The sequence below is a fragment of the Carassius gibelio genome, chromosome A8 (assembly GCF_023724105.1).
Source record: "Carassius gibelio isolate Cgi1373 ecotype wild population from Czech Republic chromosome A8, carGib1.2-hapl.c, whole genome shotgun sequence".
Taxonomy (NCBI): Eukaryota; Metazoa; Chordata; class Actinopteri; order Cypriniformes; family Cyprinidae; genus Carassius; species Carassius gibelio.
In genome coordinates this window covers 17,799,524-17,871,027 of record NC_068378.1, presented here as the reverse complement: position 1 = coordinate 17,871,027, position 71,504 = coordinate 17,799,524, and the positions used below count along the sequence as shown (strand labels likewise).

The 71,504-nt window shown below is 36.7% G+C and overlaps 4 protein-coding genes, 1 long non-coding RNA gene and 1 pseudogene across 7 annotated transcripts; 3 read left to right on the top strand and 3 right to left on the bottom strand.

Annotated features, from left to right (window-relative positions):
* Positions 1–16,978: 16,978 nt before the first annotated feature.
* LOC128018727 (uncharacterized) lies at positions 16,979–37,820 on the bottom strand. The gene is made up of 3 exons (XR_008184952.1): positions 37,224–37,820; positions 22,083–22,252; positions 16,979–21,654 (listed from the first exon to the last, which is right to left on the bottom strand). It is a non-coding gene; the product is annotated as an uncharacterized LOC128018727 (long non-coding RNA).
* Positions 37,821–38,560: 740 nt separating this feature from the next.
* Positions 38,561–40,874, top strand: LOC128018142 (DNA fragmentation factor subunit beta-like; annotated as a pseudogene).
* LOC128018726 (UPF0688 protein C1orf174 homolog) lies at positions 40,577–43,950 on the bottom strand. The gene is made up of 4 exons (XM_052604454.1): positions 43,812–43,950; positions 43,478–43,555; positions 42,937–43,323; positions 40,577–41,726 (listed from the first exon to the last, which is right to left on the bottom strand). The coding sequence occupies exons 1-4, from the start codon at positions 43,839–43,841 to the stop codon at positions 41,625–41,627; spliced, it is 597 nt and encodes a 198-aa protein (XP_052460414.1). The 5' UTR covers positions 43,842–43,950; the 3' UTR covers positions 40,577–41,624.
* A 958-nt stretch (positions 43,951–44,908) lies between these two features.
* LOC128018718 (UDP-GlcNAc:betaGal beta-1,3-N-acetylglucosaminyltransferase 7-like) lies at positions 44,909–46,892 on the top strand. Its single transcript, XM_052604439.1, has one exon. The coding sequence runs from the start codon at positions 45,553–45,555 to the stop codon at positions 46,750–46,752; it is 1,200 nt and encodes a 399-aa protein (XP_052460399.1). The 5' UTR covers positions 44,909–45,552; the 3' UTR covers positions 46,753–46,892.
* Positions 46,893–48,798: 1,906 nt separating this feature from the next.
* LOC128018713 (centrosomal protein of 104 kDa) lies at positions 48,799–65,794 on the bottom strand. 3 transcript variants are annotated; one of them, XM_052604423.1, is made up of 22 exons: positions 65,688–65,794; positions 65,070–65,196; positions 64,662–64,835; positions 64,392–64,530; positions 64,241–64,303; positions 63,113–63,189; positions 62,845–63,025; positions 62,420–62,575; positions 61,216–61,428; positions 60,092–60,298; positions 59,578–59,745; positions 57,857–58,030; positions 55,493–55,669; positions 53,536–53,736; positions 53,312–53,407; positions 53,034–53,094; positions 52,492–52,570; positions 52,200–52,308; positions 51,938–52,076; positions 51,403–51,470; positions 50,272–50,362; positions 48,799–49,904 (listed from the first exon to the last, which is right to left on the bottom strand). In XM_052604423.1, the coding sequence occupies exons 2-22, from the start codon at positions 65,180–65,182 to the stop codon at positions 49,738–49,740; spliced, it is 2,853 nt and encodes a 950-aa protein (XP_052460383.1). In that variant the 5' UTR covers positions 65,183–65,196; positions 65,688–65,794; the 3' UTR covers positions 48,799–49,737. The 3 variants fall into 3 exon arrangements, with proteins under 3 accessions (XP_052460383.1, XP_052460384.1, XP_052460385.1); XM_052604424.1 differs by having other exon boundaries at positions 52,492–52,567; XM_052604425.1 differs by having other exon boundaries at positions 57,857–57,967.
* A 909-nt stretch (positions 65,795–66,703) lies between these two features.
* Positions 66,704–71,015, top strand: LOC128018716 (leucine-rich repeat-containing protein 47). Its single transcript, XM_052604437.1, has 7 exons — positions 66,704–67,395; positions 67,792–68,244; positions 68,352–68,468; positions 69,164–69,279; positions 69,683–69,785; positions 69,958–70,047; positions 70,704–71,015. The coding sequence occupies exons 1-7, from the start codon at positions 66,793–66,795 to the stop codon at positions 70,923–70,925; spliced, it is 1,704 nt and encodes a 567-aa protein (XP_052460397.1). The 5' UTR covers positions 66,704–66,792; the 3' UTR covers positions 70,926–71,015.
* The last annotated feature ends 489 nt before the right edge of the window (positions 71,016–71,504 follow it).

Genomic DNA, 71,504 nt, shown 5'->3' with positions numbered 1-71,504 from the left:
GCAAGGCTGAAGGACTTAATGAAAATAGCAAATTGGGGAAAAACAGTTCCCAGTAAAAAAAAAAATCACACCTAGAATCCAATCCTCGGACAAAAGTGTCAAGGGTGTTAGATACATTTTGTGTAAGTTGCTCCTTCTGTTCCAACTAGGATTGTTTGGTTTCTCTGTGCTTGTATTTTTTATTGAATGTACATTGGTATATCATTTTCTAGGCAGGCCTGAAAATAGAAATCTAGACAAATGGCCCAAATTCATCAGGCTTTGCCAAACTGTGAGCAAAAATAGCCAGGATAATTGTGAATGAAGTGTTCAAGCTTTGGGCCAAGGCTTAGCTTAGGCAGCTGCTAGCAGTAAGTAGTTCTCTCAGTCAGGATGAGGATAAAGACAAGGATGAGGAGAAGGATAAGGTCAAAGATGAGATGAAGAAAAGGCCATGGACAGGACTTTTTTTAGCAACTTTGTTTTCTGCTTGTTAGTTGTTTAGGCTAATATCTCAGATTAGTTCAAAAGGCAGCATTTTCACTAATCCAAACACACACACACAAACTGGGTTCCATGTTTTATTCCATAGATAGACACACACAAAACTAATTTTTTACTCATTTAAATTAAATTGTAATTTAATTATTTTAATATCATATTATTTTTTAATAATATAATAATATCTCCTATTGCACCTTTAAGTCTGCAAAGTATAAAATTTAATGTACATAACCAAAAAATATAAACTTACAGCGCTGGCATAAAGAGACAAGTGACAGTTCAACTGTCCTGAAACTCTCTCACTCTGACCCTGGAGAATAAAATCATCTTTGTATTTGAATTAGGGTACCTGGTCCAAACATAAACTCACACTGCACTTTTTGAGAAGTCTAAAACATTTAAAGCACCTAAACTAGCACAGAAAAACTACAGAATATAAAGGATGAAACCCTGGGTTCATGCCATGGAGAACAATCCTGTTAAAAACTACAATCCCCTTATTTCCTTTTTTTTTGTTCCTGCCCGGATATAATACACTTCTGAGGGTTGGGGGTTTCATGCATCTTTCACAGAGTGAGATGTGTTTAGAGTGTCAACAATATCCTGATGACAATACAATGAGAATCACACTCTCTAAAGGTCAACCACCCACATGAGGGCCAATTAGAGCCTGCTGTCAACTGCTATCACGAGTCAATTATCACCTCAGAACTGCAGAGAAGTGACGTCAGACATGAGACAGATGCACAGATTTTGATGAATATTCCCTCACCCAATTCTCTTTTTATATTTGCCACCATTGCCTCCATCCTGATAATATGATAACATAATGATAATAACAGGATTATTATTATTATTATTTAAGTATTAGCATAATAAAAAATCAATGTGTGTCGGTACATAAAAATGGAAGTTATTATTGAACGATCCTGCTCCTCTGGTAATGCCCTTGAACAAGAAATTAAATGTTTCACATGGACTCCAACATGACTGTCTACCATGTAACTAGGTTTACATTTCCAAAAGTAAATTCTTATAAGCTTCAAAAGTACAATGTAAAATTAAGCTTTGGTAAAGATTTTGAATGCTGAACATTCAGCAACTGTGTAGGTCAATGGGAGATTTTAAAATGTTATTTTTAAAAAGTATAAAGTTAATAGTTATCAAGACTAAGGCTGAAATGATCTACAAAACAAAGTTCAGGGTCTCTACTATAAGCAGTTTAGGGTGAATTAAAGGCAACTGAGGTTACATTTTTTTAACAAACCCTGCCCAGAACTTCTGATGAATATCAATACAGAAATGCCTTTAAAGCACTATTGTAAAAGCACTTTCAAAAACAGTAATGATATTATCATAAATACATCAAGAACAACAAAAAGAGAATCACTTCAACATGACAACAAGTGACGTCCTATGAGCTGATTTTAGCTCTGCTGAAATAGTTCCTCTGACATTCAACTGACACCGCAGGGAAAGTGACAACCTGAGCGGCTTAGGAAGCACAATTAAAATGGGCTCTTGTGTAATGTGGGTGCATAAGTCTGTCTATGTTTTAAAGCGGTTTTAAGGACAGAATACTTAAGGGTTTCTGCTTTACACCATTATACAGAGAAGCACCACCATGAAAGGGTGAGAAACAAAAGGTTTGTCACAAGTTGTCAAAAATGACATTTGTTATCAAATTCCACTTTTTTCTCTCTCTTGTCCTTCTTCTATCTCTCTCTCTCTCTCTCTCTCTCTCTCTCTCCAAGTTTAAGGGATGACCAAAGCGGTGTGTCTGCAGTGTGTAAATAATTGCAAACGCATGAGTGCATCTGTCAAACATGGTTACCGGGGTCCAGGCTTTACACACACACATACACACACAGACTGCAGACGCCTTCACAGATCCACACAGCCTGTAACACAACCACACTAGAATACAGAATACTGTCTTATAGAAAATGCACTGTTTCCTTCCCACAATGCAAAGAATGCCTGTGAGGGGGTGAAGAAATTGCTGTAACAAGACTTGTCACTCGAGGTTGTATCGCATGGAGAGGGCACAGACCACAGCTTCAAATCAAACTAATTACTCATTTGTGCCCATTTGCTGACACGTTCCATCCAAAGCGACTTATATCATGTCTTAATTAAGCGTGACAAAGTGCCAAGTGATTTGTCTGTTAGGAAGAAATCTCTTTCAGGAGTAAATAAGTCTTTTAACACAACTTTCAGTGTGTATTAGCGTACATGTCAATCTCGTAATTCTGTAAATTTTGTGTTCCACAGAAGGAAAAAAAAAACATGTGGGTTTCTAAAGAAATGAGGGTAAATAAATCTTAGATGGATTTTTAGATTAATTATACATAATAGTTTTCATTGTAACTACACTACAGTTCAAAAGTTTGGGTTCAGTAAGACTTCAATGCTTTTGAAAGAAGTTTCTTATGCGCACTAAACCTGCATTTATTTGATCAAATATACAACAAAAAAAGTAATACTTTAAAACATTATTTTATCCAGTCTTCAATATCAGATGATCTAATATGCTGATTTGGTGTTCAAGAAACATTCCATGCAGCTTAATATTTTGGTGGATCAATTCTTTGATCAACAGAAACTTCAAAAGACTGATATTTATCTGAAATGGGATAATAAATTTATCTGAAATGGGATATATATATATATATATATATATATATATATATATATATATATATATATATATATATATATATATATATATATATATATATATATATATATATATATATAACATGACTTATTGAACATCCTGGATCAGTTTTTTTGCTCTTTTTTATTCTTTTTTTATGTATCGGATCGGGACTCGGTATCGGCAGATACTCAAAATCAAATGATTCAAACTCGGACTCAAGGTCAAAAAAACCTGATCGAGACATCTCTAATATATATATATAAATATATATTAGAAATCTTTAATGCTGGTGTTTGTGTTTTGTTTCTTATTTGGGTTATCTCATCTTGGTTCCTGCCTTGTCATGTGTTTCCCTGACCCTGTCAGTTGAACCAACTGGTTCTTCTTTGTGTCATGTGACTACAGATAAGCCGGTATCAAATTTTCATTGTGCAATTAATTGCTAATGCTTTTATCACGGTATAAGGTATTATTACGATATTGAAATTTAGTTTGAAAATGTGTAATAATACAGTATTAAAGGTTTAATAACTTGTATCTTAAAAAAAATAACTAGGCAATAAAGCAATACAAAAAATAGATAGAGATAAAAGATTTACACAGACTGAAGTACAAAAGAGCTATAAAGACCAGTAGGTAACACTTTTTAAACCACTTTACTTTTCGGCCCATCGTGGCTGCCAAGAGTCTCCAGCCATCATGGACACCACTCCAGTGTTTCCGGGTGTCATGAACATCACATCTAAGGCTACAAGGGCAATTCCTAGGCACGAGAATTGGCTTCCAGTTTAAAGGACACACCACTTGTGTCGGTGCGAGCAGCTTACATTTCTATGGTGGTACGCAGTCTGAGTTTGTTTGTTTATTACGTTTTTTTACGCCATGTTAGCATCATGGCTATTTACACGGCAAAAAAAAAATGTCAGTATCATCCATAATATTTACATTATATAATCCATTTCAAATTAACATAAGATAGAAAATCTAAAATACAGTCAGGTGGTACATTTTCAAATATTCCATGAAAGCATGTTTCTGAATAAAAGCGTTTTCTAGCAGTATCATAAAGGTACAATTCAACAAAATATGCTTAATAGTCAAAGGAACTTTACATGAAAGACATAAAGGAGGAACTTTGCCTATTAATAAAAACCCAAGGTTAAGTCTTGAGTGCCCCAGTCTAGACCTAGTAAAGACAACTTGATCATGCCTTGATTTAAAATTACAGAAGCTACTTCTTTTATGCTAGGGTTTATTTCACACAGCTTTTTATTTTTATTTTCAACCCATTCTTTCTGCCACTTATTATTCATATAGAAATTAATTACTGGTTTAAAATCAGAAGGTGGTATTTGACAGTCAGATATTTCCAGGTCAAGTGCATCCCTGGCAGCTGTGTCCGCTCATTTCCAGTAAGTCCAATTTGACTTGGAACCCAGCAAAAAATTATATTAAAGTTATCCTTGTTTAAAAGATCAAATCTGGTTAAGATTTTAATAATTATGGGATGATCAGTTTTAGAGATTCAAGTGCTTGAAGACATGATCTTGAGTCAGAGGTAATTAAAAAGTCCCGTTTTTCACCCTTTTCTATATTTTCTAGAACAAAAAGTAATGCTCGAACCTCAGCTATAATAATAGAGCCTTGAGCCGGAATTCGAATGCCATATTGTTGATCTCCTATCACTGCTGCTGCTGATACACTGTTATTGGTCTTTGATCCGTGAATGCAGTTTTATGCAGTGGAAAGTGAAGACCTTAGCTCTAAGACTTTCTGTTGGTATTCAATTGGATGAGTTTCTATCTTTTTGTGCTGATTCAGAGTCCAAAAAATGGTTGGCTTTTCCAGAGTCCAGGGAGGTACATGGAAATAATAGAGCCATTTTATACAATCCATGTTGATATTTAAATCCTCTAGATGTGGTTTAATCCATAAACCAAAAGGTCTAATATATTTCGGTCTAGCTTAATAAGTAAAGACATTCTGGTTGGAATACTGAAAGATAAGATGGATTATTTCAATTTGCCTTGAGTTTGATCGCATATTGTAAGGACAGTTTCAAATGCCTGTTTTGGAGGGATGATTCTTCAGCTTCTGAATAGAGGCTTTAAATGGGAATAGTCCTGAAGGCTGTGCGCAGTTTGAGAGTCTCTGAGGTTGTTTCACTGTCAGTCGCACTCCCTGTTACAGCAATGGCCATATTGTATGTTTGGGCTACACACTGCTCTCCTGTACATGAATCCACTCCAGAGCCTGTTCCAGGCCATGAATCCACTCCAGAGCCTGCTCCAGTCCATGAGTCTGCTCCAGAGCCTGCTCAAGCCTTAAAGCTCGTTCCTGTGTAGGCACCAACCAGTGAGCTTCCTGCCTGTCCTGTTTTGATCTCAGTGGTCATACAAAGACCCTCTACAAGTCCTGGCAAAAGAGGTTGTCTCTGAACTCAAAGTCTGCCCTGTTACTGCATAGGAGGCCATCCCTGAACTCACACTCTGCCCTTTTACTGCCAAGGAGGCCGTCCCTGAACTCACAATCTGCCCTGTTACTGCAGAGAAAGCCGTCCCTGAAATCACAGTCTGCAATGTTACTGCCGAGGAGGCCGTCCCTGAACTCACAGTCTGCCCTGTTACTGCCGAGGAGACCATCCCTGAATTCACAATCTGCCCTGTTACTGCCGAAGAGACCATCCCTGAATTCACAATCTGCCCTGTTACTGCCGAAGAGACCATCCCTGAATTCACAATCTGCCCTGTTACTGCCGAGGAGACCATCCCTGAATTCAAAATCTGCCCTGTTACTGCCGAGGAGGCCGTCCCTGAACTCACAGTCTGCCCTGTTACTGCCGAGGAGGCCGTCCCTGAACTCACAGTCTGCCCTGTTCCTGCCAAGTTGCGGCTATGGAGGCTGCTCATGAACTCTATTCCTGTAATGTTACAACCATTAAGTCCATTCAAGCATATTCTGCGTGTCTTGTCGCAACTATGGAGGCTGCTCATGAACTCTCTTCCTGTTCTGCCATGGCCACCTGACCTGTATTGGTCTTCTGTTTCGTAGGATTCACCTTGGACACCTAACTCCACCAGTTCTACCATGGTTGTCATCTGCTCCACAGTGGGGATTCTCAGTACTGCCTGCTCCTCCCTAGTGGTGTTCAGCTCTGCCCTGGATTCCAGGTCTGCCATTGCTCCATAGTCCAGGTCCCCCATGTTATGTTAGGTAAGCCGCCCTTAGATTGGGGGGAGTGGTGGGGGATATATAATATTAATATGTATGTTTTTGTGTTATGTTTTTTTCTTATCTTGTTTCCTACCCTTTCATGTGTTTCACTGACCTTGTCATGTGATCCAACCATGCGGTCCTTTTGTTCACGTGTCTTTTTTCCATTGGTTCCTTTGTTGCATGTGTCATGTTATTGTCGGTTTGATTAAGTCATGTGACCCCGTTTGTTTGATATATATAGAACTCATGTTGCCATTGTGCCTTGTCTTGCTTTGTACTGTGTAAACTGCTGTAGGTGAGTTTTGTTCATGGTCATGTCAAGATCTAGTTTAGTTGATGAATGTTTTTTTATCACATTTTGGTTTGTTCTGTTTTGGTTTATTAATAAAGGCTGGTTTATAAATAAAAGCTGAACATGGGTTCATCATTCATGCTTTCAGTGGGACTCTGTTACAAAGTGAACAGTCTTTAATGTCACTTGATCAATGTAATGAATGCTTGCTGAATAACAGTATTCTATTATTTTTAATCTTACATATTCCACACATTTAAACAGTAGTGTAGTGTAGCTTTAAATGTCATGAAATTAGGTCAAGGTTATGACTATTGGATCACATTTTGCGGGGTTTAAACCTACCACCTTATTACCAGCTATATTCACCTCTCAAATCTCTTTCATCTGAAGTTTTGGAGGTCTCTATAGCCTCTTTGCACTTACTTTGTTAATTTACGTCTTCATTACATGAAAACAGGAGCAGATGGTGTTTGTGACTGTACAGAATTGTGTTAAGATTTATAATGTACATGTGAGGTTGATCAGAGAGAAACAATACAACTCTAATATGAGAAATCTGGAATACACAATGAGTTAGTCTGCATAACAGTCTACATTCTAATACAAAACCTATCATACTGTGCCAATGAAATCAACAGTGATTTTCACTGCTGACTACATTATCCAGACTGTGTTCAGACCACATGTGCATTTGCTGAAGCACTGAAGGCAATACTCTACAAAAAAGTCAATTTATTTGGGTTGTTTATTTCAGCATGCAAAAGAGTGTACACGGGGTAATTTGTTTCAATCATCCAAATGCAACTCACTCAATCTCATTAACCACCCAATTAATGGAAATTCTGGAATAAACTAATATGTGCAAATAGAGTAGTTCAACGACAACATAAGGTTTGCTTTTGTGTTATGCTGAAGTCTGACACTGAAAGGTGTCACTAAAAAGTTCAATACACTGTTTAATCAACTGGGGAACAAACAAAATGCTAAAATATTTTAAAAACTTCAGTCTGATTACAAAAGTTTGCTGACATTTCTGCACAGATTATAAATGGAATTTAATAATTGTATATCCCCCTTAAGGAGAAGTCATAGCATAACTTCTGGAAAAATGTACTTGCTGAATTTACATAATTGAACAGCTTAAAGGTCCCATTCTTCGCGATCCCATGTTTCAAACTTTAGTTAGTATGTAATGTTGTTGTTACAGTATAAATAATATCTGTAAAATGCTAAAGCTCAAAGTTAAATGCCAAGCGAGATATTTTATTTAACAGAATTCGCCTACAGCGAACAACCAGTTTGTACTACATCCCTCTAGTTCCTGCAGCAATGACATCACTAGAACAGTTTTTAGACAAGGTTATGACTATTGGATCACATTTTGCGGGGTTTAAACCTACCACCTTATTACCAGCTATATTCACCTCTCAAATCTCTTTCATCTGAAGTTTTGGAGGTCTCTATAGCCTCTTTGCACTTACTTTGTTAATTTACGTCTTCATTACATGAAAACAGGAGCAGATGGTGTTTGTGACTGTACAGAATTGTGTTAAGATTTATAATGTACATGTGAGGTTGATCAGAGAGAAACAATACAACTCTAATATGAGAAATCTGGAATACACAATGAGTTAGTCTGCATAACAGTCTACATTCTAATACAAAACCTATCATACTGTGCCAATGAAATCAACAGTGATTTTCACTGCTGACTACATTATCCAGACTGTGTTCAGACCACATGTGCATTTGCTGAAGCACTGAAGGCAATACTCTACAAAAAAGTCAATTTATTTGGGTTGTTTATTTCAGCATGCAAAAGAGTGTACACGGGGTAATTTGTTTCAATCATCCAAATGCAACTCACTCAATCTCATTAACCACCCAATTAATGGAAATTCTGGAATAAACTAATATGTGCAAATAGAGTAGTTCAACGACAACATAAGGTTTGCTTTTGTGTTATGCTGAAGTCTGACACTGAAAGGTGTCACTAAAAAGTTCAATACACTGTTTAATCAACTGGGGAACAAACAAAATGCTAAAATATTTTAAAAACTTCAGTCTGATTACAAAAGTTTGCTGACATTTCTGCACAGATTATAAATGGAATTTAATAATTGTATATCCCCCTTAAGGAGAAGTCATAGCATAACTTCTGGAAAAATGTACTTGCTGAATTTACATAATTGAACAGCTTAAAGGTCCCATTCTTCGCGATCCCATGTTTCAAACTTTAGTTAGTATGTAATGTTGTTGTTACAGTATAAATGATATCTGTAAAATGCTAAAGCTCAAAGTTCAATGCCAAGCGAGATATTTTATTTAACAGACTTCGCCTACAGCGAACGACCAGTTTGGACTACATCCCTCTAGTTCCTGCAGCAATGACATCACTAGAACAGTTTTTAGACTAACCTCCGCCCACAGGAATACACAAAAAAGGGGGCATGGCCTTGTTGCGCTCTCACGGAGAAGAGGAAGAGTTGCGTTTGTAGAGAATGTTTGTCGCCATATCGTCAAAACGCAGTTGTTTTCATCTCGGAGTCCAATCACCTTTGTTTGGGCTTCCCAGGGACGCTGTACTTAGAGATTAATGGTTACAATTTATGTTTAACTCGGTTCCCGAAAATTATAATCCACATTTAAAACTATGTGCAGCACATTTTGCTGAGGACAGCTTCCTCAATCTCAATCAGTTTAATGCCGGATTCACACAAAGATTATTCTTGAAAGATGGAGCAGTTCCCTCTTTGTCTGGAGAAGGCGTTGTTTATGAACCACAACCGGTAAGTGTATTTTACTATTTAAGTTGGTGCGTTTAACAGTTTCTGTAACTTATTACACAAAGGGCAACGCTGTTTAGCTTTGTTAACTAGATGTAAGGGCTGTGCAAAAAATCAAATGCGATTTTCATGCGCATCTCATCTGTGAGGGCGCTCTTGTGATTAGAAGTACATCTCCAGCACGTGCGTTCAGATCAGGATTGCCAGGTTTTCAAAACAAATCCTGCCCACTTGCTTCTTAAAACTTGTCCAAAACTAGCCCAATCGCGTTTCAAGGAGGTCAACGTGCGCTAAGCTGCTGTCGAATCACAACACAGGAACCGCTGGCACAATCAGAACTCGTTACGTATTTCTGAAGGAGAGGCTTTATCGAAGAAGGAAGTCATCAGCCCATTTATATGACAGTGAAAACAGCGGTATACAGATAAGTAAATTGTGTGAAAAATACTGTGTTTTTTTACACGCGAAACATGAACACATGTTATATTGCACTGTAAACACAATCAAAGCTTCGAAAAAGCACAAAAAACGGGACCTTTAAACGTTTGGTTCGAGTGATTTTGTGGCTTACTGTATTCTGGCAGTCTCTGCTGAGCAGCTGGAGCAGGTCAGATTTGAAGACCTCCATAGACGGTAAGATTGCCACACGTAGGCCCTCTAACACACGCACGAAGCTCTTCAACAGACAAGGCTTCTGCAGCGCATCTGCTGCAACAGAGATGGAGTGAATATAACTGTAACATTGTACTAATTTCCTGCGTGCACAGCCAATTCCATCTAGTCATTTTATTATTGTCCTTTATATTTAATGGCTATTCATTTTTTACAGCATTACTGTGACAAAGAATTTAATTAGACAGTAAAAATTTATTTAACAGCATGCTTCAGAATGCCAAGATCCTCTTCCTCATGGCAATGCATTCAAATATGCAGAAGAAAAACACAAAGTGCACAGGTTAACAAACTAATGAGTGATGCACAAGAGAGCTCAATGTGTTCCAGAAGCAGGGAAAAAAATCCATGCAGTTGAGGCCAACGTATAAGGACCAATGCTAATTTATTATTTGGAGTGTGTGTCTGGCTGCATCATCACAGGCACAGTTCCTCCAGCTGAGATCTTTGGCTGGCCCCATTTCCGCTCTCAGTAGGGGTCTCACTGTGAAGCGTTTCAAACATTGTCTATCGAGAAAGTCATCTGCATATCGAAACCATCGCACTCACTTTTTCTTTTCTTTGTGGTAAGGACAAAAAGTCGAGCTCACTAACCCACATGGATCTCTGAAACTCCATAATCAATTCAAAAATCTTTTGAGCGATCTGAAAATGGTCACATCACATGTTCGTGATTGTCAAGATTTGCCTGGTTCGCCTAGGCACATCCAAACATGCTCAACTTACAGCGACACTAACCTGCTTTCTTTGAAAAACTCATCCTTGATGTTTTATTTAGACATCTCAGACAGGTTAAGTGTATCATCCTCCATAATTTATTTAAAGATAAACATATGTTATACAGCATTAACCCCTAGGCTAACTGGTTTCTGTTGTGCATTCCCTTAGTGTAAGCTGTCTATATATAATTTGTTGTTTACATGATACATGATGATTCATTTCAAAGATTTCTGAAGTGTAACCTACATGGAATGTGGGAAGAATTATTTTGAAATATTTTGTGAGGTACACATTTTCAATGTTTTTCGAAAGTCTCTTATGCTCACCAAGGCTATATTTGTAAGACTCTAAATATAGCTAAACAGTAATATTAAGAAATATTATTACAATTTAAAATAACTGTTTTCTATTAAAATACATTTTAAATTGTATTTTATTCCTATGAATAAAAAGCTGAAACTTCATCTGCCATTGGTACTAATAATATGTTGATGCCATTTTTTAAAAACATTATCGATTTTAATAACTGTAGCTTAATGGTCATGATACATTTTATCCAAATCCTTGATGAATATTTACTATATATTTTATATATGAATATTATAATATATATGGTTTCATAGTGTTTCAAAGAACAACCACCTACATTTGGGTCAGTTTGTCAAAAAATGTTATCATATAGTGTGTGTGTGTGTGTGTGTGTGTGTGTAATACACAAGTTGCTGTGGCAGCAGACAGTAGGCATGCTGGTTTGAATGAGTCACAACCAGGAGAGTTTCACTTTCACGGATCACTCAGCCATACACAAACACAGTCTATCACACTTTAGCTTTAACACACTCACACAGACTGCCACAATCAAAGCCAGGCCCGGAGAGCTCCAACGCACTCGTACACATTTACCGTACACACAGTCTGTTACCTCAAACACACTGCACAATCACTCTGCACTCAAGCACACATACACACCAAACCAGGCTTATCTGTACAGCAGCACTGAGGCCTGACAGCCAAACAAGTGCAGCACCGTCAGGACATTACAGTATACAAAACACTCCACCACTGCAGCCCAAGAGAGATGCGCTACAGAAGCTCTGAGAGGTTACAGCTCAACAGAAGTGAACAGGGGAAATTGCCTCTTTAAATATCTTATGTCTGTGAATGTTTTTCTGTTCATTTCTGTTGTGTATCTTTAAAGTTTAGAATACTGTCTTTCTCTAATGCAGGAGTTCCCCGCTGTTTAACTTCAGTTTAACCCCTAGACCTACATTTTTTATTTACTTCAAATACCACCTAATTCTAACATTTCCATAAATACAATGTTTTTCCACAACTGCACACGATTGTTAGATTGTACAGCACATTGGTCAACATTGTATTATTTTAATTGTGCTTTATAAATAAACAGAAACAATATTCTTAGCATGTTTCAAATTACACATCTTTAATTGGGTAGATGATGCAAAAAAAAATAAATGTACATACAAGATTAAAACTATTTCTTTTACAAGTTTTTATGCTTTTATTTGGCTCTTAGCCTCTTGCAGCCCAATTAATTTGTCCTGAGGTATGACAAATTATTTTTAAATGTTTCCAGCTGTGTGGCTCTTCATCAGACCTGAATGCATGTTTTTATTTTTTTATTTTTGGTGAGAACAATAGTGATAAAATGTCTTTTATAATGATTAAACAAACAACTGAAAAAGTGGCTTATTTCAAGTACAGTATTTCACATGGACTCTGCTGTTACTGCTCACTTATATATTTTTATTATGGCTGTTAACATTATTACTTATTACAATTAACTATTATATGTATCCCTAAAACAAAATTTTTAACTAAATTGAATACTTTTACATTTACTTTGTTACTACACAATTATATAGTAGACAATATATTAAGGCTGTCAACAGGTAATGACTAATTAAGAATGAATTAACTAATTAATTAATTAAATAATAAATAATAAAGTTAACACTTTTCATCATATATAATTCATGTGAACCTCCTCAGGGGAAACCCTTCTTTACAGTGCAAATACAGAACATTCCTTATGCATTAAGCATTTATTATGTTAAATTTAGAACGGCATTACAAACTGGTGTCTGTGTGTGTGTGTGTGTGTGTGTGTGTGTGTGTGTGTGTGTGTGTGTGCGTGTGTGTGTGTGTGTGTGTGTGTGTGTGTGTGTGTGATCAATTGGGGGAAGTCGTGGCCTAGTGGTTAGAGAGTTTGACCCCTACTTACTTGGCTGAATGTCACGTCACTTTTTTTCACTTGTGTGTTAAGACTAACATGTAATTGATGCTTATTCTTTATATACAATTATAGGAATAAAAACAGGAGGCAGTTGTTGGAATTTGGCTTTTATGACACTCACTCAAGAAAAGTTTATAATCAGACAGAATATCTTGCCTTTGGATCTTGGAATGAAGTGCTTTGGATCTTGTCTTATTAGCCACATTAACAGTCGGGGGGTATCATCTCTCTTTTTCTACTTTCAGTCTATGTGGGGGCCCAGGAGGATGCAGAATATAGCACTCAAACATTTCAGATGCAGTTCAAAGACAAACCTGCTCCAGAGGAATCTCGTTCCTACATCTGCTCATCAGTTTATAATGAGAGGGAGAGTAAAGGGGGAGCAAGAAATATAGAAATATCACTGTGGAATAATTCTCTAATTTCCTGCGTCCCTCTCTGGAACTAGACTGTGGTCATGGGTCATGCACCCTGTGAGATATTTAGGGTGCTGGAAGATTAGCCCGACATTGTGCTCAACTTCCAATCCCCCCGCCACTGTGAAACCCACCACAGTCCATTACTATCGTTCAGAAAGTCTGTCTTTACCCACCCCTGACAGCAGCTCAGAACAGAAATCATGAGCACAGTCAGAAAAGTTGTGAAAAGCCTCAAATGCTTTTGCTTTAAAGTCTCATTTATGACCTGGTTTGGTATGAAGTGATTTTGAAGCTAATCAAGGGAATGTCCTGAGAAACGGGAAGCTCTTTATTGAGGCTTCTACAGTTCCTTCTGCTGTCTCTATGGCAACACACATTCTCTTGTTACAGATAAGCAGTCGTCCAATGCCATTTGACTGTTTTATAACTGTAATGAAATCTAGCACTTTAAAGCCTTTCTTTCACATTCAAATGATAAACTGAGAGGGGGCATTGTGGGTAATCCTACCTGTGCCTGTGTCCATGGACGACACCACACCATACTGGGATACTGTCATGTCCAAACACTAGGTTGTGGGGTGGGAGCAGGTGCATTATGGGAGTGAGAGCTGGGTGTGGCTGAATGGAGTAAAGCAGCTGACAGCCCTCCATCACCGATAATATGACATTCACTACAGAGAGAATGAAGACGTCGTTTACGTATTCTATTAGTGCAAAGCTAACTGCCACAATGCAAAGGAGCTGCTAAGTGTTTCATAAGATGGTCTGAGCATAAGGTGGTCTGTTAGATATGCTGCTTTTTTTCAAGATATTTTGAAAATAAAGTTTAAAATATAATAATATTTGAAATAGATTTTTTACTGAACCAAAAATATAGAATAGTAGTATATATTAAAATAAAATAAAAATGTAAAAAAATAAAAATAAAAAAAAAGCAATATATTATGACCAATAAGAACATTTTGTTAATTTTCTCAATTCACTCATCATTGGCAGGCATGGAAAACAGCTTGGATTCTGATTTCAGCAAGTGGGCAGAGCCTCCTTACTGACTGAATATGACACTGCTACATACTGTACATGCCTGCTCCCTCTTTCAGCGTTAGTTTATGATTGACTGTATTGCCCAGTTTATCATCAGCCTTTTCAGCTGATAAGTCTGAAAGGTAACAGCACGCCTCTCCTCAACAAGCCACACAATTTATGTCATTTATGTATTTAACTCAAATGGTGCAGGACAAATGACACACTGAAGTTTAATACTGGGTTATGAAAAAAAAAAAACGAATAATAGTGAATAATAGAGTAATAGTGAGGAAACACTGAGGAAAAACATTCTTGTCAAATCTGTGCTGTTGACTGCGCACAATGAAACTTGCCATCAAAAAAGATTTCTTAATATAAGAGAGATATATTTCTCAAACTGGGAAAACATATGCGAGCACAAGCAGAGTGTTTCATTTCATGCTAGAGTCAACAACTATATTGTATGCTAACAATTTTCACTTTAATTTCATTTGACCACACTTTTGCCCATTCTACATGGTTTTTGAGAAAAGTTTCACTGTCAGAAACTTTCATGGACAAGCGGAGTGTTTCATTTCATGCTAGAGTCAACAGCTATATTGTACGCTAGCAATTTTCACTTTAATTTCATTTGACCACACAGTTGCCCATTCTACATGGTTTTTAGAATAGTTTCACTGTCAGAAACTTAATGGAAGAGGAAAAACACCCACCTGGACCCCATTTGAGTTTCTAAACTTTATTTATTTTGAAAACAGGCACTTTATGGCTTATGTTCTCAAGCAAAGCAACACCAGTGAGCCAAGGTAAGACTCAGATATTGAAATTTCACAAAGGCCAATATGTGTAGGGACTTATATAAGGCTTTTAAATTCAGGTGTGTCCACAAGGCCAAAGAACATTCTCCCATAGTGCAACTGGACATGGTTATATATGAGTTCGGTTTTGTTGCTTATGTGCTGCTCTTTGTTGTGCACATCTGTGAGAAAGAAAGAGCAGGCTGGTGTGAACCCGCTGAAAGATGGGCCACAAAGCTTTCCATTTTTCATTAGGCCATTCATCCTAGACACTGATACACGCGAGTGCACATTCCGCTCCATTACTTCGAAACCGTATAGCACAAAATCATGCATCACTTTCGCTCAATTGAAAAAAACAAAAAACATGGGCAGTTCTGAATGGAACAAACGTGTGTGCGCACACCTGCCTGAGTTGAGGAAAGGAATGTCAGTGACACCTGCATAGGGCGGCAAGAGACACCATATATTTTCATTCACATACCAAATGACAGGCCTAGATGGAACCTGCAAACTTTTGGGGATTTTGGAATAGATATAACATTAAATTAAATTCCAAACAAACTCCAAAAAAGAAAGAGCAGGGGAAAAAAAGATTTCCTTTTAAAGGCCTATCCATATTCTGGCACAATGCCATAGCCCGAGAGCGTGTGCAGTCACTTTATTAGACAAACTCATTTTTATTGTTCAGAAACACACTTTGCTTACCCTGTGCTGCTGTGCAAATAAATCACTGAGCTGCAGTGTGTCATTCTGCTCACTGTTAATAACAGCTCTGAGTGGTGCTCGCCTAACGGTGAAGGATCAGGGCTTTTAAAAGGAAGGTTACAGGTCCAGTAACAAGTAGGGTGACAAAATTGCTGAGATTAATTATCAAATGGACAAATCTGTACAATTAGAGTACAACAAATTGGATAAAGAAACATCCCCTTACTAGCACATAAACGTGCTGTTCTAATGATTATGTATTACTGGGCACAGAGAGAATCGGCACACTTTTTCTATTATCTGCACTCATTTTGGGGGCCAATCTGCTGAATGAAACAGTGTGTGATGGACGTTCCAATCCTGAGGAAATCTATGCACAGATTTGGTGTGGGCCTGCATATTTTTAGTCTGAGTAACAAAGTTCCTTCTTTGCAGCGTTATTATGCAACACTATGCATTTCAAATATAACCTGCTGGGTTTTTTTAAGTATGTTTTTTCCTGTTTCACTGTATCTGTACAAATGAGTATTACTGTAGCTACAGTACCAGTAAAAAGTTTGGGGTCGGGAAGTGTTTTTTAATATTTTGGAAGGAAGTCCATTTGGCTCATCAAGGTTCCTGGAATATTTTAAATAAAATTAATATTGCTGTGAAATATTTTTAGAATTGACTTCAATATATTTTAAAGTATTAATTTCTTTAATAAATTAATGTAATTTCTTTCTGTAATGGTATAGCTGAATTTTCAGCAGCCATTACTCAAGTCTTCAGTCAGATGATCCTTCAGAAATCATTATAATATGGTGATTTGGTTCTCAAGATACATTTCTTAATATAATCAATACTGAAAACCATGATGCATTTGTTTTCAGGATTCTTTAATCAATATAAAGTTCAAAAGAACACCATTTTTAAAAACAGTTAATACATCCTTGCTAAATAGAAGTATTAAAATAAATCTTACTAACCCCAAACTTTTGAATGGCAGCATGTGTTTGTCTATTTATTTATTTATTAACAAAGAAAGCAGAAAAAAGACAGATTTGTATCTCTTATACAAACACCAAGGTTCAGCATATGTGAAGCACATGTATAAACCTGGACATCGCTCAAAAAACAGCAGTAAAATTATTCCAATTAAAATAAAAAAAACAGCAATCAGTGTACCCGAACCAACAGCTCTCTGTCCAATAGCTTTGCTGCTGATTCCCATCGAATACTTCATGATTAAACCTATGATTTAACAACTAATTTAACATGACAAATCTTTCTTTGGCATATTTCAAGGTTATTATTATGTATTTCTTTCACGGGTGAAGGAACAGCAGATGTAACAACATCAATGTGGCTTTGCATCTATTTGTCTCTATTCTGAAAAAAAAATGACTACAAGCTACTATGCTTGTCAAAATCAGCCGTCTACAAACACTGAAGTGTGTCAAAATAAGAATTCTAATCTTCGGAGATGAAAAACTGCTCACTCATTCTCACATCTCTCCGTCTCTCTCTCTTCTATGCTCGCACACAAAGACATGCGCACAGACAAACACATCAAATGAAGCACAGATTTCAGTGTGCCAGCATTATTAGGCTCTGCCAGTGCTGTATGCATCCTCTATGCCAGTAGTTCTCAACTTGTAGGTCATGATCCAGAAATGTTCCAAATCAATGCTTAATACTAAAAAATAAAATGTAACCAACCATCCAAATAATTGAACATAAAATATAGCAAAAATTTGCATTCCTCTCCAAGTTTATGACATCACTTGCTGTACAACCAAATAAAATAGATGGGTATTTTGGAATAAAATCTGTCAGAAATGAGGTTAAAGCCAATATGTGCAGGTTACATAGAGCCCTAAAAACATCCTGATCCTTAAAAAAAAGCTAAAAACTACAGATGGTAACACTTCCTCCAATTTCAGACAGGAACCACTTTGGCAAGTTTACTTGAGTTTATTGAACACAATTTATCTTTGGCGGTATGGTAACTTATGGGGGTTCTTGCTCCCAGAATAATTGAACATACAAGAGCTTTAACATTAACCCCCAAAACATAATGAGAGGTATTACTGCCTGAAGAAGAACCCCCCCAAAACCAACCTTGTTCCAATCCTGCAAAGAGTAAAATCTGTGTTATTGAGATATCCTTAATGTAGCCTACTGGCTAGTGAAGGGGTATTCTCATCTCTAATGAGGCAGAGAGTAGTGGGCCTCTCTTTAATTAAAGTAGCTGGCAATAGCAACGAAGGGTATTCTCTCCAGCAGGAGAACTGCAAGACAAGCAGTATGTCCCTGAGCTTGGTATGAGCAGTAGGAAAGTAGTGTGAAGACCCCCTGAAATTGTCCTTGTTCCATTCCTGTAAAAGAGAAAGATAATGTTATTGAGATGTCCTTAATGAAGCCTATGCTAGGAGAAGGGTATTCTCCCCTCTAGACGCGAGGGAGAGAATAGCAAGTCCCCTCTTGATTTAAGTAGCAGGGGTGTTGATCCCCTGCTGAAGGATGAACAGCAGTCCTCTGCAGCTATAGCAGCAAGGGTGTTCTCTCCAGCTGGAGAAAACAGCAGTCCCTTTCTTCTGAGGGGTTTTCGTCCCTCGCTTGAGGGATAGAACAGCGGTCCCCTACAAGTATCGTGGCAAAGGGTGATCTCCCTAGTGGGAGAAAACAGCAGTCCCTTTTGTTTTCTCCATCTCCATCTTCTACATCTCCTTCTTATTCTCCCTCTCCATCTTCTACATATTCTCCATCTCCTTCTCATTCTTCATATCCTTTTCCTTCTCCTTCTCCATTTCCTTCTCATCCTCCTCCTCATTCTTCTCATCCTCCTCCTCATTCTTCTCGTCCTCTTCCTCATCCTTCTCATCCTCCTCCTCATTTTTCTCATCCTCCTCCTCATTCTTCTCATTCTCCATCTCCTTCTCCATTTCCTTCTCATCCTCCTCTTCTTCTCCACCTCTTCCCCTCCTCCTCCTCGTTCTTCTCATCCTCCTCCTCATTCTCCTCCTTCTCCTTGCGGTCAGTGTCGTATAATTTATATTTATTTATTTATTAAATGTATGTTGTACAAAATATCCACAGGTTATAACCAGCACTTCTATATATAGCTGTAGATCATGCTGTAGACCATTACTCTGCCTCAGAAGCCTGTCCAAAATCGGTTCATGAAAACAGACATGTAAGCCGGACACTCTGCTCCTGATAATGGCACTCACACGGTGCTCACATATATACTTATCACAGATGAAGTAAACAAAATGCAGAATTGTCAAATACGCAGGCTTTTCACAACGTTTCGTGTAACTAAACTGAACTAACTTCAATGAAATCAAAATAAACTTACTAAATCAAGTTTAAACTGATTTAAAACAAAATGAATCAAACTGAACTGATCTGAACAGAACTGAACTGGGCTTGGTAGCGAATCAGGTCATCACTTGATGTTTTGCAAAGGATTCTGAAGAAAATCCAGTGGAGAAGCACTGCTCTAGGTCTCGTCTTTTTCACTTTCCTAATCTCTGCGCCATCCAGGAGGTGGCTTCAATAATATTAAGGAGCAGACAATGGCTACATGTGTGTACACTACTATATAAGTCATGCAAAAGAATGTTTGCACCTATGTATATGTTTGACAGCAAGTTTATGTGTGATCTGAAAGGCCCTAGCAGGCTCAGACTCTCAGAGAGACAGCGGGATATCTCCTCCCTCCAGCATGGAGAGGCATAATTGAGACAGAATGGCAGGTAGCACAGAGACACACAGCTAGAAGGATAGGTTGGATTCAGAGAGAATTTTAGATCAGTGTTGCTCCCTCTCCACTCCAACAGCTGGACACCCTGCAGATACACTTCATCCATGAACCACTCTCATGTGGTGCCCTCAGTGTCGAGATTAACACATCTACAAAGCAAGCAGTATGATGGGACAACAACAAACTGCATAACTCTCGTTATAAAACAAAATTACATAATTAGTTTTGTCATTCGCAGTTACATAAACATCGTTGTTTAGAAAGTCAAATATCCAAGGGAAAAAATTCTGTCTTCTGTGGTATTAACTTATCCCTTGCAAAAAGAAGTGTGCTTAATTGCACACTTGTAGTGTACTTCAAATTATTAGAAGTATATTTTATATTAGTATATTTATAACACTTTTAAAAAGGGCCCGTTGTAATAATGTCAAATAAAAAAAGAATTCTTTAAAATACTTCAACTGTATACTTCATCACTACAAATATGTAAATATATATATAATAAAATGCATGACATACAAGTTTCAATAAAATAAATGGCAAAAAGTGGAACATATTCATTAAGAAATAAAAGGATAAGAACATAAATAGAAGAAAGGAATCTGAAAGCTATTCTCAAACATAAAACAAGGTCAAAACCAAATAATGCATCTTCCAGGGTATGAAAACTCTGCCAAACACAACAGCAAAAAAGGTCAACATTAAAGAATAGTGTTCAATTGAGGTTACTTTCTGAAATCTGTTTCAAGAATCTCTTCAATTATAGGCGAGTTCTAACTATTTCCTTTAATTTACACATTTCAGATTCTCCTTCAAAAGAAGCAACCTTTCAGCGTTAGGAAGGATAGGAAAACTGAAATGATCTGAAATGATCATGATAGGATAGACATTGTTTTCTTACAACAGCAATGCAAGAAATAGTCCTAATTCAATTTGCTTTCAAGTGGAAATGAATTGAAATGGTAAAGACAAGGCAGATTGAATATCGAAAGCATTTGAAAAAAGAGGCAAACACACACACACATATGCAAATAGTTTCTCATCACTAGTGTCAGAAAGCATAAAGTGCTGTTTATCAACTATGTATTACTAAGCTCTTGCTGTTGTCTCTGCCTCAGTTTGACTCCTTTGAGACCATGAGTAGAATATGTTATCTAGTCAAATTTCACCACATGCACTTTCCCAGAAATCAGGCCGGTTCAGTCAAGCCTTCAAATACCTGCTGTGCTGCTGGGGTAATCACATCAATGAAACATCTATCTACTGTACCCACCTAAAAAAATCGTAGAGAATTGCCTAGAAGAAAACTATGATCTCGTCGTTTCAAAATCACATTCACTGACTGAAAAATTCAGCTTTAAAAGACTATGGAACACAATTCACAACCTATTTCATGCAATCTGACAGATTTACGTGTCACTCAGCATTTTCAATGTGAAAAAAGTAGGGTGGGATTTGATTGGATAATCAAAACAGTCTCAGTGTGTTGAATATCAGAACAGAGTCGCATCCGAATGCCTGCTGAAATATAACTGGAACCCACTTATGCGGGTATTTCTGACTTGGTCATGATGTCCGCTACCTTGAAAGCTTGTTTTCAAGGACATCTCAATGCATCACAATGGTATAACTTCTTTTTCAAATATATCATAATTTACTTTAATTGCCAAATGTAATAAATCAACATTAACATGTACTCAATTAAAAAAAATAAGAGTACAAATTTATAATTTCATATTGACTTGAGCTGCTAAAGGTGTGGACTATGAACTATTGACTGAATGTAAAGCTTGGGGTTCTTTCAGGGTCTTTCAGCGTTGGGTGCAGGAGGGCTCCTAGGGGTCCCATTGAACAGACTCAACCTGAAAAAGGCATGGTGGTTAAAAAAATAGTGATAAGTTAAAATACTTATATTCAACATTGATAATAAGAAACATTTCTTGAATGGCAAATCAGCATATTAGAATGATTTCTCAAGGCTCACGCGATAATGTTTTTTTTTTATTGTAATAACATTTCAATACAATTTACTGTATTTTGAATAAAATACATGTTGTACAGTAATTTTTCTTTTTTAGTGTGACAGAAAGCATGAAATTACAGAGCAATTAAAATAGTTATGAGAGGCATGCATTCAGTACGTTCTTCTGCTGAATAGCGGGTCAATTATAATAAGCCCATTTTATTCACTCATTACAGGTTACAGGATTTGCTGCATAGTCAATAAGACAGTGTGCTTTTTCTCGTTTATGGAAATGGCCATTCTGGATTGCTCTGAGGTGACTGTTACCTGCCCTCTTCCTAAGAGATACTGGAGTCTGCACGACCTGTGAAGAGCTGGAGGAGACCAAACCATGACCCCACTGCATCCTGGGAACCGTCTGCCCTGTTAGACAAAGACACCAACTCCACCACTACCACCACAGAACTCAGGCACAGAGAAGTGTGGAAGTACACCACCTACAATAAAGAGACAGACAGAGAAAATTATCAAGTTTAACTTTTTTTGACACTGTAAGCAGTGTTTGCTCATGCGAAATTCAAAGTCGAGTAAAATTTATTTGCATGGTGCTTTTCAAAATACACAGTGTTTCAAAGCAGCTTTACAGAAAATCATGACATTAATGTTATACTATATTATATAAACCCGGTGGTTTGTTGAGAAAGAACCTAAAGAGGATGTCTGGAAATAATGATTTGTTTTAAAAAGTGCGTGCAGAGTCTGACATCCTGTGGCTCTTGAAAGAATCTCGCTGAGGATGCCTAAGAAAGCGCAGGCCATCTGACGCTGTTTTCACAGAACATAATTTCTCTCTTTCACACTGAAAGTTGAATGTGTGGCCCAAGGAAATATTCATTTTCCAGAATAACAAAATTTTCTCACTTAAAGCTTTGAAGCCAAATGAGAGATGGAAGCACCCATTTAAGTCTAGCAACCAGTGAACTAGCTGAACAATTACAAGAAACACCTACTTACACCACAACAATCAATAGCAGCAGCAGCTCTGATTACGCAGAAGAAGAAAAAAAAACTCAATCTACACAAAAATCAAAGCAAAGAGTTCTGTGAAATCAGCTGAAGAAGAGCAGAGCACAATCAATGCTGGCACCCTGCACACACAGCACAGCAAGTCATATTTACTTAGGTCATTTGTATGCATCATCTGAACAAGATTTCACATTTGAAAACTAATAAGACAATGCTTTCCTTCTCCATGTAATGTAATTATAAGGCAGGCTGATATGTTCACATAGGCTGATTATTTGTGACATTTACCCTATTTTTGTGGCACAGGCTACTGTTTATGATATTATACGCTTCCGAAACAAATGTTTATGTGCATTTTGTGCCTATGCAATATTTGAAAAATAAAACCCATTAATATTTGTAAAAAAAAAAACAAAACAAAACAAAGATCATTGATGTATTAGATTAGTGTTAGATTCAAAAATAAATAAGAAAATGGTTCACCAGAAAAAGAAATATAATTTAATGGAATAGCTGGCCCAAAAGTAATAAATAAATAAATAAAATGTATTCTCATCAAACAGTTGCTGGTCCCCATTGACTTCCGTAGTAAAATACTATGTGTTCAGCAGAAGTTTCAAGAGTCTGGATGACAGAAGAGTAGACCTAATATTAAAATTCTGGATGATATTGATAATTATACAGATAATTGTTAACATGTAATAAAATTCCATAGTATTTGTATAAATAAATTAAAAACAAAACGCTAAAACCTATAATAAAAATAACATTATAATGTACAATGAAAATATATATATTCTTAATATTCAGATATGCATTTTGAGATCTAAAGAATACATTCAACAGTGTTTTTAAATGATTAATGGTTTTTAAAGATTAACAGCAACTAAGCATTAGATAAAGGTAAATGTATTCTAAATATAAAAATAGGAGTAAATATCAAAAATAAATTAAAAAACTACAAAAAAAACTCATGTGATATAATATCAGCACACTCTTGAGGTCAGTTTCCCAAACCCACATGTATTCAAAATATGAGTCACAGGACTGAAATTTTTTGAACACATCCAATTTTCTGCACCTCTGACTCTCATTAGTAGCTAATAATCTGTAAACTGTGAATCCATCTGAAACTCTGAATCCAAGACTGGACAGGCTGGCATTTCAAAACACAAACACTCACGACACAATCAAGACTCCTAATTCTTTGCCAACCCCACAAACCCTCATAAAAAATAAATGGGCTTCAGAAATTCAGCAGAGGAGATGCTGAAATTATCATTACACAGATCTCCCCTCTCCCGCTCTTCACAAGCCAATCAGCAGAGAGAGGCTACGGCTTCTGATCCACTCTGCCAGAAATAGTTTGCACTCGTTCAGGCGCCCCCAAAAACACAGTCAACAAATCATTAGTCAGGATGAGTTGTGAAATATCCCTGTAAAATTCACAAGGGCACCAAGTCCTAGTAAAGTAGCATTATAATATGACTCAGTGCAGGCAGGGAGCAGGTTTCAGACTGTCAGGCACAGCGAGAGGGATTATTCCTAGGCTATTCTGTCGTTATGGGCTCATTAACAAAAAATGGGACCTTTTTGAAGTATTGAGTTCAAGACTCTGTGAAAATGTTGCATTACAACTGTGCAAGTCACCCAGTGTGTGTGTGTGTGTGTGTGTGTGTATAAGAGAGAGAGAGAGAATATAACATGTATAAGCAGCAGAAAGCAGATAACAAACACAGACCCTAGGGACTCTAACTAACCTTGTGAAAGTGAATCATAGAGCAGGCCTCTTGCCAAGAGGCTTCTGCTATCTACTGCTGCAGTCCAGCAGATGAGAAGCAAGAAGCCTGTTAATGTCTGTACACGGCATTCTCACTGCTCACTGACGGGAAAAACAGGTACTAGGAGCACCAAAGGTAATATGCTAACTCCTGAGATCAATTACCTTTAGTTTAACTAACACTGCTGTTAATTAAACTATATTTAACTAAACAGTGCTGACTTAACTCAACACATATGGCTTTAAATGGCTTTATTCCATTTTACCCTTGTTATTAAGACTGGTATTTGGACACTTGTCCAATGTCACTGCATTGGATAATAATAATAATAATAATAATAATAATAATAATAATAATAATAATAATAATAATAATAATAATAATAATAATAATAAATTTATATTTTGTTTAATCTAACATTTATAAAGAAATGTATACAGTGTATATGAAACCTTGTTTTTTTTTTAAATAGAATAATATATAATTTATAGTGAATGTATAAAATACATTTTTGGGGTCAGTAGATTTTTTCATACACTAATACTTTTATTCAAGGTTAATAAAATTTATAGTAAATACTTTTTTACAAAAACTTTCTATTTATTAAAAAATCTTTTTTGATGAAGGATTTGGCTTTGATGAAAATAAAATAAAAATAAAAACTTCTTATTGACCCCAAACTTTTAAAGTATACATAAATGCTTATATACAGGTTTTAAAAAATAGACAAGACAGCAATGCATATTTTAAGCAAACATTACACCAAAAAGTTCTAAATTATAGAAAATAAAGCAACAGATATGAGGGATCTAAGACTGACAGTGAAAGCAACCACTTTTCCAGGCTTGGTGACTAAATGATGTCAACTACAAAATTGTTCCATTCTGTGATTATGTGCTGCTGCATTCTGATACATAAACAGCAAACACTCCAAAAGTGGGCTGAAACAGCGCTATCAACTAGTTTCAAAACCAGGCCAATTTGTACAAAGTTGAACAAATCAGTAGGAAAGCGCAGCATGAGTTGTGCAACCCATTTAAATTAGACACAAAAATGATATGTTTTATACCCATAGGGAACCAGAAATGGTTGAATGGTAAAGCTAGTGGACATTCTAAACAGTACTGAAGGGGAAAGCGAATACTGTTACATCTGTCAGAGTCACAGATTAGTAAATATTACACAACAGCTCGATGAATGGACTGGTGCCAGGTATCAGAGCTCATGGACACTGATACTACAGACATTTGTCAGTTAAAACAAAGTTTAAGTGTACAATCACTTTTGTATTGACTGAAGTTGTGTGTCCTTTTGTGTATTGACAAAATGTGTGAGCAATGCTACAATTAACAAAACCCCTGTTCGTGTTTGTTGCAAACAGAGGTTTCTCTCCCGCTTGAGATTTAGGTTGAATATGTCTGCATGGTATTCACTGTAAATGTATTTTGCTGCAATAGCTAACAGTGGATACTCAATTTGCAATACAGATTTGGCTTTTGATGCCTTTACATTTTTACATTGTAAAAACAATGCATTGCTACACTTTTAGAAGAAAAGGTTCTAAAATGAACCTTTTGAGGTTCCTGGAGATTGCAACTATGGGGGAACCTTAAAGGTTAATTTTTTAACCTTTTTTGAAAGGTTCTAATTGGAACCTTCACCTAAAGGTGCATTAATGGCCCTCATTGGTTCCTTTTTGAACCTTTTTCTAGATAGCAATAACATTAGTATTATTGTTGTTGTTAATATTATTGTACATTACTAATCTAATTTCACTATAAAGACAGAACACTATGGTTGTCCATAAACTGTTTAATACATAAATATGCATTACAGAAATATCATGCATTTATATACATATACATAAATGTAATTTAAAAATATATATATAGAATTGGCCATTGTGGGTGGCATATTGGTTTTGGCTTTATGATACATTAAACAGTTTTCAGTAAATGTCAGGGTGTCTCTCAATTTTGTAACATATTCAGTGTTGAAAATGAAGTGTAGAGCTGTGTTCATATCACCTACTTCACAGACCTCCTCCTCCACTTCTATCATTATTTCTAAAAGAATTTAAAGAAATTATCATGAAGATATTTCTAATGTTACTATAGAAATGTATTTTAAAAAAATGTTCTTTTGAATTTTCTACTCATCAGTGAAACCTGAAAAGCATCACATTTAAATATTAAGCAGCACAAGTTTTCTGATGGATATTTTGCCGTAAAAGTAGCTTTGCCAAAACAAATTTTGAAATATACTAAAATGTAAAAAACCATTATAATAATAATTACAAAAACCGGATATTGTACATTTCTAAAACAGAAAAAAAGAAAGCACACTTTTAGTATAGCTTCAAATGACCACTAACTACAACCCCCCCCCCCCATACATGATGCCTCGATGGGCCACGAGCATCTCAAACACACCGAAGGTGTAGCAAATCAATACAAACAACTCAATTATGTTGAGCAGGATGTGCAAAAGTCGTCTGAGGGACAGGGGGCAGATGATTCAGTTTAAGGGACATCTGTACCCTGCAGGTAAACTTCAATGACCTCGCCGATCAATACTGCGGTGCTGACGGGATAACCTGGGTTAACCTCCTCTGATCAACCACCACTACATTCTTTCGCTAACACGTGTTGGAATTTACACAGTATGGTGCCCATGGAGCCAGCAGGGAGACAAGTCGACCTAATCATTTTATAGTGGATTAATATGATCCAGGTGTTACAGAAATTATTTTTTAAAATTCTGTAGCTCTGAGAGACTATTCAATCACAAAGAGTGGAGAACGGTTCCTTTTGAAGCACTAAAAGGAAATAAGGGCTTATTAGGGTGATGCATAGAGGCTTCTTAAATGTAAAGAGGAGTTGAGAACAGAATAGAACATGGATGAAAAACTGTATATTTTAAAAACCGATTGTCAAAATGGATAAATGAAACAAACCATCCGAACAAACCAAATCAATACATTGAATCTAATCTATTGCTACTAGTCTCTCAGTATTCTATGAAATACAACTCCATATTGAAAATACAATAAGGATCAGTATGCAGAATACATATGAGAGTTTCCAATGTTTTTGTTTGGTTGTTTTTTTTTTTTTTTGGTTTTTTTTTTGTATGGTAGAGCGTGTGAGAGGAAGTTTATGCGTATCAGTGTGCAGAGTGATTTGATGGAGCCGAGTCTGTTAGGACTGTGAGCTGCTTTGTTTGACTGCTGGAGGACTCGATTTACTTTGGCTGTGTTGTTTCTGCAGCTCTGCCCTCAGGCGTGATGCCCAGGTCACGGTTTGTTTATTTTGGTGGGAATTGGAGAAGCTCTGCTCACAGCACCCAAATTAAAAACCAAGGCTTCGATGTCCCGGGGAGGACGGCGATCAGATTCTTCTTGTCGTGTCAAACACACAAACAAGTCACGCAAACTCAATAACAAACAGAGAGGATGTTTGATCAGTATTTTAATGAGCACTGACACGATAAGTAAAAGGCAAATACTAAACTTAGCATTAACCTTGAGACACTGAGAAGACGTTTAAAATCACCTAGAATTAATTCTTATGTGAGCCAGTCAGAAGTGGTCAGATGAGACAGAAGACTTGGTTATACTGTAGAAGAGACACTGTAACCAGGGTCAATGGTGGCCTGTGATGACCTTTGGTTTGGCCCACTATATGCATGTAATAGTTTATGTAAATGTAATTAGTTTTTGCATTCACAATATACTTTTGAGTTTAATTGCATGAACCAGTGTCATCAATTCAGTGCAAAATAAACATCATTGTTTCAGTCAGTGGTTATATCCTCTTGTTATCAACTCAATCAAAAACAATGCCATAACAAATGTTCTTACTGCAATCTATGGTTCACCTTCACATTCGAAGAAAACTATTTTTCCATTCTTCTACCTTTCAGAACTTCTGATTCATAGACAGGGTCATTTTTAAGCAAAGCAAATTGATATGATCATTACTTGCACCAGGAGCGCCTCAGTCAAGCAACAGGTTACCTGCATTTTCTACCTAATAATCTGTGGGCTATTATAAATCTTAAAATAGCACCAATCTGCATTTCCACCAAAAGATCATGATGAAGCCCTACTTTAATGTTTTGGAAAATCTGCTGACACTCTGCACTCACAGGAATGAAGCGAGAGCTTTGCCAGTGCTTCTGAGAATGTACATGCACATATGCACACGCACATCAGCTCCTTCCTCTGTGAAGAAAAGGGCATTCATCTCTGTCAGCTCGCTAAATACACAAAATCTCTCAACACTTTGGCATTAGTGCTGTTGGAGTTGCAGCAATTTTAATGTTTCTAGCAAAACACAGGCTGAATTAAAAGAGTCTGAATTAAAAATAAAAAGCGTCTGAATTAAAAGAGTCTGTAAAAGCCTACTGGGAGTGGATGGCAAGGATGTAATGTCCACAGTTGTGCTGTGGATAGATCTGCTGTTTTCACTCGCTCACAGATGCGAGACCTTCTGGCTCAGAGCTCTCCCTGAGCAGAAACGTAATAAAACTTGATAAAGTTGTTTCTTTGTAGCATTTCAATGGGAAACATCACTGTAGAGGCCGCTATCAATCCAGCCATCTCTTGTCTGTGTTCAAGAGCTTGAAACTAGATTGACTCGTGCCTCACCTTCAAACAAACTATATACACACAAAAGTTAACAAAAAAAAAGAGGTTTTACAGACCAGCTGCTCTCAAGGATGAAAGCAAGGAACAAGATTCAACAATATCAAAATACTAACCCAACAAAAGCATAAATATACAGCTTATAGCTTTGGCATATAGAAAAATGTCCACTCATTCTTCTAACAGTGTTCAAAGTATAGTCACCGTCTCCAAGAGATAGCACGTCCTATGATACTTGCATAACTTAAAGCATAACTTTCTGATATGTAGTCTACATACAGTGCCACTTGAAGGTTTGTGAACCCCTTGCAGAACATGTGAAAATGTGAGTAATTCTTAACTAAATAACAGATATCATACAAAATGCATGTTATTTTTTATTTAGTACTGTCTTGAGTAAGATATTTTACATATTTTACATAAAAGATGTTTACATTTAGTACCACTAGATGAAAAAAAAAAGAAAAAAAGCTGAAATTATTAAAATTGCTTCTTAAAATACCTTTTTACAATTTTTTTTTTTTTTTTTTTTTTTTTACAATTTCTACCAAATTACTTATTTTAGAGCATAGCATAAATAGAAATAGATTTTTAAAGAAAACATTTTAATACTTTTAGCACGGTTGCATTAAATTTTCTTGCGAACCAAATCAGCATGTCAGAATGATTTCTGAAGGATCATGTGACTCTGAAGACTGAAGAGATATTGGCTGCAGAAAATTCAGCTTTGCCATCTCAGGAATTAAATATTGCCACCATGTAAGTACTTTAAAGGTGATTAACTAATCCTTATTATATCTCGAAGATGAGCTCAAACACAAGCATAACAACTGACTGATGGGCCGAGAACTCTCTTCAATCTTCCTAATAACACTGTAGTGTAAAACACAATTGCTCTGCCTTCCCATTCATTCTCCTAAGTCGATATCCGTCAGTGCCCTGTATATTCCTGCAAAACTACTGTAAAACACGCAAGATGTAAGTGAAGTACAGCTGCTAAAACAAGTTATTACCATGTAGAGCTGTGAGCGTATGCAACAGTCAGTCATATAATTCCTTTAAATCCATAATGTTAAACTTCTAAAAACTCTTTCTCTGCATGGTGCTCTTAGCTAAAAGTTTAAATTCTTGGACTTAAAATAGAGAACAACGCACCCACAAAGACACTTAAGACTTTGAGCAGACAGAGAACAAAAGAATAAATAGGAGGAGTGGAGATGTTAGATTGAGAACGAGTGCAGCAGATGAAACCATGGGGAGTGCTAATTGCAGAATTATTTTCACACCTCACACGAAACCATTCTTCTCGATCTCTTTATCACATTCATATTCTTAAAAGACATATTTTTGTTCGCCGCCTCTCATTTGATGAGTACCTGCACTCCTCGTCGCTCTGTTCCTCTGCTCAAATTCCTTATTTTTCCTTCGGGAATTGAAAATGGCAGATCACAACGCTGAGGTCATGGGTTTGATTCCTAGTGTTTAAATGTATATGTTCAGTCCATTCAAAAAAGCTAAACTAATGTTTTGCACTCAATAACAGCTACAGTAGAGGCGCTGGACTGGGGGGTAAAACCAGTACTTTTAGATCAACAGTTTTTGAAATACTCAGACCAGCTTGTCTGGCATCATATCACATTCAAAGTCACTTAAATCCCCTTTCTTCCCCATTCTGATGCTGGGATTGAACCTCAGCAAGTCATCTTCATCACATCTAGATGCCTAAATGCATTGAGTTGCTGCCATGTGATCGGAAGATTAGCAGTTTGTGTTACCTAGCAATTGAATAGGTGTACCTAATAAAGTGGCCGATGAGTATGTGTACATATGTTTATAATATATGTGTGTGTGTGTGTGCATATATATATATATATATATATATATATATATATATATATATATATATATATATATAGTTTTATTTTTTTTTATATGCAAAATTTAACAATACATGGTATTTGTGTGTACAGGTGTGTTATGAACAAATGCAAGGAAATGTAAAAAGAGACATATGTGTTGAATAAATAAATGTATAAGTAGTGTTGTGCATTACACATTTATAACCAAGTTAATTTATAGCCAAGATGAGATGGATTGCCTGAGGGAAGAAACTATTGTAATGCCTGGCCATTCTGGTGCTCTTTAGCGCCGACCAGATGGCAACTGTTCAAAATGGAAATGGCATGGGCATGAGGGGTCCAGAATGATTTTACCAGCCCTTTTACTCACTCTGGATGAACACATTTACAGATCTGTTTGCTCTGTAAACGACAAACTGCGCTAGAGATGCTCCGCAAACTACAATGATCAGCAAAACATCAGAGTAATCAGTAATAATGTATTTTTGATCAAATAAATGCAACTAAAACATGCATAAAATGTCAAATAATAATAATAATACTAATCCTAACAATTCAAATCAAAATCCATCTCCATCCAAAACTGCCCTGTTCTTCTTAAGGGTGTGAGGGCCTTTAAGGACCGGCTGCTCTCAGGGATGTTTGCTTCTCCGTGAACTGAAATATTGATCATTTCCTGGATGGCTGGTGAGCCACATATATAATTGAAATGAATCTCTAGGCTTGTGTCAGAACAGGTGGAAGAGTTAAAAGGGGTATTGAAACCTCCGTGAGGCTCTCAGAGCCAGAGAACATGAATCACACTGGAAGAGGGAGATCCTTGGACCTTACGGTCTAGGCTATTGAATGCTATGAAAACCAGACCAACCCAGAGGAATGATTGGACATCCCAGAAGGCCAGGGCTCTACATCACACAGCATTTAAAATCACTGTTCTCTCTCAATTAATTACAGCATTTAATGAACTCTTGGCTATCCATAAAGGAATTCTAATTTAAAGTCCAAAATATGGGCATGGCAAACTAAATCAGCACTAATAAGAGCTAATAGGTCTCTATAGAGTGGAGTTGCAAAGAGTAATGATTCATCACAATGACTGGGATCCATTTGCAGCTTTATTTGAAAACGTGGTCGTATGAGCAGTGGTCAATGCACAGGTAAGGCAGTAGAGCAAGATGGACAGAATCATAAACAGCTACCAGGCGTGAGGTCAGGGCAGGCGGCAATTAAACAACAACGATAATCCAATACGATATAAACAGTACAAGGGGCAGGCAGCAAAAGATTGGTAACAAAGGCAGGCAGGGTAATAACAATAGTTTTGAAAATTGTCCAAAAATACAAGAAACAAACAGTCAGAAATGTTCACCAAGCCAAAATAAGACTTCGCAAAGAGCCTGACCGTGGGCCTGCTATAAATAGCTGAGTAAATGAGGTTCAGGTGTCAGAGATGATCAGTGCCAGGTACAGGGCTTATGGGAAATGAAGTGCAGGAAAATTATCAAAACTCAGTTGATGGAGCCCTCTGATGGCCCGAAGAGGGAGTTACAGTAATGCTCTCTGTGACACATGCCATAAAATGTTGGACTAATTGGTTGAACAGATACGTCACCGAGCCGTAAGATCAATTAATTGTAAATCAGTACATCCAAGAATTTTAGCATATATCCTGGAATGATCTATCCCAGTATAACAAAAAGAGTAATATTAAGATTTGAAACATTTTAAATAAAAATATTTTTACCAAGTTTCGGATTGGGGATGATTCCACAAAACTATATTTTCTGAAAGCTTTTTTCAACAAAAATTTTATTATTTTTCCATTTTTATAATTTATAATTTATGTATACGGTGCAACAGCAAAAACTGAGGAAAAATATACATTTTACATTTGTTTAGAGAATTTCCTTACCTCAAGCTGCAATATCAAACAGAACCACACAGTGATGCCAATAACAGAGCACTAAACAGTTGCCTTAACCTGACTTTATGTATATATTTACAGATCCATTCATAATTATTAAACATCGCAAAACACAAATTAAAAAAGTTTACGATTGCTGTATGTCACAGTAATTATCTTTATCTCCCTTACAATCATCATCCATTAAAACTTTACTGGTGAGATACTGGTTAGATTTATTAAGCGCAAACAGACTAGTCCTCACTTCATATTTCTCATTAATAGAGGTATGTTTGTTCCCCCTGATCACTGCACAAATTAAGATTGCGTATGATGACGAAAGCAAAAATAACTCTGTGACGTCCTATCACCCTAATGAAGAAACCACCCCGGTGCAAATTGGCCTTCAGCTTTGTTTAAATTATGTTTTGGTGTTTAAGTGACCCAGTCTAGAGGCATTTTCTCACAAAGCTAACAAAAATTTTAGAATAATACAAAAAAAGTTAATAAAAAAATAACAAAAACAAAAGAAACAAAAGAAAAAGAAAATGAAAAAATAAAAATAAATAAAAATATTTATGCGTCATGCATTAACATATTTTTTATTATTATTATTTAGTCCACAAAAGTAATTAGAACAGGATCCTATTCCAGTAATGACAGTTACGTTATTTAATTATTTATTCGTTTAGTTATTTATTTACTGTATTTCAGAATTAAGAATTTAAGGATAAAATTAGCTTAACTGTCCTGACAATAAACAAGTCTAAAAATCTTAAATGGGGAAAAAGCAAGCTGAATTCAACTTAATAAATAAATAAATAAATAAATAAGAATAAATAAAAACAAATAATAACAACTGTATGCACAAATAAGCATGCAATGTTTTTCATATTCCAGTAATGAGAATTACATGATTTAATTATTTATTCATTTAGTTATTTATTTACTGCATTTCAGTAATAAGAATTTGGGGGCATAAATATGTTTAATTGTCCTGAAAATGATATTACAAGGCACAAAAACTTAATGGTCCTAATAAACAGCCTTCATTTTTTTCGTGCAAAATATAATTTCTTATTTGTTTTCCTTTTGAATTAGGAAAGACATATGACCTGAACATTTCTTTGTGATATTTACCAATAAATCTATGACTATATAGTTTGCCCAGCTGCCCACTGACACTGCTGTTTTGCACTTTACCGACATACAGCCAGTGAGGAGAGACAGTTTAACATCACACAAGGGGAGATGATGGACTCTTCTGAACCACAAGCCAATAACACTTCCACTTAACTGTGTGACAGCACTGCCCTCTACAGGCCGAAGAGCTGGAACATGGAATAACCCATGTTACCCAGATACAACCTGTGGACTTTAGGTATAATTACAAGAGGTTGGACCTTTACAAACAGAGGCCTGGTGTGACACTCCACCATCCTTTGCAAAAGAAAACATCTGATTAGGTGCGCAACAAAAATTTTAGGCCTTTAGGCCTTCTTTAAGAAACTAAGCATAATCTCATACTGTATTGCTGATAGCGATTCGTAATTGAAAATTCCCAATAACTTAATCCAACAATCGGCTTCCTTTTCACCTAAATCAACACAGGCTTCAAATCTTTACCCCTCAAAATGAAGGTCGCTGAGATCTATTGATTCCTGTGTCTCCACACAAAACATTGGTTTTGTCATAACACCCCTCTATACAGTCGGACCAGAGGGAGAGTCCTGCTTTAATTCTGTCGTCATATAATCACTCCCACTATTTGGAGTCTTTCTCTGAGGCGTATATTAAAACAAATCCATCATGTCTGACAGACCTCATGAGATCTCACAGTCCCTCTTCTGTGCTGATTCTGCTGCTGCTCCTGGGGTTTCACAGAAGAGCAGAGGTTTTATTCGGCTTCAGCTCTGACAATGGTTGAAACTTGCACATCACATAAACAGAACCTCTCTCACTCTGTGTTAGACAGCAGACAATGAATTAGCCAGGCTCATTAGTGAATAACAATGGGGTACAAGCAAGCAAGATCAAAAATGAACTCTTCTCAAGCACAGAATGCAAGTAACATCTGGATTTGGGAAGGAAACAATCAAGTAACTCGCTTGTGGTAGATGTCTTTATGAGGACTACAAGATAATAAATGGTTCAAGCCTAATTATAAGAATTCTGTGCCGTGCTGATACAAGAGATTTGGAACAAAAGATATTTATATAGTCTACAAATGAAACGCTGGTCACGACACTTTTTTTTTTTTGCTCCCCTGAAGGGCATTCTGCCATACATACAGATACCCGTTCAAAAGTTTTGGGTTGTTAAGATCTTTTTTCCCTATTTTTTTAAGAAACGTTTTAAAATTCTTTGATGGATAGAAAATAGTTTCATAATGGATTAACTTTACAGTTACTGAATAAAATGTCTCTATAATGAATACGTTTTTTTATGCTCTAAATATTGCATTTAATATTTTATATTGTGCATAAAACTGTTGTGCAGAGCAAAACTTTCTTTCTAACCACAGAAATGTTTGGTTTGTTAGCAAATTCTCTTGAGCCAGATTTTTTCAATGAACCAGTCACAAAATCTGTTAGAATCAAAATGATTTTTAAAAAGCTTATCCAGTAATCACAAATGACTGGAAAAATCTTTACAATTTATGCATCAAACAGCGTTGGTACCCGAAATGTAACCCCTTTAATAAAAACAATGCAAAATACAGTTTCATGGTGTGTACATTCTCTTAATTGCTTGCCATGGCCAGCTGTGGCAAAAACAGGGCATTGAACCGACAATTAGACAACAAAAAGCAAATGGATAACAGGAAGACAATTTTCAATACGATATGCAAAGCCTCACAGCTGTAGGGGGAGAACATGTAATAAAACACAAAGGCACAGCGAGTAGCTGGAAATGAAGCGTTCTGCAGACATTAACCGCGGTCTCCACGGTCTGTGACTCAGAGTGGACATTTTCAAGAACTTTTATTTCCCCTTGGTGGATCTAAGAGCCCATAATGGGAGATTTAAGTAAATTACTGTGGTGCCATGCATGCCAAAGTAAGTGTGTGTGTGTGTGTGTGTGCGTGTGCGTGTGCGTGTGTGTGTGTGGTCTTCTGGGTAGCTATACAGTAAATGCACAGCCTCAGATGGGTCTTTATGGTCATTACTGAGAGAGGCCAGAAACACGTCTATCATCTATATTGTTTAAATGACATACTGGAAAGAATGGGTTTATTTGTAAGTGCAACCAAAAATAAACACTGAAATACGGCTGAGTTAAACAGATTTTATTCAGTTGGGAGTATATTTTTTCGATGACTGTTTCTGCAAGGTACATCGATACACCAGTAGGTGGCGACAAGTGACTGTCATCAGTGAGTGAGTCCTTCCCTCAAACTCTTCCTTCAAAAACAATGACTTATTCAGGAACTAACAAACAGGGTTATTAAAATTAATTAAAACTAAAACCATAAAAAAAACTAAATAAAATAAACATTAAAAACATAAAAAGCATAAAAAAATGTTTTCAGATAGTTTCAAATGCAACATTCCTTTGAAATACTGAAATAACTTAACTTAATAATCAACTTAATGAAAACGAAATACTTATAAGGACACAAAAAATAATGACAAAGTAACTAAAAAAACATTTAACATAACAACCGAAAATATAAAAATCAAAGTCACAATAATAACAAAAATATGATAGTATATCATTAATACTAAAATAACATTGCTAAAATATATATATATATATATTACTTATAACAAATATATTATATGAACTTATATACTGATCATTTATAACTTTATGTAATATAAATAAGACATATAATTTATTGATAATTAATACATATTAATATGTGTATATATAATTTAAGACTAATACATATTTTGTAGTTTAGAATTTCATAATGTATACTTATTATATACTAAATTATGTTAATATATATATATATATATATATATATATATATATATTATTTGTTGTTAAATAATAGAATTATGTGTGTCATATTTAATACTATGAAATATTTATTTTAGATTCTAGAATTCCATTATAAAAACATATTATATGTTATTATATTTATATTATATTGTGTTCAATGGATGGGTGGGTGGGTATTTGGATAGATAGATGTAAAATGTAAAAAAAAAAAAAAATCATACATTTGAAATCATGACTAGTGACATGATCTAACAATACATTTAAATGTTTACATATCATGAATCTGAATTAAACATACACCTGTTTTATGTGAAGTCCATCGATCTGTTTGAAGAGCAGCTGCAGACCTTGAGAAGATCCTGAAGCTTTTCTGGCTGTTTTACTGTGAGGTGAGGCGGGATCACGCGCTTTCTCAAGAAAGCGTTCTTCCAGTCAGTCGTGCGCGAGCTTTCTTCGCTTCTATCAATCTTAAAGGCGGTCGGTCAGTGAGCGTTGATGTTCCCTGGCAAACATCCCTGAAAACGTCTAAAAGCTTTCCAGGTTGTTAAATCATTCCCGCAGGCGAAGTGAAGCGCGTGTTACTTAATTAAAATCAAATACGGAATATTGACAAAATAAGACACTAAGTCACGCAGATACTCTTTTTGTAGGCTGCTCATTTATTTCAGTCTCTGTAACTTAGTCAATAGCAGTTTGATTCTTTCTTTTCTCCTACTAACGTTCCGTCGCATGTAAGTTAACTAAGTTAGACTTATTTTTACAGAATAACTAACGTTAGTTCTCACATTTTTGACACGCTCTACGCACTGTTATTTTCATAATCATAATACACGTAATAAAAATGCGGCTCAGTTAGTTTGTCAGGAAGGGGTTCTCTCTGTAGTGGTTGCCATAGCGTCTGACAGACCCATGACAGACCAGCCGTTGCCAGGGTGAATTAAAGAGAAGAGTTTTGTCGCTTTTCTGCAGGAAAAAATTGCAGGGCTGCTTTATAGCGCCACCGTGTGGCTCGGTGGTAAATCTAAGCTCTCACTCGCACTGCTTTTGCAATTTAAAAAAAATCCTAATCATAATAATTAAAAGATATAAGAATAAGAAAGTTAATAACAAAGGTTAACAGATTCGCACGTAGCATGTAAAAGTTGTTGTTACTGAAAACCATCTTGAACACCGAAGCGAGATGCCGGAGGAAGCCAAAATGCTGATTCTCGGGGTTTTGGAATACAAAATAAACCACTCTATTACATTATCGTTATGAAATAATTAAAACATATTACTATTATGCTTTCTATTTTTTATTGTATTCTTTGTTTTAGTACATAACCGTGTTATTTTCATTTTCATCCACGAGGTGGCAACGCGCGTCTTGTCCTTGTTTTGAACGCTCGTGCACACGGCGAAAGTGAAACATAATATGCACAAAATGACAAAACCCAAGCTGTTTAAGATCAGAAGTGCTAACCAGGCCAAAAAATACGGAATTGCAGCTGTTACTCTGAAGGAGCTGCTTAAAAAACATGTCATTTACTAAAGATAATAAAATGCATTTTCATGTGTTTTTATTATTAGTAGTAGTATGAAGAGAGTTGCTTTTCTGTGCAAGGCGTTTGGATGCAGCTGCTTTCAGACGTTCATAATTCACATTTTATCCACAGGTATCCAGCTCCGGAGGTCAGGTCTGTTTATATGAGGACGGGACAATAGTTACCGAAGAGTATTTTCAAAATCTTCCTGATAACACGGAACTTGTTTTACTGCCGGAGGGACAGAGGCAGAGCTGGAGTGGACGTAAGTGAATTCATTGACTGACAGTTAATCCGAAACTGGAAAACACTGCCTGAATGTAATAAACAATAATATTGTGATCAGTTATAAATAATGAAACTAATCAGATTGCTTTGGCTTTTCAATTTCTACAGTTGTTAATGAGATAAATCAGGTCCTGGGTTTGGACAGAGACGCAGACTCTCTGATGAGTGCAGCGAAGGATCTTCTGGCAGATGAACATTCACCCAAGCGGCGCAGAATACTGGGAGACCTTCTGAGGAAGCTGAGGGACAAATCAGAGGTGGAGAACAAAGATGACAAAGACTGGTTTGAAGGTAATGAGGGCAAAGAACATGATATGCAGACATTTACTGTATGTATACTGTAATTGATTATTCTGAGGCAACAATACATTTACACAAAATAAAATTAAAATGTCTGTATGTCAGGTATTGATGCTGGTTTAAAACCAAGTGTGCTTACATGAAGTATAACTGTGAGAGCAGAATCCGAGGATATTTGAAAGAGGGGTGACAAACAGCACTCAGTTCTGCTTTAGATGTTAGTTTTTGAAATATTGAAGATGTTTATTAAGTTTAGTGGAGTTCATCATTCATTTCATGCAACACAGGAGACCTGTCGTTATTCTGAAGATATATTGTTCGCTGTCTGTAGGTTGATGGATATACACAGTCTATTCCAAATGCCAAGACAAAAAGTGAATATAGAAAGGTGGTGGAGATCCTGGCAGAGAAACTGAAGGCTGCACGGTATAGTGGCACCTATTTTGACAGATCGGAGAGGGACGTCCACAGGCTCTGCACTGAAGAGGGCTGGTTCTCCTGCCAGGTGCTGTCATTTAGTCATTTCTGATGAGTCTCATTAGTTCAGTCTATTGTCATTTTTCTTTGAAGTAAAATAATGAAACATACAAATTTAAAATATCTCTCATTAACTGCTTTGTCACAGTGCTACAGTTATTTTTATTCATATAAGACTATAAAAGACTTTTGTGCTAACAGGGAAGTCTTTGATGAGACCAACTGTACATTTCTTCACTCAATAAACCCATATGGGAACCGTGAGAGCAGAATTCTCTTCAGCACCTGGAATCTGGTCCACCTTTGAGTAGTAAGGCTTAAGTGTAAATTATTATTTTGTAAACATTTAAGTGCACTTAAATCTTGATGTACATTTTAATGTCTAAATATCAGCATTTAACACCTCTGATAAGGAATGACCTTAAGAAAATGAAATGTTTTTTAGGATAGAAAAGAAGAGGACCATCATCCCCACACTTGCTGAGGCACTGAAGGGCAATAAGAGCGGCGATATAAATGTGGATTATTTCTACAAACTGTTGTTCACAAAGGAGAAACTCAAGCTGGTTCACATCGTCTGCCATAAGAAAGGAGCCCATGAGCTCAGCTGCGACTCCCAAAAAAATGTACAAACGCATCAGGACTGTGAAATGAAATAATCCTCTTATGAATTATGCAGCTTATCACGTGACCGTTTCAATTTTGGTGAACCAGAAGTACTGATGCAAGTTCAGAGATGCTCAGGGCCCTTTTATTTTATTATGGGGTTATAGTGTTTTAGGTATATACCTTTTTAATGGTAACTTTTAGTTTGTTATACACCAAATTTTGTACCTAAACATTTGGTTAATTATGTGAATAACATTTTTATGGGGTTTTAAAACAGTGACCGATTTAATATTTTTTATTTCAACTTTACTGGTTTATTTAAAGACCTAAATGTCTTTGAAAACCATTTTATCATAAAACATTTGTGGGAACAGGATATCCTGTACAGTTAATGTTTGTAGTACTTTCAACAAACAATAGCCTTGTTTATTGTACAAAATATACTCGAGGCTTCGGTGTCATCAACATGTCATTTTCCAACACTGTTAATGAGCTTTATTTTCTCTGGACGGAGTATTTTAACTTTCATTTGATGATTCACAGAAGATTTGATATTAAATAATTTTGTCATGTACATGCAAAGCATTTGGTAGCAAAACTAAATCAACACTTAGTTTATCACTTCAATAGAAAAATATAACCTTCAAAATCACACTTTTTACCTTATACAATTTGTACATAGTAGCAAAGAAACATTTTAAAATGCTACATCTTTTAGCCACTTGTGAAATTAGTGCAAATCCTGTCAAATAAGTGCAAATCCTGTCAAATAAGATTAAAAAAAAAAAATTCATGTACAGACAAATCAAATTCTTGGTGAAGCCACATGCATAATACGGTTTGAAATTGGTTTTAAAATCTTACAATAATACCCTCTTAATTTGAGATCCTAACCTTTATAATAAAAAACAACCTTTACATCATAAGTCTATCAAAGAACATAAAAGGTCAAAACAGCTACATGCTTTCATTTCATTTTCAATTATACAGCACCAAATCTGAAGTTTTTTTTTTTTTCCCCAAAACTTCTCTACAGAGGTGGTTTAAAATTGCCAGAATCTGAATGTCCAAGCTAATGTTTAAATTTCTTTCAAAGTCTGAACAGTAAATTTGAGGCACTTGACTGATAAAACAATATTTGCTGATTTCGATTGATTAGTAAGGACAAGTGGCAGTAAACCCAGTGTACAGAAAAAGTTCTAAAAAAATTTTTTTTAGCTTTCCTTAAGCAGAAACCCCAATCACATGATGGTTTTAGCCTGAAGTCTAGCACAAACCCCTCTTACTGTACATTCCAAAGTTTTGCCGTTGTTCAATTCGCAGAAGACAAAAAAATTACCACATTACTGATAAATCAACAGTGCATCTCAGTGTAGTTCAAACATTAAGAAGGCTCTTGGAATAAAATAGCTTGCTTTAAAATGATCAAATCCATTTTACCAGCATAAAACTCCTTCCCTTTCAATGGAATACAGTTTGAGTGAGTCTGAAAGGAATGGTGTCCTCATAGCTGCTCGTCTTCACTGTCCTCTTTGGCATAGTAATGCATGCTCCTGTACTTTCTCCGACTCATTCTCTCGCTTCCTGGGGTTCTGCGTGGGTAATCCTACAACAAATCAGGTCATAATGTTTTAAAACAAAGTCACACAAAGACATTAAAATTGCATTAGTGGCAGTCTGTTGAGCGCATGCATCATGAAATCAGCTGGACACCTGCTGCATTCTGACACCCCACTGAGCATTAACAGACCTTCACTCCAATAATCCTACATGGTCTTGTATTAACCTCAATATTTTAGGATTACTGTGTGCAAACAAAGCCATCTGGCTGCCTGTTATTCATCTGCAAAGCTCAACTTAGATCAGGGTTATGTTATTGGGACAAAGAGCCATGAAAGTTCATATACTGCATGGCCCGTCAACTTATATTAAACGATAATAAATTAACATTTCTTATTTTTAATTATGCAACTACTTTGACATCTACAATTTTATATACTTTTCCTTTTTATTACCATTATTGTACACCCCCCCCCCCCCATATAGATGGATACTTACCTTTTAACAATTGTAACCCCCCCCCCCCCCTCCCAAAAAAAATAAATTAGATACTAAATTGGGCAAAAAGTTTCTTAATTGACATGTATTATAATAGTGATTTGAGACTTTTTATATTTACAAAACTAATTTTACTCCATGTACCGATTTAATGTCGCAGACAAACAGATCATGTGACGATTTTCAACAGACGTGGAAAAAAAAATACAAAATAAATGCTCACATGAAATCAACACCGTTTGAATTTAAAATTATAGATGCAAAACATCGCTTTTGTTTAATCTTAAAAGTCAGATAAAAATGCTGGTCGAACATGTTAGCTCTGAATTAAATTCAAAACAGCGCTATTTTGCTGCATTTCTGCTCTAATACCCGATCATAACACATCAGGGTTCAATCACTTGACCTGCCATGTGAAGGCTGGCAGGTCACGTGGCTGCCTTTTTTCTTTCTTTTTTGTACATCGGTTCATATGACTTACTTTTTTTTAGATCATTTCACGTTTTATGGAGTGACATGGAACGCATTAAATTTGGAGCTAATAGGGACTGGCTGCAGGAGTAACCCAACAGCCGGGACCACGGCCATTTGTATCAAAATGAAAATGAGAAACCAAATGACTTCCACGTAACGTATTCGGTTTTCAAACAGGCCAGATGACCCGCCAATGGATGGTGGCAGGTCACGTGACCAGTGCCAACCAACTGAAGACCTAACCCCCACTCACAACGTGTTCTGAATAGGTTTAGCTTACTTACCTGAACAACATCTATGTTCCCAAAGAACTGCTCTACTGGGAAAATGTGATTGCTGTCCTCGTCGAAGAAAATGCTCGGGTCCTCTCGCGTTTGGGGACTGTGAATGACGGTCTGGTCCATCTTTGCCTCTGCATAGCCGCCTGTCAAAGCAGTACACTTGGCGGCAGAGTTTTCCTTACCGCGCCGTTCACCCGAAGTCTTTTTATCGGACTGAATTTTGACGTTTTCATTCATGGTCGCGCCAGATTTCTCTACTCCGCCGCGAAACGGTCTCTTTGGACGACGTTTGGCCTCCCCGCCGTCGCCAGCCATCTGCTGCGCTGCGCTCGCGAGATCAGACGCCGATCTCTGCACCAAACTGCGCAGAACACTCCTCCGCACAGCCTTCTGCGGATACAAGACCAGTAATAAAATGTAAACAAAATATCAGCGCAGTTTTAGACGTGGCTGATACATCGTGAGAAACGTTGTTACTGTAGCCGACAGACTACAGTAAAGGAAACTGCGGGGAGGAGATAGATGAGTAGACACCGACACTGACCTTGACTGAACTTTTTACACCAGGCGTGTTTAAAGAGACAGTGCCGCGCACTCGCAGTCTGTGGCTCCCAACGACAATCTGAAACAAGAAAACACTAATCCTTATTAGGAACACTGTATGATAAATAATACATACGTTTCCCCGTCACAAACTACCGAGTGAAATTTCAATTTCGTGAAACGAGGAAAATCGTTATAAACTATATTTCACAGTGAATGCTTTGTAAATCGTCCAATATAGTCTGCGTAAACTCGAAACTGATCGTGCATGTTCAAGCTAGCAGAAATAAACGACGACTTGTCAAAAGTAAAAGCTCAGAATCTAGTTATCTTACCTGCTTCGCCCTCATTGGAAGTTTCGGCATCGAAAACTGAGTGTGGAGTCCTGCCAGTGTTTATCTCCAGTGACCGCTGAAGTCCCGCCCATATCCAATAATATGCGCCACACACAATCACGAGATGGGAGTTGAGAACTTTACCAGGCTTTTCTGAGGCGGTGACTGATACCAGTAATTAGTAGCCTACTAGTCCGTTTCATAACCGTTATTACCAGTGGTATACTCGATTAAATTACATGAAATTGCAAGTTATTCATCGTAGAAATATGTCGAATGAGTCTTATACTGTGTTGTGACGTGAATATGATGTTGTACTCGGTCCAGCCTCTACTGATGATGATATCCGTAAAATTATTAATGCGCTCAGTTTACTCAAAAATAAAATAAGGAAAAGAAAAAGAAAAAACAAGGGGGTTTGTCATTCTGAACATTATATCATTTGCTAGCAGTGGGCATTGTAATCAAGCTTCAACGTTTAACTTCTCACATCATGGAAAGTCCACTGGCAAAGGAGAATGTTAACAGGCTTTAACAGCATTAATAAGCTATCATGTGGAACCCCTGCTAGAAAATGATGATTGTGTTCTCAGGAGCAAACTAGTCATTCATGTTTAGAATCCAAATGGAACTCAGTTGTCCTACCAGAGAGTAGGACCACATAACCAGCTAGGCAGACCATCAGTAAAGCTGGATGGGGCTGATTAAAGTAGAAACATTTTTGTTCACAGATCAAACATTAAAGTGTATGACTTTTAATAGAAAAAATATGCTCTTAAAACATACAAGTACTTTGTATAGTGCGGAAACTTGTTAATGATGTTAATGACTAATATTATCAATAAAATATGCTTACATTTGGTAGGACAATCTATATCTATGATATGCAATACTGCAGTGTGGTTCTCAACCCTTAACAGGAAGTGCCCCCAATACTGCACATTTTGTATGTCTCCCTAATATCTGACACACCCACTTCAGGTCTTGCGGTCTCCACTAAAGAACTGATGAGTTGAATCATGTGGAATAGATGAGAGATAAAGAAAATGTGCGGTGCTGAGGGGGGGGGGGGGGGGGGGGGGGGGCTGGGGGTACTCCAGGACAGGTTTGAGAACCGCTTCAATACTGCGAATGCTGACAATCATTGAGGGACGCTACCACTATGAACCACACGGGGGCGCTACATACTAAAATTATGAGTTAAGTGCTAATCAGCTCCTTGACGTCTTCTGGCATCCTCTTGAGTGTGCTTGTGGAAGGGACGTGAAAAGTGGGCTACAAACCTCTAAAAAGACGAGAGGTTTACTGAACTCCAATATTTACATACAGTGAAAGTAAACTAAGTAGTTCTCATTCAGACTTTTCTTGGGGACCCCCATTTATTAGGCTTGCACAGCTGTCTTGTGTAATCAGAGAGCCTGTAGCAGGTAGGTGCCGTGAAGGTGGAGGAGGGCAGGCGACCGCTTGTTTTACAGGATGACTGCCTCCTATTTTCAGCAGTTCAGCGAAGGAACTTGAAGGGAGAAGAACCTGTTGCAACAATATATGACGGGACAACGGACTTAAACTTCGTCTGCCAGGAAAAAGGTGAAGAAGACGGATTTTCAGCTTTATCACAATGTTTGTTTATGGACTATTCGCTCTTTTTTATGTTTTCATAACACTTGGAAAATTAATTGGAGCGGACTCGGCTGACTTTTCATGACAAATCCGCTACTACTATCTAAGGAGCGCGTGCACAATGGAACTCTTCTTTCGAAAGAAAAAGAATCTAAGAACCGCGGTCAGCCTGACTTTGGTTTTTGCCACTATACTGATGCTTAATAAGTTAATAAGGGTGGACACGAATTTTAAAGATACCAAAGTCGACGTGAAACGTAAATGGTGTGGCCCCACATGTAAAAGCATAAAGGCCGTTGAAATTTCATCTCAATCACGCGTGAATGGCTTGGCGCCGGTGGGGAAACCAATTCCAAAAAAATGGGACGTGAATAGTATAGAATGCCATGAAAATTCCACGATGAAGACCGAAGCCTGGTTTCGTCGCTTGAACCCGAGGTTCCACGAATTTGTCCTGCACAGACATTGCAGATACTTCCCAATGTTGCTGAATCACCCGGAGAAGTGTAGCGGTGACGTGGATGTTCTGCTCGTGGTCAAATCGGTTATTGAAGAACATGACCGGCGGGAAGCCGTGCGGCAGACGTGGGGAAAGGAGCAAGAAATCCAGGGCTTGAAAATCAAAACACTATTTCTTTTAGGCACTCCAGCCACTGGCAAAGACACACGAAATTTACAAGCCCTGGTCCAATATGAAGACCGAACCTACGGGGACATCTTACAGTGGGACTTTTTGGACACTTTCTTCAACCTTACCTTGAAGGAGGTGAACTTTCTGAGATGGTTCAACATCTACTGCAGTGGAGTTCCCTTCGTCTTCAAAGGGGACGATGACGTTTTTGTCCATACCAAGAACTTAGTGGAACTAATTGGCTTTCGGGTGGAGGAGAACAAAGTGGAAAACCTCATTGTAGGAGACACGATTTTAGGAGCCAAACCGATCAGAAACCGCCAGAGTAAATATTTCATTCCCAAAGAGTTGTATGATAAACGCTATCCACCTTATTTGGGTGGGGGAGGATTTCTCATGTCCTCTCAGGTGGCCCGCAGGCTCTTCGCGGTTTCTGAGAGCGTGGAGCTTTACCCCATTGACGATGTGTTTTTGGGCATGTGTCTTCAGAAGCTGAAGATCGTCCCCGAACTGCACCTGGCCTTCAGGACATTTGGGATCATTAAGCGTAAAGTGACTCGTCTGAACCGGGAGCCGTGCTTCTTTCGTAACCTCATCGTGGTCCACAAACTCTTTCCGCGGGAGCTGCTGCAAATGTGGACGCTTGTTCAAAACGAGGACTTGAACTGCGCCAGACAAGTCGTTATATGAAACGATGCGTATCGATAAAGACACTGGGAAGATATATTTTCAAATGAATTGTTTTTGTAATTTCCATCATCCTTTTGTTTTTGTAAGAAAGACTGATTTATCAACTGCCATATGAAGGCTAATAAATCACAAGTCTTTCAGTTATAGTCTTATAATGCAGGGGACAAATGCATCCCAAATCGATCCATTTTGTCTATTATATAAGCCTGCCCGGGGCGAGCTGGTGCAATGATTCCTCCAGTGAGGCATTAGGGCTATATTTTAAACACATACCTTAAAGACTTGCCAAAAAATGTGAAACCCACTGAAAAATGAATAAATAAATGGGAAAAGATATATTTTGCAGATTAAGGTGGACCTCTCTGACAACATGCCCAAATAGCGGAATATTTTCTGACTACAATAACGAAAAAATTCACCCAATAGCAATAGGCTAATGTAAAAGGTAAGACACAAATATGTAACACATGATGAAATTAATAAACTGAAAAAGGAAATAATTCACACGATGTTTAGAATTTAAGGTGTTTAGAATAACACATTTGTAATTTGACTTCTGAACAAAAAGAAGAAAAAAAAGCTAATCTAATAGGAAAATACATATAAAACTTACTTTTATGCCAATTATGATGCACTAAATACTACAAGGAATTCACTAGAATAAATTTCCTAATGACTCTTAGGAGAATGGAGATTGTAGCTTTAAAGCACCATAAATGTATGATTAACCTATTGTGTAAAAATAATATTCCAGATATTCTAGCAATTCTGCACCAGAAAGAAAAGTGCAGAAGAAAGCAAGTCATACAAGTTTGAAATGACATAAGGATGAGTAAATTACATTGATTTGCATCATTTCCATGAATGATGCAATAACATTGCATAACAAACTCAACATCATCAAGCAAACATTTGTCAGATAAGTTGTTTTTCACGTTACAATCAAATAACCTTTACAAAGCTAAATATATGGAGTATTTTTACGGATTAAAAAAAAAACAAGCATGTGACATTTTTATTCAAATACATTTATTTAAATCAAATAAAGCTAGAAACAGATTGTAGCTTCCACTGATATGGGGCATGTAATTAATGTGTGGTGAAACACTTCAAATTACAGTTAGTATAAATCTTGAAACTCTTGTTTTGCAATGTCTTAAATGTTCTCATTGCAATTGCAAACAAGCTTGTACAGACAACATTAAAGCTGTGAACTGTACACCTCTGAACATGAAAGCGGCCAGACCAAGACTGCACATATCAATTAGTCTGTAAGTGGCAGTTAAATTAATTTAGTTTTCCCAAATTAAGCTGTCAATCATGTCCTTGAGAACCGACAATACACATTAGTGCAGCATTTTCAGGTACCTCATCAAGATTACCATGATAGACAAAAACTCTTCTGTTCTTCTTAATTTTGCTACTGTAACTAAAATAAATCCAAATTAAAGCAAACACAAAAAAGGCTCTACTCCGCAAAAACAATCTATGATGCTCTATATATTACCAGTAAAAAAATATATACAACTCTGACTGAAAAATGAATACTATTTGGGTGTGTGTCAGTCATCTGAGAAAACAACTGAGTGTTTTACAGCACTCTCTCCACTTTGAAATAATTGATTAGGTTGACTTATTAATAAATAACTGATATATTTATATATTAGACATCTTTGTAAAGCCACATGAGTGAATCATGTCTGCGAGGGTTGATTTATGTCAGTTACATAATGGATGTCTCCGCAGTGAGCTGTAAGAACTACAGACAATGCATAAATGTCAACCATGACTCCAGAAGACATTCTTAAAAAGAAACGCCTCTGCTGAGATCACAATCAGTTTTAAACTGGTTTGTTTTATTCTGGTTTAACATACTGTTAAAGCCTATTGGGGTTGTATCTTTAAAAATGCACTCCCTGGCTCGCACAATAGGGAAACTGACTTTAATAATTTAAAAAGCATTTTCAGGCACAGGATCAGCCTATTGCACTCAGACTGTCTATCATAATGTTTCATATCTTCGGACTCAATGATTTTATAAGTATGTCTGGACTAAATCATTACTTTTATTACACAGCATACTGTAGTTTGATGCAGATCATACCCTGTGATTTCACACGTCACACACTAGACAAAAAACGTTTAGGTGCCAACAAACAGAGGCAAAAGTTTCTATAATACTGAAATAAATGCAAAGACCAAACATATGAAATAAGAGTCTTAATAGCATCATCATCATCCCTTATGGCTCTTTATTCTCCCAGCAGTGCCTTCATTTATTGGCAACATTTTTGTTCCATGTCCTGATTCTTTGAGAAGCACCAAGGCAGTTCTGTGGCTTTAATTAGCCTTTGCCTTCCTTTTTTGTTAGTTTGGTACCTAAATGTTGAAAAGCGAGTGCTGCAGGTAATTGAAGTGCATTATCTGAATCAGACACAATGAGAATCTGTCTGAAGTTTAAATCTTTTGACAGAATTGTTTACTTTTCAAAGGCTACTTTTCACTTTTGGCTATGGTGCTAATGATGCTTTAAAAACTTTTAAATATCAAAATGCTACGATCACTAAATATTCACATACTCCACACACACACAAACACACACAGTAAACAAACAAGTACAAAACAACATACAAGAATAAAATTCTCAAATAGATAACAAAAAAATCCAGGTGATCCACCTGAAAGGATAAACAGAGCAAAATACAGACTGCGCATCTGCTCATAAACCTGTTTTTCTGCTCAAGTATTATTATTCACAAGCCACTGACATGATATTTTACATTCATTTATGGGAAAATTTTATATCAGGTGTCAATGATAATGTGTGCTTAGAATAATGATGCTGTACCTTGTAGTAATATTTATAAATCAGTACAACAGTAAGTGCAATAATGCATTATTTGAAAACTTTGTGTTTTTTCGCTATGAATCACTCATATGAGATTGTTCCAGCAAAGCTGCTGGAGTTAGCATTTAGCCCGTGTGCTATGCCTGTAGTAGTCTGTGGGTAGAAGCCTTTCCTGGAGGAATTCTGGTGTGTCTGTTGGTCCTAGAAGCAGGAGCGGGGATACGACTGCCCCTGCCCAGCCCTCGAGTCTTGGACTCGGATATGACCGTTGTAGTTTTAGCTATGGCTGTGCTGACCGTTTTTCCTAAAGGCAAAGAATACAAGACATGCAAACAGACAAACACCTGAGGAGTTAATGAGAAATGCATTGTGCGATGCTGCATAGTTTATCCCAAGTAAACACGTTATTCAATATAATGTTATAATCAACAGTTCATTCATTCAGAGGCAGTGTGTGTGGGGAGGATGGGGCATTGTGGGCCTCTTTGAGGTGGAATTGAGGTTGTGTAGGGCAGATGTGCTCCTGTACAGAAAGGAGGATGTTGTGAAGGCTGTGTGGGGCAGCTGTGATCTATACAAGTTTCATGGGGCAATGTGGGGCAGCAGGGACTTGTAGGAGACAGTGTGGGGTTGTAAAGGTCTCATTGAGGCTAAAGGAGATGAATAATCACCTTGTGCATGTGAGAGAGTGCTCTGCTGTACCGCTCTCCTCCGTGAGTTCTGTTTACAACCCTCAATTCCCATGAGGTGAGACTTCCAGACCTGCACATACAAGACATGCACTGTTACACTGCTTTACAGGCAATGTGTGTGTGTGTGAGTGTGAGAGAAAGAGAGAGAGAGAGACTTTAATACTCACTTTAATACTGGAATCATGCACTTATCAACATGGGTGCTCATGTAAATAACCTCTACCTATGGAGTTGGTTTCAGTTTTGATTTTCACATCAGTGTTCTTGTATTCCTAAACCTCAGAAATAATATCGCTAACAATGTCTTTCTAGAAAAAGAGCTCTTACAAGTTGAGAACAACAAAAGCATTTCCTGAACCAGTGTTGTTATTATTAAAATTAATTGAATATTTATTTATATTACAAAAGCCCTTAAAAGTACTAAAACTAAAACCGAAAATCTAAAATAAAACCAAATTCAAAATATTAATAAATGCAAAAAAGAAATAATAAATAAAAATTAATCATGAGTTTTGAGTGAAAGACTACATATTTATCTATGTATTTTGGCATACTGCAATGACGACAACATTTGCGTCCATTAAAATTAATAAAAGATGACTGATATCTTTAAAGATAATTTGTTCAGAGTCAGAGGTGAATTTCTTTACATACTGCATCATTCTCTTTATCTTTAGATTGTGTAGAAAACAAAAGCTCACACTGTATTTCAGAAACAGTGTAACCCTAACAAAAACAGGTTTATAATTAGGAGTTTATGAAGTGACACATTTCATTTGACACAGAAGACACGTCAAACCCTGAATACGTAAAACATTGTTTATCAGCTGGAGGCAGTACTTAATGTGACATTTCAGAGCTGAGAGGTAAATGACTCGAGTAAAACACTTCTCTACTGTCATAATGTCAGATCATGAGCTCATCTGTATGACATGTATGCTCATCTGTATAAAATACTGATGGAGAAATAATTTTAATTCATTTCAGTCATTACTGTTGAGGCTGATTGCATTTGTACACCAGGCTTGTTTGTTATTTTGTTGTTAATGACAATAAATGGCTTGAAGATCTAGACTGGCACGTTGTGGGTATGTTTGTGTGTGATCTCACCTCCTCCCCTGAGGCGAAGTTTTCATGGCAGAGAGGACAGTGATTACAGTTTTCTCCAGAAGCAGGTGCTGATAAAAAGGTTAAAAGAATAAATCCATCAGCAGGAAACAACTAAATATACGAGAAAATTCACCACTTACAGAAACAACACAAAACTGCTTGGAAATAAATCTGCAGTTGTGAAAGGTTATTTTTAGTGCCACTGTCATGTGAACCAGTACACTTCACATGGATGAACAAATCTGATGACAGAGTGGCTGTCTTATCTGATTTTTATGTATAATAAGAGTGCGACACAAAGAAGAGACACAATTAGTATCTGATGTGCCAAATGACTCCATAAGCAGCACTGAAAAAATCTCTTTATGTTTCACATAAACTAGAATATCATATTCAATAAGAACAAATTGCCATTAATAGAAATTCACCTGCCAAATGTTAAGTTTGTACCCTTGTATCATATTTGTAACAGCACTGAGTGTGCTTTCTGGATGAGCATGAAACAAAAACACTGTGCAACCACACAGAGACTCACGATTGCAAGAAGCGCTTTGAGCATGTTCAGTTAGCTCATCTCGGGTGAGAGCTTCAGAGCAGAGAGGACACTGGGTAAAATTTGCCCTCTGCTCACACTCAGTCAGCAAGTGCTCTGTCAGGCTTGCAATCTCCACCACCTAACAAACACACAAGCATACTACATTATTAACACACTTTACAAATTGCGAGTAGTGTAACCAATGTTTTGAAATATGACAACTCGCTTGCATGTGTGTGTGTGTGTGTGTGTGTGTGTGTACCTGTCTGCACTGAAGGCAGCGCTGCAGCATCGGACAGTGTTTCCAGTAGTGAAGATCGAGTCCATCCTCAGTGAATGATTCATCTCTCTCTCCACAGAAAATACACAGACTAGAAAAAACAGCACCAGCACCACCTGATTTGATCTTTCATTTCTCACTCAACATGTTATTACAATTTTTTCCCAGCTGTACAAAGAGAAATTGATTAAATGAGAGCCCATTAGCACTGCACATTATGCTATCACTTTCAGCTGAGAGAATCGATGAAGAAGTGACGAGAAGAAGTGCTTACTTGTCTAAGAAGTTAGCAAAAGATGGTTCGCTGCCTTTCACATCAGCAGGTACAGACTGGTTTACCTTCTTAACACCTGCTGAAACCAAGAGAAATATATTATACCTCAGTTAACAATCCAAAACTGAAGGTTAATACTGATGTGTAGGCAGCACAAGCAGGGAAATTTGTCGAGTACTGGCAAATTAGATGTGAATTAGAGGAGGTGCGTAGCAATGCACGCTTCAGAGAGAATAAAGAAAGAGCGATGGTGTGATTCTCACTGTTTTTATCATTTGACTGAAGTTACATAAGTGAATACAAAGAAGGACATCCAGACATCCAGCTAAAAAAACAGATACAAAGATACGTGACTGTGGCAGGTTTAGTTAAAAAATGTCACATCAGATATTTCATATGGTGACAGGTTAAGCCGTAAAACAAAAACATGAAGAACAAAAGTCGGTAAGCTGAAAACTAGCTTGTGCATGATTTGCAGTGTTTGCTGCAATTATACAGGACTGATCTTTACCGAGATGCTTCACAAAAGACACTTTACACACCTGATTTGGTTGCCTTCTCAGCTTTTTTCTCAGGTACTCTAGTATTGTCCTTCCCTTTCTCCTAAAACACATATTCACATCTTTAATGCATTTATGAATTCATCTATTTGTACATTTGATGACCAAAGGGTCTCTACAGTGATTCAGTCCAGGTGCAATCTAGCTAAAGAACTTTCAGGTATGTAAATGTTAATACCAGGTGTGAAGAAAACCATTTTGTGTGAGAGCATTAAAAATAAAACAGAAGAGACTAGGCCACCTGTGACCCTTCAACCTACACTGATCTCCTTCAGCACTGCAAGCTGCTCTTGCAAGCTCCTGATTTCCTCTTTTTCTTTCTCTCCATCTTCTTTTTCTGACCCTTTTTTTGGCTTCTGGAGTAAAACAGTGAGACAGACAGACTGAATGCAGTATTCCAGCATTCTCAAAGCCCACACACAAACATTTCAAGCATTTTAATCATGAAGCTTAAGGCTAACGATGCTCTCCAGACCGGTTTTACCTGTGTGTTGATGGTGTTTCCATCTAATTTTGCAAGTGAGTCAAAAAGGTTCTTGTAGAGGACATTTTTACGTGTGCTGTTGTCATCAGGTGGCAGATAATTCAGAACTGCTTTTCCTTGAAGACCGTACATAGCCAGGACAACTCTCACAGAGAGTTCCCGCACCGGGGCAGCACTGTGCTCCAGTCCACCTGCCAGAAACTAACACAACACACACAAATATATTTCATTATTAATTCATTTAAATACAATCAAGTGATTTTAGAATAGATGCACTACTGTTAAAGCTTTCGGGGCCAGTAAGATTTACCTAGTAGCTAAGAATATTGGTTTCCGGAAAAATATTAAGAAGCAGTTTTAACGTTTTTTTTTTTTACATTCTAAAGCGTTTACATTATATTCCAAATATCTGTCCCACACTTTCTCTCTCCCGTTCTCCATACACACAGATCCCATTCATCTACCCCTAGGCTCTGGATCGCTCATTTTAATTACAGGAAACCCAATCGCCTCTCTGCTGTGCCCTGAAGCCCATCTCATCTCCCAGGAAACCAGCAGACAGGAGCCACTGAGCAGCCGTCCCTGCATGTAACCTCATGAAAAAGATCAAACTAACAGAAAGACCCAATAAATATATAAAAGCACATTTAGGAGCTGATTCATTGAAGATAATTGCAAAACTATCTATTTAAAAATAGTTTATGAGTTATGTTTTAAACAACATGAGGGTGTATGAATGATGAGATAATATTAAAACTAACCTTAGCTAGTATCCATTCCATAAATACCAACTATATGTAAATTATGGCTGATAATACAGATAAGCTGATAATTATTTATTGTTATGGCCAATAACAATAAATGGTTAATATTAAAATTCACCATTATTTAGCTAATTTGGCACTAAACACTGAAAACAAACATTATATATTGCACAAGTGAATTTCGGCCATACAAACACATCAGAGTATAGTATGAAAAGTGGATGTTTATTTTGAGATGTTTAGCATTTTTGGTTAGCGTAAAATGGGGAAATTAGCAAGCACAATTGAATATTAACAATTAAATCCAATATCTAAAAATATACACTCCAAAAAAACTTGAACATTGCATGATAAATGATATGATACCATTACCCACCTAACTAAAACATGTGAAGGCCACCTAGGTGTGGTGACATAAACCTTCCCCGCTAACAAGCAAAGCCAGAAGCCCAACTGTAACACAGACAGAAACCTCACTGTGCACTTTGCAGTTCCTTGTGAATTTTTTTCAGTCTCTGTTGTAGTAGTGCCACAAGTTTGCATTGCAAACATACTTTAAACTGCACAGGTCCCAAAAAACTAAACAAAAAAAAAAAGAGAGAAAACCTGTCTAATACAACTAAGACACTGAAGAAAGAAAGACCCTAAGGAACTGCAATTTTTTAACAGCTTAACCGCTTTGAATATCTAGCTGCTGGGGCAGAGAGAGAATGAGACAGTGCTTGAATGACTTACATAATCTATGCCATAGATAAATAACTGGCTGTCAGAACAGCCCTTTTACGAAACTAATGGTAACAGACATTACGTAGAGTTGACTACACCCTCTCTGTCATACAAAGGCCACTTTGTTTCAGTCTAATGAAGCCCTCAAAAATCCTAATGATAGCTGCGAGAATGAAATTAACCTTCAGATCCCAACAGAAAAGTTGAATTTGTGTTATTTTTGGCCAATAAAACCACAAATGTCAACTGTACATGCACCAAACAGCTGGCACCTAATGGCAGTCAGAGTGTGTGGTCTCAGACTACATAACTGTATCATGTGGTTAATAAATCTAAACCAGCCATCTGCAGTTTTTTGAAGCTACTACTTTAAATCTGTAGCTTAAATTATATATTTTTTTTATTTAAAGCTCGACTGAGCAGAAGGCCACAGATCATCTCAGAAAAAGTTGAGGTTGAGCCAGTACCCGCATGACGTTGTCAAGGGTGAAGCCAGAGTCCTTGGTGCCCAGCTGTTCCAGAAGCTTCTCCAGCAGTTCCAGTCTGCTCAGCGCCAGTCTGGTGGGTGCACTGCTCTGCATGGGCCTCACAAGCTCCACAGGAACCATCTGCACAGCTCGCACCTCCTTAAATAAAGCCATTTCCTGCAAAACAAACACACAAGCCAGCTTTAAACACAACAGCATTCAAATTACAACACACACTCTTTCTCACGCATTTATACATTCTCAAAAATATATTGCAATCAATACCAGTCTGTTTAGTCTAAAAATAATATGTAAATATTTGTATTTTTATGTTTTTGGTTTTTTCAGCGATTTTATAACTGGAGACCAGGAAGTTTGCTGTACATTTGGTAATAAGTGTTCCCATTGCTGGCTGCTCTATCGTTGTTAGTGGGCAGCACAACTAACCATAACAGCTGAACATATGAACCCAAAAAAGGATCTTATTCTACTTTGACAATGAGTCAGCTTTTCTTGATGCTAAAAATTTATATTCTGGAGAGAAATGTGTTGTATTTATCATCATGCAGCATCCTGCATCATAAACGGGATACTAATGTAGAACTCAAACTTTCCAAAGACTTCTACCATTTTCTGGATAACCTTGTTGTTGATAAAATCCCATTGGTGATTACTTCACTGCTCATTTGCATAATGTTAAACTCTGCAGTGATTGCATGTGTTATTTCTAGAAGATCGTTGAGGATGATATGTTGGGTACTTTTATACAATAATGAGTGATTATGATTTAACATAATATTGGGCTGTATTATTTATAATATTATACAGCACTGCTATCAGAGTACATCATCAAGTTATTCATAACAAGGTGTGGCCTTTGTTGTACTTTTTCCACCTTCCAGGTGCATGAGTCACAAACGTCTTTATGAATACAGTGCAAAATACAACAAAGTTGTGCACAATGCTGACAGAGACACAACCGGTCTATCAACAACCAAAACAGATCAGTGTCTGTCGGTCAGAACACTTTAAAACATCCTCAGTTTTCTAGGAACTTGAAACATTCCCATCCTTATCACACATCATGATGACTGTGTTTCAGCCTTTCTTTCGCACGGTATTTTTCTGAAAAACACGTTGATCTTTCTGGGTCACATTCTCCAGTTTTTTTAATAGCATATACATTATATTTCTTAAATACAATCTGCTAAAAGATTGTATATTGTGGTTGTACCACTGGTTATCATATGTATAAAAGAACTACATTTACATGCAAAGTTATAATGGAGCTACAGCATGGTTTTGCACAGTGGCGAGTGTGATTTCACCAACTACAACATGTTCCTGGATCATGTTCCTTGGACAACATTTCAATCAACCAATCAGAATTGAGATATAACTTTTCAAGAAATATCCGTTTTAGGCTTACAATCAGGGTTAGGTGCTTCTACACCCTTGTCAATCAGCTATCATTTCCCACCGATTTTAGGGATAAATTATGGGTAGGGTTAGGTTAAGGGGTAGGGATTGGGTTAAGCCTATATTTTTGGAAAATAATGTTGATCCAGGATAATCAAAAGATGTTGATCCAAGAACATGTTTTACTTGGCAAAATCACAGTGACCTTTGCATAGTCAACAGTAGTCAGATTAACATACAGTATATACTGAAATACAATCACATTATCTAGTATATAAAAAGTATGATACACAGAAGTACAGAAAAGTCGTGAACAATAATTTACTGCCAAAAAAGCACACTGAATTAGCAAGAGAGGACTTTTTGCCAATCTAGAAAATATTTTATTGGATAAAAGTTTCAGATATACCATTAAATATTCTTTTAAATCTTTTTATCCACAAATTAAATTATAAATTAGAAGCTCTACCTGCTAAAATACCATTTTGTTCATTTTAAAGAGTACAATAGAATTAAGTGGGTAGCGGAGCTAAAAGATATGGATGATAAGCCTTTTTATGTGCCCAGACCTGTTTATGAAATTGTTCAGACAAAATATGGCAGATTGAAATTAGGAAATCTCATAGCAGGGTAACAGTAAGAGACAAGATCTCTACTCATGCTAACAGAAAACCACAAATATTTGAAAATTCTAGTTCACAGTTAAATTCACTTCAGAAGGCCACCAGTATATATGATGCAATCCCAGTCATCTGTGCAGATTTTCACCCAGTCAGGTCACCAAGAAAAGTTTTTCAAGTCAACTGGATTGTCAACTAAATGTTTTTCTGTTGACAAGGTTTTGGAGTGGAATTTGACCACATCACACTCAATGACCCGAATAGCTGCAGGAGTGGCTTCATTACAGATGTATACGGCTAAAGTATTTCCAAAGTCTGTACTGACCTGTATGAAGGTAATAGCTGGGGTTCTCAGTCTCAGGGCTGATTCTCCGGTCCTGGAGAGCAGATTATTCCAAGTCTGTTCCACACAGTGACTGATCTCAGATTTGCCCAGCTGATGGTTGGGAATAAACTCACTCAGAATCATTCGAAGCAGATTCAGAGATGCAAGAAACACCTAAAATGCAATAAAAATATAGACATTTATTGTTACTTTACACACTAAGATTAAAATGCAGGGTTTCAATATTCAATATTGCCACATTTTATACAATATTCTATCTTTTTTTTTAAAAAAGCAACTTTTACCTCCCCTAACAAGAGTTTAAGAGTTTCTATGGTTTTTCTAAACAACTTCATGTTGAAACCTCTGTGTACCTATTACAAATGACCATCTAACCCAAGAAAAATACTGAATATTCATTTTTGAAATGTATTCATTAACAAGGCATGTTTTTTTAGAACCATCTGGAATAATTTTTCCTCAGAATTGCAGTTTTAAGGTACAATTATAAACAGAAGCTGTGTAAGAAACCGCCTAAGGCCTTTACAGCAACACATGGTGCTGAGTAAAAGCACACAATTAAATGCTCTGCTGTGTGAGTTTAACTAAATAACCGTGGAGAGGGGGTCACTGGAATGTGTTCAGCAGTGGGCACATTGTTCAAACTCTCAGTACAACCATTTACAACAGTTTAGAATGAAACCGAAAGGCCATGACTTTTAATGTGTGTGATTTATCTAAAGACTGACAGCACAATAAAAAAACAGCTGTCACGCCACTACCACAAACATGAATGTGCTTTGAGAATACCAGAGGGTTAGAAAGTGATCCATTGATATGCCAAAAAAACAAATTAAATTTTCATTATTACACATGTTACTCAATGTCATGGCAAATTGTAAAAAACCCTTTACTGAAAAGAGCCTGAGGTCAGTGGAAAATTTCCATGAACAGAAAAACTATTCTTGATTTTGTGCCTATAATATTTAGCTGTTTTATTCATATTTTTAACAGATTGTGATTGTGTTCTTCATATTTCTATTTGGGTTGCTTAATTGCAAGAATATTCTGTACATGTCACTGCAGGTAATAATGAAAACAAATATTGTATGCTAAATTTACCACCAAGGTAAAAAGTTTTAATTACTGTATGTTCTTTAGTAGATGGTTTGTCTTTCATGTTAATCAATCACTTCCCTTTAATAAGAAAAGGTCAGACTGACAGCTTTACAATTCAATAAAAAAAAAAATTACAGTTCCCAATAAATTTACTCTGTGAAACTACACTATGTCTCTATCAAAAAAAGACTGTATGGGACTCTCATTCTGCAGCTGCCATATACTGAACATTACGATTTATCCAAATCTCCTGTTCATTTTTCTACAATTGATCCATCTTCTCCTCCTCATACCCACTGTTAGTAGAAAACCTGGCTAAGTTCACCCTTGGGAGAGATAGGCAAAGCTTTCCACTACATTTGTTCCTGTATCACTTCTACAGATAATCCATTATACTAGAAAAAACACGACAACTGCTAAACAGTCACAACTATCAGTCGTGCTGATAGTGCAATTCTGTCTTTAGCCTTAAACGACAAAGAAGGGTACATGAGAGAAATTAGAAAGAGAGGGTGAGAGAGAAAAAGAGAGTAGGAGAGGCTGAGAAACCAAACAAGGGGAGTGATAAAATCAGATGGGGAAAATAAAGATAGTTCTCGTACAGATGACACTTTATCTGTGAGAGCTTTCTTGCAGAGGAACACAGCTGCTCTGGTCATGCTCCGCAGTTCTGCTTTTGGGGTTCCACGTGGAACCTCCAACAGTTTCTTGTAGACTGTCAGCAAAGCATCCTCCCTGTAGGACCACGTCTTGGAATAGGCCCCGGCCACCTTTGAGAGACAGACCGAGAAAGAGAAAGTGAAGATAACATTCCAGAAACAGCACTAACAAAATACACAAACTGACCATTTGACACATAGAGTTTGCCCAGTGCTGTGAGACAGTAAACAACAGTTATATCTGGACATCACAGCAAAGTGTTAAATACTTAAAAGGACAATTCTCCCAAGAATTAAAATCCTGCCATAATTAACTTAACTTCATGTTACTCCAAACCAATATGACTATTTCAAACTCGAGAATCAGATCAGTATGATTTGCAAACAAATAATTTTATAGCAGTTTTGTAAATACTAAAATCGCTGAACTGGAGGCTGTAAATGTTGAGTGGCTCACCAGACTGTCTCCATAGATGTCGATGGGCAGACTGGCCTCTCTCTGAGCTTTCTCTGTGAGCGGTTCTGGTTGTCCTGTGGCCCCAAGGCTAGATGGGGTGGTTGTGTCCGTCAGAGGGGGCATCTCATCGAGCTCACTGACTGGCTGACCACTCGACCTCTTCCTAAGAGCAGGTAAAGGCCTCTCATCATAAGGAAGAGAACTGATCTGTGAAAATACACACAAGACAATTCTATGAATCCAAAAATCTTGAAGTCAGATATACAAAACATTCCCAGCAGGAATAATTGTCTCAGTGTTAAAGACTGAATTAAATACAAAAAATAACTAACACTTTAACATTATTTTTGTACTTTCTGTCATATGCAGAAATATAAATATTGTTACAGTTGAGGGTTTATTTTACACTGGAAAGACTGGCCCGCTTGCCATCCTATAATTTTCAATCACTAGCTGTGTTCTCATCTTACATGTTATTTCAAAGCTGGTTAACAGAATGACATGCAGAAAATTCTGACCAAGTCATCTGACATAGTCACACAAACCCTTGATAATTCTATTTTTAAATATATATTACTTTTATCAATATTTATTATATATCAATGGTAATTTGCATATGTAAGATTGCTTAAATGCAGAAAGGCTAATTCAGGCTGAATGAAGAGGTTTACATAGGCATTTTTAGATTTAAAGAGGATGCATGACTTTTTTTTTTTTTTCTTAAAATATTTTCCAGATGTAAACATTTCCACCTCGGGCATGGTTTATGGTGGTACTAAGTTAGTAGCACAAAAATGACACACTTCACCATTGAACCCTTTAATTAAATCTTGAAAGTAAAACTCTCTAGCTAAAGCAAATCCCTTACATTCATGTTAAGCAACACACATTTAGATAATCTAAAAAGAGCCTTGTGCCAGTTAAGATAGAGCTACATCGGTGGAAAGGAACAGAAGCCGCGTTTTATCAAGGTAGATAACTCTGACTGAGGATTACAGCAAAGAGCACCCTTAAAAGATATTAATGAACGAGAAAAAAAATGGACACAAATAACACATTAGAATAATAACATCATACTTTCTTTATCTTATACGGCTGTTTATTCTGTGTACATCAAGACTTACATCGGTCTTGGGGAAGTGAGGAGGAGTGAGGGGTGTTTGGGCGACTGTATGTTTGGGGCTAGCTGCTTTTGGAGTGTCCTGCTCATCAGTCTCCTTCACACTTTGCCTCTGTCTTCTCTTCTTGGGTGAGTCTGCTAGATGAGGCACGTGTTTCTGTGTCCCAACACGTGGATAGGGGAATTCAGAGTTGGAAAGCTCGGGAATTCTCTGGATCTGAAAAGTTTCATACATTATTTACATTTTAAATCAAAGTTCACAAAAAATATTTATTAAAATAAAAAATAAAAAAATAAGCCTGAAATGATTAAAAGGCTAATAAAGATTAATAACCTTAACCTATTATTTTCCAGACACTGATTGTATGAAAAAATTATTACAAGCTACAGATACAGGTTTGTCAGGACACAGGCAGAACACAAGTGCTTGCCCCAAACAAACAGAGCATACTGTCCAAGTCATTTAATGTCTGCTGTTTAAATGTGTCTCTTGACCTTAGACGAGTAAGAAGCAAGCACCTGATCTCAGGAGAACCAGCACAATCACTATTCAGCTGGGAAACCAGCATATCAGACTACTAATCTCACTGGAGCTAGAGTCCCTCACGACACAAGAGATGCTTTATTCATGCATTCATTACAGGAGAAGAAATTAAGAGACACAGAGGAAATTAAGAGACACACAGGAATATGGATGGATGGATGGATGTCATTAACTGATGTTCTGAGAAGTGCAATGGATGGATGGACACCTCTGTTGGTTTACCATGGCTACATTTGTTAAAATATTGTGTAATATTGTAATACTGTGATATATTAATATAATTTATAATAACTGTTTTCTATTTTTAATATATTTTCAAATGTAATGTACTTACTCCAGTCTTCACTGTCACACGATCCTGCAGAAACCATTCTATTATGCTGATTTTGTGCTAAAGAAACATTTATTACCAGTGTTGAAAAAGGTTGCCCCTTAACATTTTTGTGGAAATCATTATTTTTTTTATTTTTTTTTAAGGATTCTTTGATTTATAGGAAGTTCAAATAATTTTTTATAATGTTACAAATGCCTTTATTTACATTTTTGGTCTATTTAGTGCATCCTTGATGAATAAAAGTATACTATATACTATAATAAAATTTTATTGACCCTAAAATTCTGAACAGCAGTGTATATGTGGATGAATGAATGGATGGATGTTCACCTGACTGATGTCCAGCAGGTCATGGAGCTCCAGCTGCTGGTAGACTGTGAGCCTGTAAGCTTCCATTTGTTCCTTTTTCTGCTTAGCTGTGTCATAGTCCTCTCGTTCTATGGCACTGTGTTTCTCCACATCATACCGGCCCAAACGCTCACCCACCTAAAAAGAAAAAGAGAAAATAGGAAAGAAGAAATGAGAGGATGTTTAACACTTATCTGAGGTTTAGAAATAAACTTGTAATTTGCTTAGTAATCACTGTCAGGCTGTAATTGACACGCAACTAAAGAAATGCCACAGCTCTTGTGGAATACACCTGGATGCATTTCAACCCTCTCAATTCCAGGGTTCACATCTCCAGTGTGTAACATTATTATTAAACTATACGTGCAAACAAAGAGGTGTCAGACAAAAAAGGCAAATTTAATAACCTTTTGGAGGTCTGCGATAGCTTGTTTGAGTTTTTTGGCCAGATCAAATCTTTCCTCTCGAACCATGTCCTGTTTTTTCTGGTCCAGTAAACGAATGATGTGGGCCACCTCAGGGTCCTGATACATGTCAAACGCCAAGTCATCGAGCGGTGAGATAGAGTCACATTTATAACTTGAGAGCCTGCAAGATAACAGGAGTAAACAGAACAGAAAGACAGAAGACTGCGTGCACAAATTTATTGTAATGCAATAGATCTTTGGTTTTTACCCAGTGTGTGTGCCGTCCAAAGCTGAGCTGTTTTGGCTGTTGTTTAGATACTGATCAATCAGCTGATCTTTGCTTAGCTGGGACAAAACCAAGAAATTAGCAAAACGTTATTAAAGAAAGTTAAATTCTGAAACTAACAATGTAAAATCAACATCCTTTGAATCTTTGGAAATTGTATTTCCACCAAACAAAGGTTAAAAATCTTGATTTCTGCCTGTGAACTTATTATCACTAGTGACCTGGATAACACAAAGAGTCTCCAGGCTGGACAGAGAGAGAGGGGGATTAGAGATTAACAATGCAGAGATTGTTAGCAAGGTGGGAGACGACGAGAGAGAGAGGAAGTCGTGGAGGTAAAAAATGGGGGGAGACAAGGTGAGCGTAAGAGGAGAAAGAGAGCATGAGAAAGAAAGAAGGGGGTAATGGGATAGAGCAAATAGGAGATGGGGAGGGCTGAAAGTAGCGGTGATATGGATATATTGATGAGTGATCTGATCTGAAGCTCTGCTGTGCTTACGGAGCTCAGACTCACATTACACAGATCCACATACCAACACTGAGCAAAAATCATTAGACCTGCTCAAGAACTGCAACACACAATGAAATGCTTGTCAGGTGCTATTGATGTAAGCCTACTGAAATTAGTAATTCATATTTAAACTTAAAAAAAAAAAAAAAAAAAGAACTGATGCATGCATACAATCACTTATAGGAATGCTGCTCCATCTAGTGTGTTCTTGGTGTGTTGTAAAAATCATCCAGATCAATGTTAGGCAAAAGAGAATATAAAAGAATTGCCTCTTTCAATTCACAGGAGTTTAATTTGTCCAAAACAACACTACACCTTTTGTGCCAAGAAATTACAATTTTAATTTACACCAACAAAATAATAAACACCACCAACAAAACCTATTTTAATTTGGGCATAAGTAAACAAAGAATTATTCTTTTCAGAAAATTAACACTGCTTAAAAAACCAAGAGGTACATCAGGTGAATTATTTGGGTCAAATCAAGCTCTCTGCTTTGATCTAAATCTGATACAGAAACATGCTCAACAGAAAACCATCGCCATCTAGAGGAGATCAAACAAGAAGAGAACAATTCCATAAACTGAACTGTTACTTACTGCTGTCCAAATCTCATTTCCATCCACAGGGTCACCCAAAATATTTAGGGCCACCAATGCAACCTAGAATTTCAGAAAGAACGCGATATGACATTGATAAGATTAAAATAAACAAATCAACCCTAATTCCCCACATTAATTACTTTTGTACCTGATTGTAGCTGTTGTATTGATTAACATGGTTTCTGTGAAAGGTGAGCTTCAAGTAAGACCCAACAGCATCAACATGAACAGATTTCAGTTCTCTGGCTCTGAAACCAGTCTTCTCGTTGTCAGAGAGAGACACGTACCTAGACAACACATTACATTCAATACAGTTAGATCAGAAAAAATAAATGAGATTTGATAAGGTGTTACATACCGAATCACATTATACATTGATAATGACAGAACAAAGCAGTGATTTAAAATCTTTCCTCACCCCAATCTGTGAAGACTATGGGTCTGTTGGGGTGAGCTGGACTCTGGCAGTCTGTCTCCAATGTGGAACTCGATCTTGGATGGGATCAGGTACTGATGGGCCAGTAGCTGGAGTTTCCTGATTCGACATCTCTCAACCAACTGCAATATGATTTCCTGAGGGAATGGACAGAACCTACACACGATAATAATAATAATAATAATAAAAAAAATCTTAAAAAGCTTTTTAGAACTGTAATCTTTGGTAGAAAAAGCAGCTATAAAACAGAATATTATCAGCTATTAAATAGCCTTGATATTTATCAATTATTTATCATTATTATCCTACGTCTACAGTTTGTCTTCTAAACCAATCCTATCCAAATTACATGAAATACACTGTAACATAAATAGTATAAAATGTATTGACCTGGTGGATCTCCAGCCACTGACAGTGGGCCCGTGGACCATCAGATTTTTGCCACTGTAGTTTCCTTCATGACCAGACCAGCTGATCACAGAGAAGTCTATCTTATGAGGCATCCTGTACCAGAGCTCTGATGGATGTAGGATATGAACAAAACATGATGTTTTATTCCACAAAGCACCAGCACTCTTAACATAAAACATATAGAAAGAACCTGTAATTTGGCACCATTCCTTTACATGAGAGTAACATGTCGCTTAGGATGTATCCTTAGAGGGAAATCTATTCAGGGTATATCTATGTTTACCACATCTACTTGTTGTAACACTGTAATTTCAGTTAAGTATACACTTAAATGTTGCATATATTCAGAGGTTTGGTGCTTATTATGAAGGACTTGAGTCATAATTATGATTGTTATTTATAGAATGTAGCCTTAGCGTGCACTCTGGCTAACGTTAATTAAACAGTAACATTACGGTTACAACTCATCCAAAACAGCGATAAGGATCTTAATCACAAACCACACGTTAATCAGATAAAGTTCCGAATCACTCATTCTTAGAGTAGTACTAATATTCACTACTGGGCAGATAAAATTCCGATAAATAAGTAGTTTACCCAAGTACAGCAGTTGCCTACGTTTATCTCCATAACCACCGTTTGACAACTGAAACGTGTACGCATGCGCGAAGTTTTCGTTCGTTCTAGAAAGAATCCGGCAGAATGAATCTTTAAGGTAAACGAATCGTTTCTTTCACTTCCGTACGGACAGACTGTAACAGGTTCTGACTCTTCTTCACTTCTATGTTCAGTACTTTTGTTTACTAAAGTCTATCCTAGTTGAAGTACGTGTCTCACATGCAGTGTTCTACAATATATAAATAATATTTTTTGTGTTTATTATTATTTTATTATTTATAATTTATAGAATACCCTTATATAACGTTTTATATTTATATTTCCCCAACTACATTCTATAATCCTTTTTCTATTTTATTTAAAAAAAAACATTTTATTATTATATCTAATATATATATATTATTTTCTACTCTGAGCGTGTATGCCTACAATTATTTGTTGTTTCTGTTTGTAGTTGCAACAGGAACTAAAGACGAAGAATTTAGAAAAATTAACTTCCATCGCACATATGTGACAAATTATGTACCTTAAACCTTGAACGATGAAGAATTTTATATTAATTTAATAATTTATAAATTAATTTTCATATTTGTATTTTATACAAACTGAGAAAAAAAAAAAAAAAAAAAAAAATATATATATATATATATATATATATATATATATATATATATATATATATATATATATATATATATATATATTATTTATATATATAAATATATATATATATGTATATATAATTCTAGTAACACAAAAGAAAGTCTACTTCCAGTTCGCCACCTGCTGGCCCTCGATGTAACTTAAAGAAAGAATCGGTAAACAGTTCTTTTAGATGAACTGATTCAAACGTTCGAGTCACTTTATTGAATCAAAAGTCCTGACTCGGTCGAATAAAAAGGGATGCTGGTTCTTGTAGTCCTTTATTATTGCTCTGGTTACAGATGGGAGAGTTACTCTAAGACCGTGTGTAAAATATTACTATTAAAATATGTAATATGAAAATACTAAATTCCAAATCCAATGCTTACTGAGCTAATTACATTTTAATGTACATTTTAACTCTTCCGGGTTGCGTCCGTCCATGTTCCGGGTTACGTTGGACAACATGGCTGAAGATGGCTCGCTGAATATTTGGCCCGAAATAGAAAAGGTAGAAAAGGAGAATAGACGTGAGCTGGTGCTTCAGGGTTCAGCTGTTGACAAAAAGATCCAGAGCAGCGGCGGACTTCACGCGCGACTTTATTCCCTTTCTCTCCTAAACTACCTGGAGATCAGTCAGTGTCCCAGTTTACACGAGATCCACGAGAACATCAGCCATCTGTCCCATCTACAGAGTCTGATCCTCTGCAGGAACAAGCTCACTGCAGTCCCAAAAAGCATTGGCGATCTGAAGGCGATCAAAGTCCTGGATTTGTCCGTCAACCAGCTTCAGGCTTTGCCCGAGGAGATCTGTGCACTGAGCGAGCTCAACACTTTAAATGTCAGCTGCAACAGCATCACTGCTCTGCCGGATGGCCTTAGCAAGTGTGTAAAGCTCGCCAGCATCAATGTGTCCAAAAATGCACTCTCGCGGCTCCCAGACGACTTATGGTGCTCCAAGCTGGAGCTCCTCAGCACCATCATTGCATCAGAAAACGCGATAGAGGAGCTGAGCAGTGAGGTCCATAAACTGTCTGCGCTCAAGGTGCGTTTCATGACAAGATCTAATAGTGAAATCCTGTTTATACTGTATTTTTAATTCAGCATGTGCAATGGTTCAATAAATACACATTTTAAAAAGAGTGGTTTTGGTGTATTATGTACTCACAATTATTTAATTCTATTGATCGTAGGTGGTAGACTATGTGTTTAAATAAGTTTTTATTATTATTGTTTTTGTATTTTTTTAAATAAATAAAATAATGTATAATTTAAAAGTTATTAAGTATCAGTTCAAATAGTTGTCATTTAAAAAAATAATTCTACAGATTGTATCTGATGTATTTATTTACTTAAATTATTGTTAAGATTCAGTATGCATTAATACTATTTGAAAAGCCTTCCAGCATCATCTCATGCATCTCACTCTCTGCTATCTCAGGTTTTGGATCTCTCCGGCAACAAGCTTCAGGAGCTTCCTTGGGAGCTGGCCGACTGCTCCAAGCTGAAAGAGACCAATTTTAAAGGAAACAAGCTGAAGGACAAGAGGCTTGAGAAAATGGTGAACGGCTGCCAAACCAAATCAGTCCTAGATTACCTGAGGGCAGGTGGGAGGGGGAAAGGGAAAGGCAAGCAACAGGATGGAGAGGCGAGCGAGAAGCTTGTCTCAAAGAAGAAAAGCGGTGGAAAGCAGAAAGGCAAAAAAGAGGCAGAGGAAGTGGATGAGCTTAATCGGATGGTTGTGAGAGTTCTGCATGTATCCAAAGTGCCAACAGCAGTTACAGTCAAAGTTTCTGAAGGCATCAAGGATGTCCGGCCATACATTGTGTGCTGCATTGTAAAAGGCATGAACCTCAGACAAGGAAATGCACTCAAGCGATTTCTGGTGGCTCAGGTGACACAAGTTTCAACAAATAACTCAGCCATCAGAACTATTGTTTTCTGTCTTTTTAAACTGGTTTTATATAAGCTTATATAAATGTCAGAGTATTCTGTCTGCAGACCAAACTTCACGATGAGATTTGTGGCAAAAGGACAACGGCAACAATCGCAACTCATGACCTGGGCTTGCTCAAGGCTCCTCTGTTGTATGATGTCAGACCACGAGATACACTGAAGGTATGGGAGGAGGTTTCTCAAATATTATGATTTTTATATATATATACTTTGTATTCATTTTATAATAAATCCTCAATTCAACGCAATTTAAAAGTCTTGCACTTTCACAATCATAATTGTGCTTATAGTTTATTACTTAATTCACTTATCAATCAGAGCATCTCCACCAGTTGCATAATGGATAAAACAATGCAGAACGATGAATATTTAATAACCGTTGTTGATGCAGTTTTTATGAATGACAGGAATCTGGTTTCAAAGCCACCAGCTGATTAATGACACAGAAGTCCCATAATCCTCAGATTTGAATAATAAATGAACAGTCCCTTTTGTTGTTTCTTTTGTGTTGATGGTGAATTCGGCACTTCTCTAAGAGGCCATAGGCCGTCGGACAATAGGATGTGTTACATTGCTTCAGTCTAATAATTGATGGTTTCAATTATACACCAGAGAACAGCCTTTAGCAGTGAACTAAGATACATTTTATGCTATATTGTGAATATAGTGCCAGGAAACCTTATGCTGATTATACTAACAATATATCCTGTGAATAATTTCCTTATTTTACTTTATTGTATTATATATATTTTTTAAATTACAATATTGCCACATGACAACATACCTACTACAGAGTGATATATATTATGATTATTTGTTTTATAACGAAAAATGTATAATATTTTCGATGTGTGTAGATCGTTCCTCTTGGTCGTAAGGAGATGAGAGCAGCTGAACTGCTGGAGCTACTTCAACAGGAAGCAGATGAGCTAAGAAAACATAAAAAGCGACAGAACGTTTCAGGACTCCATAAGTAAGAAAATGCATAATTAATACCTGATTATATAATATTAATAGAGGCAAATATTAATTATTATAATGACTTGTCTACAGTATAGTTTGGAGCTGTGTAGGGCACAATCTGTCAAGCAAAGCAATAGTTTTGTGCAAAACATTGATCTAACATAATTTCCGAAGCAAATGGGCTGTGTCATGCTCACTAATCACATTGTGTACTATCTAGGCCCTTTTTAAGTGATCCAAAAAATATCCCTCGTTTGTCAGACAACTGTTGTGTTGTTCATCCATGTAATCGCACTGACTGCACAGAACACTAAGTACTGAAACACTAAATACTGAACTGTGACACAGAGAATTAATTCATTATTCAGTGTTTCATGGACGTATTCCCAATTTTATTTTATTTTTTAACCCAGATACCTTCAACTCCTTGATGGGAAGGATCTTTACCCCTGCTTGGTTGACGCAGAGGATCATGTGGTCTCATTTCCACCAATCACAAACAGCGAGAGGACAAAGGTAATTTAATCAAATTAATGCATGTGTTTATTATAAAAAAATTTTCACATTTAAAATATATATATATATATATATATATTTTTTTTTTTTTAATTATTATTACTTTATAATTATGCTGGTTGTTATAACTATTATTATTTTTGCCAAACAAGCAAACAATCTGTCTTTGCAGATAAAGAGGTCCACACAAGAGCTGTTTTTAGAGGTGACGAGTTCCACCAGTCTGCAGATCTGTAAAGATGTCATGGACGCATTGATAATAGTAAGAAGAAATATTACTAATGTTTTGGTTTATTTACATACATATATATATATATATATTACATTTACTTTTGAATGCTGATTTCTTCATTGAAGAATGAGCTCATCATTCTGCACACACACACACATACACACACATTTGGTTTACAGTGTTACATAATACAAGTGCAATGTAAAAGCCCCTGATTTTTGCAATTAGAAAAAAATACCTGACGTAATTGAAAACCGTGAAATGTAAGGAAAATAAAATTGGGAAAATGGTTTCAATTGCAGCTGCGAGATTTCCTTCATGATACAGAAGACCTGTCCCACTTTCACGCGTTCTTCTTTTACGACCGCTCAGATAACTACTGAATATTTTACTATAAATCACAATCTGAATAATCAGTGCCATTAAATAGTTATCATGCTGGCTCATTGCATTCAGTTCATCAGCATGTACAGTATTAGCAATAATGCTATTACCATTAGTACCAAGACTATTGAAATGCATTTGTTTTCACATTTCTCAACCAAATGCAAGCATATACAAGCATTTTACGTCATTGTAGTTAGTAGCTTTTATCAAGCTATGAATGTTCACAGTGAAAAACGGCATCCATGTTTGTTAGTTTATTATTCATACATTTTCTCTTACCATTCTTGTTTCTATTTCAGAGAATGGCAGAGCTTAATAAATTAACCTTTGATGTAAAGGAGGATGTGGGCTCAGATGAAGAGACTGATGTGACTTCAGCTCCTCCTGCAGAGGACCCGGCCTCCCCTGAGCTGACCGTAGTACAAGTGAAGGTAGTGGACGTAGATGGAAACCTTAAAGTGGTCTACCCGTCAAAAACCGACCTGATGTCTGACGTCAGCAATCTAACAGTCATCCGATAGCAAATTCAACCGTTGGTTTTCTGTCCAATTTTGCAATGCATTTTGTAATGCATCATCAAATTAAAATGGATATTAAAACATTAATTCAAATATTGGATTCAGTAGTTCTCATTTACACTTCTGTCTTTTGTATGGAAACCCGTTTTCACCATGGTGTAAAAAATAAATAAATGTATTCTTAAATTACATTTTCGACTATGAGGTGGTAAAAGATGTTATACCTTTGAATTTCATTGCATTTTATGCAATAAAATGATACTGTTAATATTTTACCTTGTCAAATATTTTGTGTTTATAGAACACTGATTTATACTTCTAATATAATTAATAGTCACTTTGTCCTATTCAGTAAAATAAGCTTTGCCTGTTTTGCTGAATCTCTCCATTGGGTTTGCTCTAGAATCATTCAGTCAAATCTTCCTCTATCAAGTTTACACCCTTGAGCAAGGTTTTTCATCTCAAGTTGACTCTGGAAAGAAATCTTCTGTATCATTATCAAAACTAGTAGTTTAGTAGTTCATAATTCAGTTTATAGTACACTCTTATGAAAAGTTGTTCTAAACGGTACCAGAAAAAGGT

What these genes read in the sequence shown, in the direction of transcription:
- LOC128018716 (XM_052604437.1), top strand. Translation starts at nt 66,793, where the DNA reads ATGTTCCGGGTTACGTTGGACAACATGGCTGAAGATGGCTCGCTGAAT. An exon ending in GACCACGAGATACACTGAAG is followed by an intron (nt 68,469 to 69,163) that starts GTATGGGAGGAG and finishes CGATGTGTGTAG; the next exon opens with ATCGTTCCTCTTGGTCGTAA. An exon ending in TCATGGACGCATTGATAATA is followed by an intron (nt 70,048 to 70,703) that starts GTAAGAAGAAAT and finishes TTTCTATTTCAG; the next exon opens with AGAATGGCAGAGCTTAATAA.
- LOC128018718 (XM_052604439.1), top strand. Translation starts at nt 45,553, where the DNA reads ATGGAACTCTTCTTTCGAAAGAAAAAGAATCTAAGAACCGCGGTCAGC.
- LOC128018713 (XM_052604423.1), bottom strand. Translation starts at nt 65,182, where the DNA reads ATGCCTCATAAGATAGACTTCTCTGTGATCAGCTGGTCTGGTCATGAA. An exon ending in ACCTGCTGGACATCAGTCAG is followed by an intron (nt 61,429 to 62,419) that starts GTGAACATCCAT and finishes GAAACTTTTCAG; the next exon opens with ATCCAGAGAATTCCCGAGCT. An exon ending in GAAACACCATCAACACACAG is followed by an intron (nt 53,408 to 53,535) that starts GTAAAACCGGTC and finishes GTTTTACTCCAG; the next exon opens with AAGCCAAAAAAAGGGTCAGA.
- LOC128018726 (XM_052604454.1), bottom strand. Translation starts at nt 43,841, where the DNA reads ATGCCGAAACTTCCAATGAGGGCGAAGCAG. An exon ending in GTGTAAAAAGTTCAGTCAAG is followed by an intron (nt 43,324 to 43,477) that starts GTCAGTGTCGGT and finishes TTGTATCCGCAG; the next exon opens with AAGGCTGTGCGGAGGAGTGT. An exon ending in GGAACATAGATGTTGTTCAG is followed by an intron (nt 41,727 to 42,936) that starts GTAAGTAAGCTA and finishes GATTTGTTGTAG; the next exon opens with GATTACCCACGCAGAACCCC.